This window comes from Perognathus longimembris, chromosome 8 (genome assembly GCF_023159225.1).
Source record: "Perognathus longimembris pacificus isolate PPM17 chromosome 8, ASM2315922v1, whole genome shotgun sequence".
In the NCBI taxonomy this organism is placed as follows: domain Eukaryota; kingdom Metazoa; phylum Chordata; class Mammalia; order Rodentia; family Heteromyidae; genus Perognathus; species Perognathus longimembris.
In genome coordinates this window covers 33,979,570-34,051,658 of record NC_063168.1, presented here as the reverse complement: position 1 = coordinate 34,051,658, position 72,089 = coordinate 33,979,570, and the positions used below count along the sequence as shown (strand labels likewise).

Genomic DNA, 72,089 nt, shown 5'->3' with positions numbered 1-72,089 from the left:
ACCTTATTTAGAAAATTAGTATTTTTTGGAAATTACTTGCCTTTAGCATTTTGGTTGTTACTGAGTACAAGACTTTACCCATGATCTTTTATTTCTGTGAAAGCCTGGTGTTAATATTGGAGACCAAAGTTATTGTAGAATTTTCTCGTACACCACACTTTATGTACTATTTTGTGCAAAGTAAGGTCATTATTGTGAAGCAGATGTGCTATTTCATTCTTTCCATACCACCCATAAGCTCAAAATTGCTGTTTGGTTCTTGGATTATTAGAAAGATTTTCTAGTAATTATTTTGTAGTAATTACTAGGGGGCTTGAACTTGGCTGAGCACTATCCCTAGCTTCTTTTTACTCAAGGCTAGCATCTACCCCTTGAGCCACAGCACCACTTCCAGCCTTTTCTGTTTATGTGGTGCTGAGAAATAGAACTCAGGGCTGTTATGCCAAGTTGCCAGGAGACCACCAAGAAAACCACCGAGAGCCAGACGTTCCGAAATGCAAAAGCAAGGCAAGGCCTTATTCAAGCGGGCCACAGCCCAGGCCTCGTCCTACCCACCGACACAGCGGAGGTTAGGCGGAAGCCCCGAGCTGCGATTGCACAGGGCTTATAAAGGCATAAAACAAAGTTACAGCAATCTGGTGTTTAAGCAAGCAAGATTAGGATACGGGTACAAATCTGATTGGCTCAGGGCCCGAGGCACTAGGCTCGAGGCATTCTGGGGGCGATTAGAGTTAAGCATTCCCAGGCGGTTAGAATTCTTGACCAGCTGGGCCCTAATAAGCTTGCCCTGGGTTTGCTCATAGTTTAAACAGACAACAAAATGGGGGCTGCCTGAAAATGGGGTTTACTTTAACTCTTCATTCCCCCCTTCAAGGGCTACCTGCATGCTAGGTGTAATGGAGTCACCCTTCCCCCCACCCCACCCCCAAGAGAGGGGATTACTGGCTCCTCCAAGAGTCCACCACTCAGCCTCCAGCAAAAAGATGATAAAAGGATGGAGTAGGGGAAGCAAAAAGTGAACCCACTGGCCAGGGTCGCAGCCCAGACTTGCGAGCTGAAACTGCGACCACATGCGGCCTTTCAGGCCTAGTTATAAAGGCAAACATCACATAGTCAAACCTGCCACACGCAGGTGGCCAATGGGGTTACAATACTTAAAGAGCATGCTAGGTCATACGTAGGTGGCCAATGGAGTTACAGCCTGTCTCATAGTATCTGTTTGAACCAACCTATCATTCTAGTTAGAATTGGTGCATGGATTTGGTGGGGCTCACATGATGCAGGTGGATATGCCTACTCATGGGAGGGCACAGGTTTAACCTTGAAAGTTCCTTGAACCTTCCATACTTCAAGTGGTCGAGCAGTTTATGCAATCTTATCATAGTGAAAGGGAACTTCTCTGGATTCTGAGCAGACAGGGCACACTCCCAACCCTGAGGCTCAGGGGCAGGGGAGAGCTTAGTGAATATGGAGTCAGCTTCTGCTCTCTTTAACTGAGATGGAGTCGAACTGACACCCCTCAACAACCAATGATGGAGCTGGCCAGATCTGACCTCCATATCACACTAGACAAGCATTCTACCACTGGGCCACATTCCCAGCCCCTAGAAAGTTTATTTTTAATAATTTTGTGTGTGTGTGCGCACGCACGCGCGTGCATGCACACCAGTCCCAGGGTACTGCCCCTAAACTTTTCTGCTCAAGGCTAGTGCTTTACCACTTGGGCCACAGCTCCACTCCCATCTTTTTGCTGGTCAATAATACAGTCACACAGCCTTTCCTACTTGGACTGGCTTTGATCCATGAGCCTCATATTTCAGTCTTTTTAGTAGCTAGGATTACAGGCGTGAGCCACCAGCACACAGCAAACAATTTTAATTTCCTAATTTTTTTTCTTGTTGGTAATGGGGCTTGAACTCAGGACCTGGGTGCAGTCCCTGAGCTTTTTTGCTCAAGGCTAGCACTCTACCACTGGAGCCTCAGCTGGAATCCAGCTTTTTTGATTAGTTAAGTGGAGATATTACAGTCTCAAAACCTTTCCTGCCTGAGCTGTTTTGAACCAAGGTTCATATCTCAGCCTCTTGAGTAGTTAGGATTACAGGGATGAGCCACCAGCGCCAGGCCTGTTTTGTTTTTTTGTTTTTGTTTTTGTTTTCTGGTCCTGGGGCTTGACCTCAGGGCCTGGGTGCTGTCTGGAAGCTTTTTTGCTTAAAGTTAGTGCCTTACCATTTGAGCCTCACCATTTGGGCTTGTAAGTTTAAAGCTCTCCTTCCTTCTCTCCCTCCCCCTGCCTCTGTATCTCTCTCTATAACCTTCTTCCTCTCTCTCCTCTTTCACTCTCCTACTCCTCTCAAAAATAAAAAGTGGGGCTGGGGATATGGCCTAGTGGCAAGAGTGCCTGCCTCATATACATGAGGCCCTGGGTTCGATTCCCCAGCACCACATATACAGAAAATGGCCAGAGTGGCTCTGTGGCTCAAGTGGCAGAGTGCTAGCCTTGAGCAAAAAGAAGCCAGGGAACAGTGCTCAGGCCCTGAGTCCAAGCCCCAGGACTGGCCAATTAAAAAAAAAAAATAAAATAAAAAAATAAAAAGTGGTTCATGCCTATATTCCTAGTTATTTGAGATATGAAATTTCAGAACAGATAAATCTGAGACTCATCTCTAATTAGCAAAAAAACTGGAAATAGAGGTCTGGCTTAAGTGGTGTAGAACCAATTTAGGATTTGAGAGTACATAAAACCCCGGGTTTAAACTCTAGCACTTAAAAAAAGAAAATTCGAATTAAATCCCAATTAAACAACAAAATTGGCAGTCTGGAGGCATAATTTAAGTTGTAGAACATCAACCCATGAGCTAAAAAGCTGAGCAGGAGTTCAAGGCTCTCCCTGAGTTCAAGCCCCAGTCAGAATACACATGTATACAAAAAGTAGTAGGCTGCCTAAGAATAATACAGTGTATAGTGGCTCCACATAGCTTCCTCCAGGACAAGGAAAGGTGGTTAATTGCCTGACATGGTTTGTGTTCCCCATACCTCTCCAAAGCAAGATCCTGAGACATACAAGAAAAAAGTTTACCTTGATGCCATCCCTAGAAAGACTGCAGGATAATAGAGAAGTTAGGCAGGAAATATGGGGCATGAGGTATTCAAATAAGTGTTCATTATCCAGCCCTTTACCTTTGAATGTAACTGGAGTCTTATCACATTGGGAAACTGCATACTAATATGAAACAAAACCTGCTTCAAGTACACTTGAAAGTGGAGGCAAAAGGAGTTCAAGTTTGGGGATAATCTGAGCCCAGATATCTGGGGACAAGACCCTATTTTTTTATTCACTGCTGCAAGAGCAGCAAATAACAGGACCCAATGCATAATTAGCAGGCCCTAACCATTTATAAAATTGAATTAACATTTACTTAAGTAACATTTTCCTGAACCTACCCATCTTAGGAATTCCAAGGACTCATCATGCTACTCTAGTAGTCAATCTATAACTGCCAACTCAGTTTTGAGTTTCATGGAATGTAAGCAGCCTGCTGTACATTAGAAAAGTTTGGAAATCAGCCAGGCACTGGTAGTTCACACCTGTAATCTTAGCTACTCAGGAGGCTGAGATCTGATGATCAATGTTATAAGCCAGCCTGGGCAGAAAAGTCATGAAGTGCCAGACTTTGAAGTCAGGCCCCATTTTACCACGTGAACCCCATTTTAGAATCGAACCCTGAGCCAATCAGATTTGTACCTGTGTCCTAATCTTGCTTGCTTGAACACCTGATTGTTGTAACCTTGTTCTTTGCCTTTATAAGCCCTGTGTAATCACAGCTTGGGGCTCCCTCCTAACCTCTGCTGTGTCAGTGGGTAGGACGAGGCCCGAGTTGCAGCTCGCTTAAATAAAGCCTTGCCTTGCTTTTGCATTTCGGAATGTCTGAGTCTCGGTGGTCTTCTTGGTGGTGGTTTCGCGACTTGGCACAACATTTGGGGTTTCGTCCGGGATAGCCCCAGAGACCCCCGAGACCCCAGACTCCGAAGGTAAGAAAACAGCCCTGTTCATTTGTCTTGTCCTGGAATGTGTCTGTTTGTCTGTTTTGCTTTTGCTTATTTCTTGAAGGGGTTGTCGAAGCAGATGCGCTTATTCGGCAATCCTGGGGAGACTGGGGGATGCCCCAGACTCCCCAGCCTTAAAGGGGGACCTCTGGAGCCCTGCTTTCAATTTGAGTCCACTCCTTCTGCTCCCTTGCAGGAAGGTTGTGTGGGCCAATTTGGGAGATCTCCAGTTTTTCTTGTTCTTGTCATTGAAGGGGGACCTCTGGAGCCCCGCTTTCAACTTGAGTCCACTCCTTCTGCACCCGTGCAGGAGGTTGTGTGGGCCAATTCGGGAAATCTCCAGTTTTTCTTGTTCTTGTTCTTGCCTGTATTTTCCTCCTTTTATATTGTTATAGTTGTTTTGTTTTCTGTAGCCTTTTGGAATGAACATCTGATCACAGCTATGGGTAACATTCTATCATGGGAACCTCCATCTAGCCCTCTAGACTTGATTCTAGCTCACTAGAGGAAGATTAAGGAGATAGCTCAGAACCAGAGTGTGAACATGTTCAAGACTGCAGTATGATGCAAAACTAAGGTTAAGTTTAAAGTCAAAGGGTCATCAAGTTTGGGCATTACCAAATGCTTTAAAGGATTTCTCAGGGTTCTTTAATTAAAATTAAAAAAAAATCAGAGATAAGTGTCAGAAATTTGGATTTAAAAGGATATAATATATATATATATATATATATACACACTAAACTAATGGGGATAGAAGTAAACTCTCATTAACTCTATGTATGTAGGAAGAAATGGCAAAATGGGCCAATGTTTCTCACTAATATGTTGGAAAGCTGAATGTATAAATATTTCTAATTGTAATTCTTGCATTAAAGAAAAATTCAAATGTCTTCATGCCATGCAGTAACTGGGACTGAAGAAAAAAAAAAAGAGGCTCTTTTGAAACAAGCAGCCCATAGGCAAAGGGCGGCATCTGGCTTCAGAATGCCTGTGAGCTTCAGTTTTTCCGATGCAGATAAAAGCTAAAATGTGGGGCTGGGGATATGGCCTAGTGGCAAGAGAGCTTGCCTCGTATACATGAGGCCCTGGGTTCGATTCTCCAGCACCACATATACAGAAAATGGCCAGAAGTGGCGCTGTGGCTCAAGTGGCAGAGTGCTAGCCTTGAGCAAAAGGAAGCCAGGGACAGTGCTCAGGCCCTGAGTCCAAGGCCCAGGACTGGCCAAAAAAAAAAAAAGCTAAAATGTTGTCTTAGTGTTAAAAAGGCTTTAGAAATCAATACATTTCTAGATAAGAAATTTGGAAGTAAAATTGTCCTAAATAATTATTGCAAAGTGAGAAAAGGAGAATTATGGCTACCAAAATGTTTAATTGCCATTCCAGCTTCTTTGTAGGTTTTTTGTAACCGTTTCCAGCAGGCCCACAGAGAAGCACAGGTGATTACTACAAGTTTGTCGAGATCTAATACTGACCCTTAATAAGTTCCAGGTAAGAGAGCATGCTTAAAAACTACTTCTGTGTGGACCACCTTGTTGCTTATAATTGGAGTAAAGTGGCCCTTTATAAGACTCACTGATCTGAATCTGTGGTTCGAAGCCAGCCCGGGCAAAGAAAGGTCCCTGTGAGAGACTTGTCTCTAATCAGCCAGCAGAGTGCTGGGAACGGAGTTGTGTGGAGCTCAAAGTGGTAGGGTGCTAGTCTTTAGCTGGAGAGCTGGGGGACAGCGCTCAGGCCCTGAGTCCAAGTCCAGTGGAAAGTCACTCCTCCTGGGACAAAAGTGATGGAGCATCCAGAGACAGTCAGCCAGTGCTTGGATGGCAGAGATGGTGTCAGATCCTAGAGTCACTCCTGTTTGGCCTTTCAAAAGTTAATCAAAGCCGGGAAGTCCTAAAAGAATAGTTCATAAGCATGCCTTTCCAATGCCCATGTCTGTCTACTGGGCAGGAACTTGCCAGTCATCTGTGATAGTGGTTAGTAAGGGTAAGTTTGTCAAATGAGAGGATAGATTAATCTCTCACCCCCCCCCCCCGCATTTACTCAAAGCTCTGACTGGCAGTGAGAAATTTAAGCTGATACATCTGTTTAGGAAAGAAAGCTTGTAGACCTGAGATTGTGTCCTTATTGAGATCTGTTAAAGGCCTGCAAAGGTAATTTTTTTAGGTCATCAGAGATCATTTCCCCAGCCAGTCAGGAAAAAGCTTTTACAAACTAGAATGTTAAAAGGCACAAATTTGTAAACCTGAAGTCACCTATCTGGGCTTCATATTAAAAGAGGGCAAGCGTTGGCTGTTGGATGCATGTAAAGAGACTATACTAAAAATCCCTGTGCCTAAATCAGCCAGACAAGTCAGAGTTCCTGGGAACAGCAACAGCAGGCTTTTGCCAGCTGTGGATACCTGGGTTTGCTGAGATGGTCAAGCTTCTATATGAACAGAGGTATTGACTCTAGTAGACCCAGGGCCACGAGCTTTGCCTCCTGTGCCCCAGTATTCCCAAGAAGAATTGAAGTGGATAAAGAAAATTCCCATGGCCCACAAAACCCCTGGACAGAGAAGGAAACAATGACTGGTGGAAAACTTGCGAAGGGAAACTTATCCTGCCACAAGGGCTGGGTAAGGGGATCCTTAAGAGAATCCACTGAGCTCACATGGGAACCCGAAAAATGCAGCACTTGCTCCGACACTCCAAAGTGAATTGAAGATACTGTTAAAAATTGCAAGGCCTGTCAGCTTGCCAATGCCCCCAATCAACAGATTACTAAAGGAGCTCACCTCTGTGGGAATAGGCCAGGCGTGTATTGGGAAGTAGATTTCACAGAAATTAAAAATATTTGCTAGTTTTTGTAGACACCTTTTCAGGATGTGTTGAAGCCTATCCAACAAAGCATGAGACTGCGAATGTAGTGGCTAAGAAGATCCTGGAAGAAATCCTACCCAGGTATGGCTTCCCATCCACCATTGGGTCGGACAACGGACCAGCCTTGGTCTCAAAAGTAAGTCAGGGAATAGTCGCCACACTGGGGACGGATTGGAAATTGCATTGCGCTTATAGACCCCAGAGTTCAGGACAGGTAGAGAAAATGAATCAGACTCTAAAAGAAACCTTAACTAAACTGGCCTTAGAGACTGGCGCAGACTGGGTGTCACTCCTTCCTTTTGCTCTGCTTAGAGTAAGAAATTCTCCCCATCAGCTTGGCTTTACTCCTTTTGAAATAATATACGGGTACGCCCCGCCCATTATCCCTAGCCTTCAGACTGAATTGCTTGCTGATTTGGATGATGCTGAATTTTTGTGTAAACTCGATTATTTGCAGCTCGTGCACAAGAATGTGACCCCAACTTAAGGCATTATGATTCTGCTTCTGTCCCTACCCCCCATTTATTCAGACCAGGGGACTGAAATCCTTAGAACCATGGAGGAACCCTAGAGGGCATCGCCACTTGTGTTCATTGCTTCCATGCCAGGCTAGCTGACCCCTTTGCCCTGGACGACGACTACCGTGGTGGAACATGGGAGGTCTCCAAGCACCCAACTCAGCCGCTTCGACTTCGCCTCAAGAAAAGAAAGTTAGACTGAATATTGTTATAATTTTCTTTTTGCCTTCTTTCCTTACTACCCTGGCTAGTGTTGATGTTATTTTGGCAGCTCACTCCAAAGTGAGGTGACCCCCTTATTTTAGGTAGTTTTGGGCTTGCTCAGGAATACGGGTATAGCCACCCAACCCTTAGAGCACAGCTGAGAAGTTTATGTATTATTTTGTTGCTTACATTTGGATAGTGAACACTATACAGCTAATGGTAAGTCTGTATAGCTGAAAGTTAATTTTCAGTTTGCAGTAATCCTGCAGTCCCTTGGTAAAGTAGACTAAGGTTATAGGTTCCTGGCTAGGTAAGGTCAACGCCCCTGAGTCAGCCTGAAGAAGTTACAGAAGATGGATGATCTTCACCCCATCTGCCCCCCTTTAAAACCAAGGGACTAGAGTTGTTTTTGGGAAGATGAGGCAGGATAAACTAGAGGCATGCAAAACAGAGGTACAGAGACTGTACTTGTGAGAAATGGTGACAGGCCCTTTGGTTACTACATTGGGCCCTACTGGCCCATGCCTTACCTCTATATCATCCCCTAGACATGCAAGCCATTGAAATGGACAGAATGGAGCCATGATTGGCTCCCAAAGTACCAAAAACAAAAAGGGGGAAATGAAGTGCCAGACTTTGAAGTCAGGCCCCATTTTACCACGTGAACCCCATTTTACCACGTGAACCCCATTTTACCACATGAACCCCATTTTAGAATCGAACCCTGAGCCAATCAGATTTGTACCTGTGTCCTAATCTTGCTTGCTTAAACACTTGATTGTTGTAACCTTGTTCTTGGCCTTTATAAGCCCTGTGTAATCACAGCTCGGCGCTCCCTCCTAACCTCCGCTCTGTTGGTGGGTAGGACGAGGCCCAAGTTGCAGCTCGCTTAAATAAAGCCTTGCCTTGCTTTTGCATTTCGGAATGTCTGAGTCTCGGTGGTCTTCTTGGTGGTGGTTTCGCGACTTGGCACAACAGTCCATAAGACTTTTTTCTTTTTTTGAATGTTATGGGGCCTGAACTCTGGGCTTGGGTGTTGTCCCAGAGCTCTTCAGCTCAAGGCTAGTGCTCTACCATTGGAGCAGCAGTGCCACTTCCAGTTCTCTGGTGTTTTTTTCGAGATAAGAGTCTCACTGTCTTTCCTGCCTGCTGGCTTAGAACTGCGATCCTCTGATCTCGTGAGTAGCTACAATTACAGGTGTGAGTCACACCCTGCAACACCCTGCTTGTCCTTGAGATTTTTTTTTTTTTTTTTTTTTTTTGCCAGTCCTGGGCCTTGGACTCAGGGCCTGAGCACTGTCCCTGGCTTCTTCCCGCTCAAGGCTAGCACTCTGCCACCTGAGCCACAGCGCCCCTTCTGTCCGTTTTCCATATATGTGGTGCTGGGGAATCAGAGAGCTTCATGTGTAGGAGGCAAGCACTCTTGCCACTAGGCCATATTCCCAGCCCCGTCCTTGAAATTCTTATCTCCTATTAAACACCAGAGGATCAGAAGTGGCTCTGTGGCTCAAACTGGCAGAGCACTAACTTTGAGTGAAAAAGATTAGGGACAGTGTCCAGTACTTGAGTTCAAGTACCATGTCCAACAGAAAATAAACTTTGAAGATACCATGACATTAGGGTATCACATTTTCTGGCAGTACTGGAGTTTCAACCACACCGCTTCAGCAACATACCAGATTAGTTCACTTTCTGTATACTTTTTGTTTTCAAACAGTGTTTCACTACAAACCCAGGTAGAGAACTAGCTCCCATTCTTCCTTCCTCAGGCTCCCAAATGTTGGGATTATGGACATGTATAACATGCTAAGCTTAATAAATTCACTATTTTTACTTATTTTTTGTGTATGCTGGTATTGAAGCTTGAACTCAGGACCTGGGAACTGCCCCTTAGCTTTATTGCTAAAGGCTTGCACTCTACCGCTTGAGTTCTACTTCTGGCTTTTTGCAGGTTGAGGTTAATAGAGTTTCCTGCTGAGACTGACTTCAAATCATGATCCTCAGGTATCAGTCTTCAAAGTACATAGGATTATAGCCATTAGGTACTAGCACCTCACTCAATTTTTTTTCTTTTTTTTTGTACCAGCACCGAGGCTTCAACTCAGGGCCTATTCCCTCTTGCTTAGCTTTTTTGTTCACAGCTGGTAATCTACTACTTTAGCCACACTCCACTTAAAGCTTTTTGGTGGTTTAATTGGAGATAAGAGACTCACAGAGTAAGTGGCACTGTGGCTCAAAATGATAGGAGCACACTATCTTTGAGCAAAAAAGCTCAAGCACAGTGCCCAGGTCCCAGGACCTGCAAAAACAAAACAAAATTTAAAAAAAGTCTCATGGACTTTTCTGCCCAGGATGGCTTCGAATGGCAATCTCAGATCTCTGCCTCCAGCCTAACTAGGATGAGCCACTAGCACCTGGCTTAAATAAATTCACCTTTTTGGGGGGGGTTGGTCTTAGGGTTTGAACTCTGGGATTGGGCTCTGTTCCTGATCTCTTCAGCTCAAGGGACTTTCTTGTCCTGGCTGGCTTTGAACCTCAGATTTCAGCCTCCTGAGTAGCTAGGATTACAAGCAGGAGCCACTGGCACCCGGCTTAAATTCACTTTTTTTTTTCTTTTTGGCCAGCCCTGGGGCTTGAACTCAGGGCCTGAGTACTGTCCCTGGCTTCTTTCTGCTCAAGGTTAGCACTCTGCCACTTGAGCCACAGTGCTACGTCTGGCTTTTTCTATATATATGGTGCTGAGGAATTGACCCCAGGGCTTCATGTATGTGAGGCAAGCACACTTGCCACTAGGCCATATTCCCAGCCCCTTGAAAACAATGCCTTTGCAGCATTCATTCATGAAACACTAAAAAGCTGTACTCTTACTGAAAAAAAAATTATGTTAACAACAAAGAAGCTGTACTCATTACCAAACTCCAGTTTCTGTATGACTTTGTCTTCGAAACTTTCTCAGATGTTCTCAACAAAATGCCTTTTTAAATGAGAAATAATAAGCTGAGCTGTATTTCAGTGGTAAACTTGTAGCCTAGGACAGAAAGGCTCCAGATTCAATCTCTAGTAATGAATAAAATAAAATCCGACTAAAGGAGGATACCCTTAGGGGAGGAACCCAAAGGCATAAGTCCTCTGAACATCTAAAATATTATTTATCAGTATTAGGGGAGGTCTGCAGTGCTGTAATATACTTTGTTACCAAAATAGGCACTGATTTTTATTCCATTTCATTTGTGCTATTATATCTTGCTCTTTTATTCCTTCCCCCCCCCACCCCCCGCATGAGACTGTTGTCCTTCATCCATTTTGTATTGTTGGAGCCTTTGGTGACAATAAAATCACCAAAACTGACAAAATGTAATATATGTGTGTGTGTATATATACACGCATATATATCACTTTTTCCATCAGAAATTTTACATTTCTTTTTGTTCTTAACCTGGTATCTGTATTCCAATGTTCCAAAATTATACTCAAAGCCAGACACCAATGGCTCATGCCTGTAATTCTAGCTACACAGGAGGCTGAGATCTGAGGATCACAATTTGAAGCCAACCCAGGCAGGAAAGCCTATAAGACTCTAAGATCCATGCAACTACCAAAAACTAGAAGTGGAAGTAGCTTAAGTGGTAGAGTGCTAGCCTTGAGCAAAAAAGGGCAAGGACAGAGCCCAGGCACTGAGTTCAAGTCCAGGAACGATGTGTATGCCTGTGTGTGCGCAAGCGCGCGCACACACATGCACACACACTATATATATATATATATATATATATGTATATGCATTGTTGATCCTTAAACACATTTTATTGATCACGTCTCACCATACCTCATTGGAATAAGATAGAAATGAAAAAAGTGAAATGGTATTTATTTTGTATGAATACTCTATATCTCTATCAAAATGAATTCTCTATCAAAACTTTTGGTCATTGGTGGCAGTTTCTTCTTGCTTTTGGGTTTGTCATTCATTTGAGGGTGTAAAGGGGAACGCAAAAATTGAGAAAAAAGGGGGCTGGAAATATGGCCTAGTGGCTAGAGTGCTTGCCCTCATATATGAAGCCCTGGGTCCGATTCCTCAGCACACATATATATAAAAAGGCCAGAAAATGGCGCTGTGACTCAAGTAGTAGAGTGCTAGCCTTGAGTAAAACAAAAACCAGGGACATTGCTCAGGCTCTGAGTCCAAGCCCCAGGACTGGCCAAAAAAAATTTTTTTTGAGAAAAGGTAAACAAATGCAGTTATGGTACTTAGTAGACAGTGTATGGCAAGTGAACTATGTAACTTATAGGCAGAGACAAGAGTTGGAAATTGGGGGCTGGGAATATGGCCTGGTGGCAAGAGTGCTTGCCTCCTACACATGAAGCTCTTGGTTTGATTCCCGAGCACCACATATATGGAAAACGGCCAGAAGGGGCACTGTGGCTCAGGTGGCAGAGTGCTAACCTTGAGCGGGAAGAAGCCAGGGATGGTGCTCAGGCCCTGAGTCCCAGGACTGGCCAAAAAAAAAAAAAAAAGAGTGGGAAATTGGGGAAAAGTGAAGGAAGGGGTAGCACTTTTCAAAAAGAAATGTCCTCCCACCACCTGAGTGAAATGGTAATCCCTCGTACAACACATTAATAAGGATAAAATTATGTTGGAACAAATTCCAGGAGAGGGAAACTTTGTTTTATTGTTGGTGGTTCTGTTTTGTTTTTGTTGTGGGGGGGGGTTGTTAAAGGGGGCACAGAAATGGAAAGTGAACAGTTGCAGTATGGTATTCAGTATACACTATGTAAAAATGAACTATGCAAGTTGTGGGCAGGGATGAGAAGGATAATTGTAGGAAAGGGTGACACACTAATATGGTGCCTGTGGCTCATGCCTGTTCCTAGCTACTAGATCTGAGGATCGTGGTTCAAAGCCAACCTAGGCAGAAAAATCCCCCTGAGACTCCAACTATGCACTCTAAAAAACTAGAGCACTAGCCTTGAGCAAAAGAGCTCAGAGAGCACCTAGGACCAGAGTTCAAGCCCCACCCACAACTGATGGGGGCTGGGGACTGTACTCATTATATGATTTACATAATTGGAACATCTCTGTACAAAAATACCTTAGTAATAGAATTATATGAAGCCCTAGATTAGATTCCTCAGCACCACATATATAGAAAAAATCCGCAAGTGGTGATAGAGTGCTAGCCTTGAGCAAAAAGAAGTCAGGGACAGTGCTCAGGCCTCGAGTTCAAGCCCCAAGACTGGCAAAAAACAGAAAAGAAACAAAAAGAAAACATAAAGAAAAAGGTATCACAAATAGCTGAGGTTTCAGAAAGTAACCTTTAAGAAAGATAAAGTGGTATTACAATAATTAACATACTGTTTTGTTTTGTTTTTTTTTTTTTTTGGCAGTACAGGGGTTTTAATTCAGGGCTTCACGCTTTGCTAGGTACTCTATCAGTGAGCAATACATCCAGCTCTTTTGAGATGGGGGTCTTGTTTTGTCTGGGCCATGATCTACTTTTCTATAACTAGGATGACAGGATCATATCCTCCTGAATAGCTATTTGAATAACTTAGGCCAGCTGTAAAATGTAATCTTTTTTTCCTGCCATCATTTTTCTTAAAAACTTTCTGGGGCTGGGAATATGGCCTAGTGGCAAGAGAGCTTGCTTCATATACATGAAGCCCTAGGTTCGATTCCCCAGCACCACATATATAGAAAATGGCCAGAAGTGGCATTGTGGCTCATGTGGTAGAGTCCTAGCCTTGAGCAAAAAGAAGCCAGGGACAGTGCTCAGGCCCTGATATACAAAATGGCCAGAAGTGGCGTTGTGGCTCATGTGGTAGAGTGCTAGCCTTGAGCAAAAAGAAGCTAGGGACAGTGCTCAGGCCCTGAGTTCAAGCCCCAGGACTGGCATATACATATACACACACATATATGTGTGTATATATATGTGTGTATATATATATTTATTTATTTATTGTCAAAGTGATGTACACAGGGGTTACAGTTTCATATGTAAGGCAGTACATATACTTTTTATTTTTTTGCCAGTCCTGGGGCTTGGACTCAGGGCTTGAGCATTGTCCCTGGCTTCTTTTTGCTCAAGGCTAGCTAGCACTCTGCCACTTGAGCCACAGCGCCATTTCTGGCTTTTTCTGTACATATGTGGTGCTGAGGAATTGAACCCTGGGCTTCATGTATCCGAAGCACTCTACCACTCGGCCATATTCCCAGCCCACCATTTTTTAAAACCATGATACACAAGCCCATTACTTGTTTTAACAAAGGATATAAAATAGTTCTTAGTCCTATGTATCAATTTTATGCAATATTGTAAAACAAGATTTGTGGGGTATCAGTCTTTACCAATTTGAGTAGGAAGTCCATGAGACTCATGTCCAACATGCTGTGGCTCAAGTGCTGGAGCACTAGACTCAAATGAAAAAGCTAAAAGACAGAGCTAGACCCCAAGTTCAAGCCCCAGTACCAGAAAACTTGTTTTAAGGAAATGGGGGCTTCAGTGTGGTCAAGTTCCACTCCCAGAAGAGCTGCACCAAAAGTAAACAGTTCATCTACTGCTGTCGGCCACTTCTATCTCAAAGTGAGCTAACCCAGGTTCCAAAAATAATGCATCAATACACTGGGCTTAAGATTTAGTACAGTTGGCAGAGCATTGGCATAGCATGTATGAAGTTCTGGGTTTGATTCTTAGTTTCAAAGAAAACTCACAGCAGTTCAGGGGCTATTGAATAGCAGTCACAGTACTAAGAACCTGGCTAGCTGTAAGCATTTTCAAACAGTTTGACTAAATAGGCTATCTTCTCTTGCCTCTTTTTCCCCCCTTTTACTCTAAGGAGCAAGAATGTGCTTAAGGATTATTGTATTTTGAGGTGGTAACTGAACTCTTGACTAGCAGAACACCATTTGAGACTAGCCTTGTGTTTTCTGTGCCAGTGCTGGGATTTGCAGGAAATCGCCAAGGTCTTTTGAGCTTTTGTGCTCCAGTAGTGCTCTCTCACTTTATGCTATACTGCCATTTGTGGCCTTTGGGGATAATTGCAGATGAGTCTTGTGGAATTTCCTGCCTGGGCTGGCTTGGAGCCATGATCCTCAGAACTCAGCCTCCCAAGTAGCTAGGTTTATAGGCCTGAGCCCCAGTCTTGTTTTTGGCTAATTATTTCACAGACTTTCCCCTTTGGGCTAGCTTAGAACTGCATAATCCTCCAGGTATCAACCTTGCTGAATGCCTGAGTTTTGGAAACTAGGCACATCTGCAGCAGTTCCACATACCTGTGTCATTCCTCTAAACCTACTTTGTAATTTGTTAGACTCAACTCAGAATTAAACAAGCGGATGCAATGTGGTTATTGGCAGTATATAGGAATGAAAAGCCTTTTACCTTCAAAGATTACTTGGCGCATGATAGTGTATACTGTTTTTGTTGCAATTAAAACAAAAGTCCTAGATTGAATTCTGAATCCTACCTGAAGCAGCTTGGCAAGGGCAGGCCAAATCCAGGGTCCTATTTGTCCTGTAGGGTAGACATGACCCATCCCACCACAAGGAACAGAATATTTTCAGGAACATGTTCGCTGAATATAAGCATGAGCTCTTTAGAAATCTTACTCATAAGCCAGGTGCTGATGGCTCACACCTGTAATCCTAGTTACTCAGGAGGCTGAAATCTGAGGATTGCAGTTGGAACCCAGTCCCAGCAGGACAGTCTGAGACTCTTCACCTCTAATACATGACTGAAAAAGCTGGAAAGGACGCTGTAGCTCACATTGTAGAGCCACTAGCCTTGTGCAAAAGAAGCTGAAGGACAACACCCAGGCCTTGAGTTCAAGGCCCAGAACTGGTACCAAAAAAACAAAACAACACAACAAAAAACACCTAAAAAGCCAAGAATCAAACTTCAATTAAAAATGTTTTCATGGTTATACACAATCTCTCATTAATACAGAATAATTCTGAGCCAATAAAGGGAAAATAAATGTAAACCAAGTTTATTTTGCTTTATAGGTAGTGTTCTTAAAGCACTACAGCTTGGTAAACAATGTAAATTAGTATAAGTCATCTCAAAAGCCAGTTTTATTTTGTGTTTTTTTTTTAATGAGTTGTTAAAAAGATGCAGTCTATTCTAACAGGATAAATATTTTTAACCATTTCACTTTGAGTTAATGAAGGCTCACAAATGAGCAACACTCCTCATTGAGGAAAACAAAAAGCTGTTGTCGACAAGCGACAGCACACACACACAAAAACAAAAAGAACTCTGTAAAAATAACTAACCATGTTCCCATATTTTTGAAGTCGCTTTACAATGGGATGATATGCACATGATCTTGCTGCAAACTTGCCGTACAGACTTGTAATACATGTACTCTAGACAGACAATCTAGTCCAAGAGGTGCCAACTTAAGACAATGCAGCACTATAATCCTTTTATTTGTTTTACTCATTGCTTTTTCTTCTAGACTGAAAATCAGGCTAGAGAAAATACTCCCTAATTAAAACTTGTATTGTTTCCAAGAAAAATTGTGTAATTTGCAACAGAATTTACAAGTATATGCTCAAATTGAATTTGCCTCTTCCCCCAGCCCTGCCACAAAATGGGCATGAAGTAAAAGTTTAAAAAATGCCTTAATTTTTTCCCAACTTCATGCAAACTAAAGATGACCAAAACAAAAGCTTAAACAATGGAAGGATATTTCACAGAAAATCTTATACAAAAAACACATAAGAAAAAGGGCCACTAGGTGACATTTTAATTTACAAATTGGCATCATTTTGGTCGACAAATATCCAGATGCTATTTTCTTCTGCAAACAAGTGTTGCAGAGGAAAAAAATACCCAGCATGACTTCAGATTTTAATCACACATTTCTTCTGGAATTTCATGTGGATTAAGTATGCCAGGGACAGACATTTGAAGTTTATGTTTCTCTTCTTGAGCCTGTCGAAGGGCTGTTTCTCTTTCTTCCAAAAACAGATCAGATGTGTCTTCACCTGCAAACTCCTATAAAAACAGATAGTTCTAAAGTCAATATAAAAACTTTAATTAGACCTTTGTGGGTAAAAAAAGAGTAGTAAACACTTTGCTGTTTACATTTACAGAAGAAATAAATTATCCATAAGCTGACATTTAAATTATTGCACCAAACTTGGGCGAGGGAGTAAGTTACCAAAGAGGCATGGTGTGATCACACACATTAAGCATTCATCATATCCAAGAGTATCAAGAAACATGACTCCATCAAATGGGGGGTACAATGTGGGGAGGAACACTGGATGTTGCACAAATAGATGATCTGTAACTATGAAATGGGACAAATAAACCTGAGAGTACTTCTTAGGGTTTAGTGTGCGGAGAGATAGAGGGTGAAGTTGATTAGAATATAGTGTAAATATGTAGAGATTTAACAATAAATCCACCAGTATTTGTAACGTATTAAGCCAACTACTGGTAGTTAAAAGTAGTTAAGGGGCTGAGAATATGGTCTAGTGGCATGAGTGCTTGCCTTGTATACGTGAAGTCCTCTAGGTTCAATTCCTCAGCACCACATATATAGAAAAGACCAGAAGTGGCACTGTGGCTCAAGTTAGCAGAGTGCTAGCCTTGAACAAAAAGAAGCCAGGGACAGTGCTCAGGCCCCGAGTTCAAGCCCCAGGACTGGCCAAAAAAATAAAATAAATTAAATAAAGCGGGGGGGGGGGGGGGGGGAGGGAGCAGTGAACTGGTTTTCCATCATTTTCTCATTCTTCTTTACAATGTTTGTTGTCTGGTTTCACAATTAAATATTTTTTTGAACAAAAATTCTGTAATGCCAATTAACTATTCAGGAGGTAGATTATTAGATTGGGAAGGCTGAAGTTTGAAGCCAGCCTGGGTAAAAAGTTATTATGTCCAAGTGGAGGCACATGTGCCTCAAGAGGCAGAGTGACAGCTTTGAGTAAAAAAATCCCAAGCAAGATTGCATGGCCCTCAACTTCAAGCCCCAGTACCTGCATATACATATAAAAAGTTATTGAAGCCTCATTTCAACCAATGAAGAAATTTGGACATTGTGTCATGTGTCTGTTATACCAGTTGCATGTAAAGTATAAATAGGATTGTCATTAGGTTGACTCAGACAAGAACAATAATAACTAGAGCAAATGGGTCTAGAAACTTGGCTCACATGGCTGGAGAACCTATATAGCAGAGGTCAACATGATTGCTCCTCTGTTCTAAATCCTTGGGTTGGGCATGTTGCCTAATGGAAAACTGTTTACTTAGAATGTACAAGGCCCTCAATTTGCTCACCAGCAATACAAAGAGCTAGCGAAAAAAGTGTTGCTGTATAACTTTGAAAGCTGAAGCATGTAAGTTGCTTAAGCCAAGAGTTTGATACCAGCAAGAGCAACATGTGATGATATTGTCTAAAAAATACTGTCTAAAAAACTCCCAAGAGTCTGAATGAGGGCTGGGGATATAGCCTAGTGGCAAGAGTGCCTGCCTCGGATACACGAGGCCCTAGGTTCGATTCCCCAGCACCACATATACAGAAAACGGCCAGAAGCGGCGCTGTGGCTCAAGTGGCAGAGTGCTAGCCTTGAGCGGGAAGAAGCCAGGGACGGTGCTTAGGCCCTGAGTCCAAGGCCCAGGACTGGCCAAAAAAAGAGTCTAAATGAAACACGACATCAGTAAAAATAGGGGCTTTCACATGTAGCTCTAATTTTAAGTCTTAACTGTAAGTCAGGAATTGTCCTAGAACCTATAGTTCAAGGCCACCTTGAACTATAGGCTACAAAGCATCATCAAATACTTAGGGAGCTATTTCTAAGGCAGAGTGCTTGCTTAGCATGTACAAGGGTTCAAAACAATACCAAAAAATGTAAGCCTGCCAACTTCATAGTACTGCAATGTACATTTAAATAATTTAAAAACAGTTAAGTTGGGCTGGGGATATAGCCTAGTGGCAAGAGTGCCTGCCTTGGATACACGAGGCCCTAGGTTCGATTCCCCAGCACCACATATACAGAAAACGGCCAGAAGCGGCGCTGTGGCTCAAGTGGCAGAGTGCTAGCCTTGAGCGGGAAGAAGCCAGGGACAGTGCTCAGGCCCTGAGTCCAAGGCCCAGGACTGGCCAAAAAAAACAAAAAAAAAAAAAACACATAAAAACAGTTAAGTTACATTATTAACAAGTTTCCAAGGGCTGAGGGTGTGGCTGAAATGACAAAACACGAGGCTGGGGATGTGGCCTAATGGCAAGAGTGCTTGCCTCCCATACATGAAGCCCTGGGTTCAATTCCCCAGCACCACATATACAGAAAATGGCCAGAAGTGGCGCTGTGGTTCAAGTGGCAGAGTCCTAACTTTTGAGCAAAAAGAATCTAGGGACAGTGCTCAGGCCGAGTCCAAAAGCCCCAGAACTGGCCAAAAAAAAAAAAAGAAATGGCAAAGCACATGCCTGACATATACAAGGCCCTGATTCAAAACTAGGAATGCCCCTACAACAAAAAAAAAAAGCACAAAAGTTCCTAAGTCTTCAAAACAGCATTTTCTTCATGGCTTCATCCTATCTTCTCTCTTGCCTTAATTCAATTTTACATATTAAATCTTCATTAATTGGTACCAGATACTTTGATCTCTAACACTATACATTATTTTTAAATGACTCAATTTATACTGTAAATCAAATGACTAATTTTCATGTGTGTGTGTGTGTGTGTGTGCGCGCACGCGCGCGCCAGTCCTGGGGCCTTGGACTCAAGGGTCTGAGTGCTTCTTTTTGATCAAAGATAGAGTTCTACCATTTGAACCACAGCGCCACTCCCAGAGTATTTTGAGTAGATTACACAATCCTCAGATCTCAGTATCCTGTGGGCCTAGGATTACAGGTGTGAGCCGCCAGCTACCCAGCTGTTCTGATACAACAACTGAATGATTACCCTTAGCCTTACTAATTTTGTTACTCATGCAAAGAAATAGATACCTTTATTTGTACTAAGAAATCCCTCAGATGTTCCTTGAAAGCAGGAATATCTTGATTTAAGCTGAAAAGCCCAGTCACAAAGAGTTTTACTTGAGCACTGCAAATCAAAACGCAAAGATTAATCATCTTAAAAAACTGAACAGTAATTTTAGCTATTTTTTACTTTTTTTTTTTGCCAGTCCTGGGGCTTGAATTCAGGGCCTGAGCACTGTCCCTGGCTTCTTTTTGCTCCAGGCTAGCACTCTGCCACTTGAGCTACAGCGCCACTTCCAGCTTTTTCTATATATGTGGTACTGAGGAATTGAACCCGGGGCTTCATATATAAAAGATGAGCACTTTACCACTAGGCCATATTCCCAGCCCCATTTAGTAATTTTAAAAGAGTTTTAATACCCAGAACACCCAACTAGTAAAGCTTAAATAATGCATTTAAAAATCATTTACTCTTGTAGATGAGGGAATGCAGACTTAAGAAGATTAGCCACATATTCCTGAATAAACATTTGGTTGTTTACTGGATTTCCTGGATTTAACGGTGTACTTATTTTTCCTTCTTCAACCAAATTAAACATATATGCAAGAATTGATGCATGCATTGTTAAACCTGTTGATGAGAAGAAAATTAATAACCCTAAGATAAAATTTAACAACTTAGGACAGTCACTTGACATGTTGAATGGTTTTAAATTCTTACCAGCAGTATGTGAGGTGTCTGTTACAACAGAAAAGATATGCTGAAGAATATCACAAAAATAAGTCTGATAGAAACTCTGAGCTGCAGCTTCTTCTTGTGCAACATTTTGTAAGAGTGTATAAAGTATCTGTAAGCCTAAGAATGTACAAATATCATTAGACTGATGAGGCTTTAATTCAGTGCCCTCACCCAACTTTCTTCTTTTAGGCTGGTGTTCAACCACCAGAACCAGTCCTCCATTCCCAACTTTTGCTGGCTAATAGGAGATCTTGAAGACTTTTTTTTTCCCAGGGCTGGCTTCAATCCTCCAGCCTCCAGATCTATGAATCTAGGTAGTATTACAAGTTATACCCTCTTCCCCTCTTTTTGACCACGACCAATTAATTCATTTCCTAAATCTTGAATTGGCAATGGAATATACCCACAATCGATGCAACTTTAAAAAGGTAAATAATTCATAACCATTATACTATCCTCCTGCTATTTCTGAAAGCTTAGGCCAAATGTACATGTATGCTCAACACTTTTGTATTGCATTCCACCTGTGTTTGTTGTTCCTACAAATAACCTGTTGTGATGGGATGTTCCTTTATCTCTATACCCTGTTGACTCAGTGTTATAAAGAAAAAGTACATGGGGGTGGGGGGAAGAGGAGCAATCATTTGAGGTTTTAGAACTTAAGTGATGTCTGCCCATCTTGAATTATATACCTTTCTTGGGATTGGACACGTGTCTCAGTTGGTACAGTACTGGCCAGTGGGTGAGTCAGGTACAGAGTTTGAGTCTTAATTGTGGACATAATAAAATACAGGCCTTGGGCTGGGAAATATAGCCTAGTGTGGGTAAAAGTGTTTGCCTCATACTCATGAAGGCATGGGTTCGATTCCTCAGCACCACATATGTAAAAAAAAAGCCAAAAGTGGCACTGTGGCTCAAGAGGTAGTGTGCTAGCCTCGAGCAAAAAGAAGCCAGGGACAGTGCTCAGGCTGAGTCCACGCCTCAGGACTGGCAACAAAAACAAAACAAAGAAAAAGCCAGAAGTGTCGCTGTGGCTGAAGTGGTAGAGTGCTACTAGCGTTGAGCAAAAGAAGCCAGGGACAATGCTCAGGCCCTGAGTCCCAAGCCCCAGGACTGGCAAAACAAACCCAACAAGCAAAACATAAGCCTTTCTATTTTGCCTAGGGACCTGTTCTGGAAACATGACTGAATTACTTTTAGAGATCTACACATGTAATTCATATAAACAAAACGATTACAAATGAAATGATAGGGCTGGGGATATGGCCTAATGGCAAGAGAGCTTGCCTCGTATACATGAGGCCCTAGGTTCGATTCCCCAGCACCACATATACAGAAAACGGCCAGAAGTGGCACTGTGGCTCAAGTGGCAGAGTGCTCAGTGCTCAGGCTGAGTCCACACCTCAGGACTGGCAACAAAAACAAAACAAAGAAAAAGCCAGAAGTGTCGCTGTGGCTGAAGTGGTAGAGTGCTACTAGCGTTGAGCAAAAGGAAGCCAGGGACAGTGCTCAGGCCCTGAGTCTAAGGCCCAGGACTGGCCCCCCCCCCCAAAAAAAAAAAAATAAATAAATGATATCAACCAATTTATAAGTGTACAACTATTCATGTGTATATCTATAGAAGTTCCCCTCCTATTAGAGAAGGATACATTCTGAAGCACACTGTGAGACCATAAAGCTGAAGACAATACTCAAACCTATACATACCATACAAACCCCCCACATACATAAGAGTTTATAAACTAGTCACAGGGGGAAATGATTAAGAATAGTTGACATAACAAATACTGAAATGCTGAGCCATAATTGGCTTAATAGAGGTATCTACCAAGGAAGTAAAAGATGGGTAGTGAGAGGGGTTTGAGTAGAGAGGAATGTGAGAGAATGATGAGAGGTAATACTGACCAAGATAAATTATACTTAAATTATTTGTTGAATGGTAACTACTTTGTACAACTATGTAAAGGTAATAAAGACAAATACAAATTTAATAAAAAGAGGTAGTATAGTACATACAGCATAAATACATTAAGCAAAAGGAATGTCAGAGACAGGAGAGATCTCACCATGCTACTCAGAATGATGCATGACTTTAAAACTACTTAATTGTAAGTTTTCCATTAATATATTAGGATTCTGGTCAGCCTGAAATAACTAAGACCTCAGCGTGAACCACTAGATGGAGAAGGACCTACTGTATTTTTTTAATAGGCAAGCAAACCAAGTATCCCTATTGTTTGTATTTACCTGTATCAGCAACATTCCTCATAGTATGTTTGAAAGCCCAGATAATGGAATCCAAAACAAGTTTAAATTGTGCAGGTGGAATAGCTAAGAATGCAGGGAAACAATGAGAATTGACAGCCTGAAGTAGTAAAAAGAAGTTTGTTCTGTGTTCAGGATATTCTTCAAAATCCTAAAATTAAACAAGAACAAAACATTTAAATGGCTTATTCAGTTCAGTATAAATGTTTGTCAATGAATCCCACAAGATAATCATTCCAAAGGTAAACTCAAAGGAAAATTTCAAGATGAAAGTACCATGTATTGGACTGGGAATATGACTTTGAAAAAAAAAAGGGCTTGCCTTCCTTAGTACCACATAAACAGAAAAAGCCAGAAGTGACACTATGGCTCAAAGAAATAGCCTTGAGTAAAAAAACAAGCCAGGAACAGTGCTCAGGCCTGAGTCCAAGCTCCAGGACTGGCAGAAAAACAAGCCTCAACAAATGTTTGTAGCTCAGTACTACAGTGCATAGTAAGTTGTGGGGTTCCATTACTAGCACTAACAAATAAAAGACTTTGGGCTGAGTACTTAAGTTCCATGACTCACAGTTTGTTCCTTTTAAAAAATGATATAAGAGCTGGGGATATTGCTTAATGGTAGAGAGCATGCCTACCATACACAAAGCCCTGGATTCCATTCCCTAGTACTACATAAACAGAAAAAGCCAGAAGTGGCGCTGTGTGGCTCAAGTGGTAGTGTGCTAGCTTTGAGCAAAAAGGAAACCAGGGACAGTGAGTCCAAGCCCAGGACTGCACCCCCCCAAGAAACCCACAACCATGTATTCCACATGACCAAATGGATTGGATAAAAACAAAGCTAGCTGTAGGTGGCTCACACCTGTAATCTTAACTATCCAGGAAGACCTGAAGATCTCAGTTCCAAGCCAGATGGGGCAGACAAATCCAAGAGACTATTTTTTTCCAGTTAAAATCAATTAAAAAGTTGGAAGCACGGTTTAAGTAGTAGAGTACCCACTTAGACAAGAGAACCAAGACTCAGTATGACACAAACAACCAGAACAAACAAAAAACACCAAAAATCATGCAAAAACAAATTACTTCTCTAATCTAGTATTTAATAACAGCTAATATTAATCTTAGTGTTAGTGCCCTATTATAGTAGTACATTCAGATCATTTATACTTTAAAGAGTAGAGGCTATACCGCAGAATTTCCCACATGTAAAAGCACATACCTTATTTATCATATTCAATGTGCACTCAAAAACAGCATCAAATATTTGAGGTATTTCAGCTGTTATATGTCCCCCTAACTTGTTGACAATAATGGCCATAGTACTAAGCACTTCTGGTTCTCTAGCAGCTGGGACATTTCTCTGGTAATCAATAAGAACTGCATCCAACAGAGGAGGAACAAAATTTTCAGCTACCTGTTTAAAAATAAAATTGTTACAGGTCTAGCCTTAGTAGTAACATAAACAACTAGGATATGCAGTGCTTTTAAGATTTAGGTCTCAGCCTTTGTAAATGGGAAAAATAGTCCAAGGCCCAGGACTGGCAAAAAAAAAAAAAAATCTTAAAATACTATTTATCCAAAAAAAAAAAGGGGGGGGCTGGGGATATGGCCTAGTGGCAAGAGTGCTTGTCTCGTATACATGAGGCCCTGGGTTCAATTCCCCAGCACCACATATATAGAAAATGGCCAGAAGTGGCGCTATGGTTCAAGTGGTAGGGTGCTAGCCTTGAGCAAAAAGAAGCCAGGGACAGTGCTCAGGCCCTGAGTCCAAGCCCCAAGACTGGCCAAAAAAAAAAAAAAAAAAAAAAAAAAGCGCTTTCTTTTTATCAGACCTCCTAAGGCTTGAATTTAGGATCTAAGTGCTGTCCTTGAGGTATTTTTTTTTTTAGCTCAAGAGTAGTGCTCAACACTTTGAGCTATACTCAACTTCTGGCAATCTTCACATCTGAGTAGCTAGAATTACAGATATGAGTTGGCAAAACACAACTCTTATCTCAGATTAATCAATCAGCAAGAAGCTGAAAGCGGAGGCATGGATTAAATAGTAGAGTACCAGTCAAAACTATGAGCTCAAGGGACTGGGAGTATAGTCTAGTGGTAGAATGCTTGCCTGGTAGAATGCTTGCCTTGTATACAGGACGCACTGGGTTTGATTCCTCAGCACCATACATACAGAAAAGGCCTCAAGTGGTACTGTGGCTCAAGTTATTAGCCTTGAGCAAAGGGAAGCCAGGGAAGCCAGGTCCAAAGTTCAAGCCCCAGGACTAGCCAAAAAAAAAAAAAGTATGGGCTCAAGATCCAAGAGTTGGGGATGCCTAGCACGCATAATGCCCTGGGTTTGATTCCTCAGTACCACTTACACAGAATGAGCCAAAAGTAGCGTATTGGTTCAAGGGGTAGAATGTTAGCCTTGAGCTAAAGAACCTCAGAAACAGTGCCCAGGCGAATTCAAGCAGCAGGACTAGCCAAATTTTTTTTTAAATCCCAGAGTTCAAGCCCCAGTACTGGTATCAGCCCTCACCACCACAAAAGTATCTTGGAGCTATATATCACTACCCACCATAGTGAGTAACAAATATTTGTGGAAAATGAAATATTAGTACTTCAGCATGAAAGTAGTAATCCAATAGTGTTGAAATTTGCAAAATTTGTATAGATACTACATTCTATAGAATGCACTATTACCAAAGAATAAAAGGCAAAATGTAATTTCACTCACCATCTGTGGATCATTGGATCGACTCACCCAACCAGATATTAACTTTAAGGTTTCCCTTTTTACGGTTCGCATACTTCTAATCAATGGTTGCTTTGTAACCATTTCACCTAAAACAATTAAGTAGAATCTAACTTAATCATTATTACAACTATTACTGTTCTTAGGTATATTGCAGACCCAACAAGTGTCTTTTATAGAACTTCTCAGAAAAAAATTAGTTTTAGACTAATGGGGGAAAGGCTAAGAGTAGATCAATTTTAAAGGTTCTGTTTATGATAAGCAATTACTCTACCATAAGTTGACTTATACTCCCTTCTTACCATCCCAAAACTAATCTTTAGGGCTGGGGATATAGCCTAGTGGCAAGAGTGCCTGCCTCGGATACACGAGGCCCTAGGTTCGATTCCCCAGCACCACATATACAGAAAACGGCCAGAAGCGGCGCTGTGGCTCAAGTGGCAGAGTGCTAGCCTTGAGCAAAAAAGAAGCCAGGGACAGTGCTCAGGCCCTGAGTCCAAGGCCCAGGACTGGCCAAAAAAAAAAAAAAAAAAAAAAACTAATCTTTAGAGGAAAAAAAAATTAGCTGTTTAGAGGTTGCTTTGGTTATCTGGTACATGGGAATCCCAGTTTGTTTTAAATGTTTAAGAAACACTGAAATTATGACCTGAAATAGTGAAGACAGAACTGGTGGTATAAAGAATTCTATCATTTTCAAAGAATTCAGAATCACCTACCATTAGCTTGGATAGCTGCAGAAATATTTTCACTGAGGCACTTATATACATTAAGCATATCTAAATAAATTCTTCCAAGCTGAATTACAAAGGGATGTCCAACAGCTTTGCAAGCTCTCACATTTGTTTTTAATATGCTACCAAGCTGCTTGACTGTTTCTGGATCTTTCAGTATATCCACATTCTGTGGAAGAAAAAAAATATCATTTATCAAGAGAATTACCCATGTAATTATTAAGATTAAAAACAATGCCTTGGGCTGGGGATGTGGCTTAGCCATGGAGTGCTTGCCTAGCGTGCATGAAGTCCTGGGTTCTCAGCATCACATACACAGAAAAGACTGGAAGGGGCACTGTGGCTCAAGAGGCAGAGTGCTAGCCTTGACCAAAAAGAAGCCAAGGACAGTGCTCAGACGGAGTCCCAACCCCCAGGACTGGCAAAACCAAAACCCAACAATGCCCACTTTTAAAAAAAGGTTTGGCACTGCTGGTGTTTGAATTCAGGGACTTGCATCTGCCAGGCAAGGTTTCTCTTGCTGAGTCACACCTTCAGCCCTCTTTTACACTGGTTATTTTTTTAAGTCTCATTTTTTTTTCCTTTGGGCCCATGGTGGACCAGGATCGACTTTATGCTTCCTGCTGTGTCTAGGGCATGCACCAGTATGCCCAGCTTCTGATGCAATGGAGTCTCAAGGACTCTTCTGCCTGGACTGACTTGGAATTGTGATTCTCTCAAACTCAGCTGCCCACTATATGGGGATAGCATGTAAGCACCATCATGTTCAGCTGCTGGTTGAGAAGTGATCTCCTGTGTCTGTTGGGCTAGCCTCAAACTGAGATCCTTAAGATTTTAGCCCTTCAGGTAGCTAGGATTATATAGGTATGAGCCACTGGTGCCAGCAAGAAATAATCAATTGTTTTTATTACCTAATCAATACATTTTCATTGTAGCAACCTATGAACAGGAAGGTAAAAGGAAAAATATTATAACTCACTTGTGTTATCAGTTACCCAGACAACTAACTACAGTGGTCTGGGAGTGCCTTCAGTTCCTGTGCTGTCACGTATATAGACATACGTGTATATTTTAAATGTTTTATTAGCATAAATTGTACAAAGATTAGATTATTTATTTTGTTTGTTTTGATTAACCAGTCCTAGGGCTTGGACTCAGCCTGAGCACTGTCTCCCTAGCTTCTTGTTGCTCAAGGCTAGCACTCTTACCACCTAAGCCACAGCGACACTTACGTCTTTTTCTATGTATGTGATGCTGAGGAATCAAACCCATGGCTTCATGTATGTGAGGCAAGCACTCTACCGATAGGCCATATTCCCAGCCCCCCCTCCTCATTTTTAACTTCTTGATGTTTAACTGTGCTGTTTGTTTTTTTTTGTTTTGTTTTTTCCAGTCCTGGGCCTTAGACTCAGGGCCTGAGCCTTGTCCCAGGCTTCTTTTTGCTCAACGCTAGCACTTACCACTTGAGCCACAGCACCACTTCTGGCTGTTTTCTATATATATGGTGCTGGGGAATTGAACCCAGGACTTCATATGTATGAGGCAAGCGCTCTTGCCACTAGGCCATATTCCCAGCCCCTAACTGTGCTGTTTGTATACATATATACTTCTATAATCTTCAGTCCCATACTTGTTTTTCCCCTCCCTCTTACTGATTCAAACATATTTTTCTGTGTATGATTTCAATGGTTGGATAAAGATATTGATGTATTTGAAAAACAAAAACATTGCCTCCTTTATCCCAAACCACTGTCCTACTTTGAACACTAATGATAGCACAAATACCAAATTCACCTTTGGGGTGGGGTTGTATCTTCATAGGAGAGCATGAGCTTTGCATGTATAAATCCTAGCATCAATCCTTAGCACCATAAATATAACAGAATGATATATTCCAAGAACAAAATGATATAATCATTTTAAGATCAAAATAGGAAAAAACAAATTCCTTCAGTGTTTTAACTGTGCAAAATCACAGATAAATGCACATATGAAAGAGGGCATAAATTTCACAAGTACTGAGATTATTCAGGCACTGGTAGTGGTTCACACATGTAATCCTAGCTAATAATGAAGTAACCATTGAAAAGATCTTCACAAAAAGTGAAATCATATTTTAATAATTTTCACTGGCTTAGTGGTAGAGTGCTTGGTTAGTATTATGCATGAAGCACTGGGTTCAATTCCTCGGTATTGCATTAAAATAAAGGCCGAAAGTGGCCCTGAGGCTCAAGTGGTATTGTGCTAGCCTTGAGCAAAAGAAGCTCAGGGACAGTGCCCAGGCCCTGGGCTCAAGGCTCAGGACTGCCCCCACCCCTACCATCAGCTCAACCACTAGCATTAGTGCATGCATAGCAAGAACAAAACTAGAGTTCAAAACCCAATTCCATTAAAAAAAAAAATTAAGTTCAAAAAGTACCAAACATATACAAACTCAAAACACGGAAATCACTACTAATATTTAACCTCTTTACAATTTAAAAACAAAAGAATGAAACTTACTTTGGTTGCCTGCTGGATTATACTATCCCACACTTGATTGGGGAGTAGCATGTATTTTTCTATCAAATGTTCTTGGACTGTTTGGTCTGTCTGAGCACCAATCATGTATCCCACAGCTTCATAAAATGTATGAACCTATATATAAAAATACATATTTTAACTTTCACATGCATATTCACCTTGAAATACTAAAATTGATGTAGGCTAAAAGCCTAATAAGCTTGTTAGCTCACTGCTAAAATTTCTCACAGAAACACTTGAATGGAACACAATATGGCACTCTACTGCCATTAGTAAGTTTACTTCAATGCTAGCACATTGATCACATACCTGCTGAGGCTGAAGATCACAAATTATAGTGTTAATGTTGTTCAAAATCTCATCAATAAACGGCATCACTTCTCCAACCTGAACCTGAACAAAATGCCTGCGGCATTTTTGAGCTATTTTGATGAAAGTATCACAAGCCATGTCCTGGACTCCATCATGGGTCTCTAACAAAACAAAAATTTATGTATTTTGTTCTACAAAATTTAACAGAACTTAAAAAGAAAATTAAAAGAAGAAATTTACCATGCATGAATTCAAACAGCTTGTTAACTACTGTCTTCAAAAACTTCCAGTGAGCTCTTAAAAATCTTGGATATTGACCTACTATGTACATGATATTTGATGCAATAATTGCTTTATTATCTTTGCCTCTTTTCTGTTCACATAATCCTAATAGATCCTGTAAAAGGAAACAAATTTAGGCTTCATACCGTAAAAAATTTCTACCTACTGCTATTTCATATGTATTTGTCACATACCTTTATAACAGTAACAAGAAACCGTTTTTCATCCTCTTCATGCATTGCTCCACTAATGGAGCCTATTGCCCAACATAACGTATTCAAATTCTTCCAAGACCATTCTGTACCATTCACCTGATTGTGAAGTTTCTCAGTCATTATTCTTTCTGTATCTACATAATCCAGATGAGTAAGGTAAACTACAAAAAAGGAAAGGTTCCAAATATTACCAAGTACAAAACTTAGTGTATCAAAAACTTATTTACTGAAGGTTAACAGTGTACTAATAATAAACATTGGTACTATAATATTCAGCCAAATACATTAGCCTAAAAGTATTTCCACTTATGAATACATGCAGAAAGGTGAAGGGTAAATTAATGTATTTGCTAACTCACCTAATGTCTCTCTCATATTCTTATACAAATTTATGGAATCTGTATCTTTCATGAATTCTCTCACCACTTCTCCCTGATCGTTTTCTACAACCAGTACTTCCTCTGGTTTAGCCATTCGACTAACCATCAATAAACGAACCTATTCATAAATAAAACAATCAAGAATAATCTGTTAGGTGTTTGCAATTGTAGAATTCAAAGAAGATATTTTTTTAAGGCATACAGTTACATATTTTTACCATACTAAACCAAAATCATTCTCACAAAAAGATCACGGTTCAAAGCCAGCCCTAGCAGGAAAGTCTGTGAGACTTTTCTCTACGTTTAGCCACCAAAAAATCGGAAGTGATGCTGTGGCTCAAATGGCAGTGTGCTAACCTTGAGCTGAAGGGCACAGGGATCGCACCCAGGCCTAGAGTTCAAGCCCCACGACCAATGAACAATTTTGCCTCTATGTGTCAGACAGTACTGATGTTTGAACTCCCAGACTCATGCATTTGGCCTATTACTTTTTACTCAAGGCTAGTATTCTACCCTGTGTGGCACACCTCTACATTCTGGCCTTTTTTATTTTAGGTGCAGGCCCGGATGCTGTCCCTTAACCTTTTCCTTCATGGCTAGTACTCTAGCACTTAGATCTAGATTTTTGGTTAATTGGAGTTAAGAGTCACATGGACTTTCCTGCTCGGGCTGACTCTTGAATGCAATTCTCAAATGTCAGCTTCTTCATTGGCTAGAATTACAGGTGTTAGCCAGTGGCATGGCTCAATTTCTGTATTATGCTGGTTAATTGCAGAATTGCTACCCAGGTTGAATTTAAACTTCGATCCTCAGATATTTCAACATCCGAAGTATCTAAGTGTTATTTAAGCACTGTCACCCTGCTAAACTATCAAAGAGAATTTAAATATAACATGGCAACACTGTTTTGTTTTAAAGCATATTTTACAGCAGTTTCCTATTTACCATTCTCAGACTGATTCAGTAGGTTGGCTGAGAGTCAATGTGATAATGATGCTGGGACAGGGATTATACTTTGAGACATGCAGCTCTTAAACTATTGTACATATTCAAAATTTGTTTAGAAGTTGCCTGATTCCTTTTGCAGTTTATCAATTCAAACAACATTAGTGAAAGCATTTTCATTTAGTTCAAAATTAAAATATGCAATAGAAATATTCAACCTTTCTACTGTTACCTTTGACAAAACAGGCAAATACAGCTGCCTCCTGGGAGGAACATCAAAATGCTGACTTCCAGATAGTAATGGAGAAGCAGATGTAGAAAATGGGCTCTCTCTATACAGTTCAGCTGCCAGATGATTCCAGTATTCAAGACAAATCTTAAAGATTTCAGTTTCTTCCACTTCAGATACCAACAACATATAATGAAGGGCCTACGTGTAAAATCAATGACATTAAGTAATTGTTAACACTCTGGCCAACTCCAAGCTGCCTCTTGCCACTTTATTCTTTTTTGAGATTGCATGTTAATATGTACCTCAAGATGACTTAAATTGGCTATCTTCCTGCTACTCTAGCAGAACAGATGTGCAGTACTATACCTACCTTGCTTTTTGAGACATGGAAGCCATGAACCACTCTTTGGGGGGTGAGGGAGCCAGCTCTGGGGCCTGAACTCAAGGCCGGGGCACTGTCCCTGAGCTTTTGTTCAAGGCTAACATTCTATCACTTAGGCCACAGCGCCGCTTCTAGATTTTTCTGTTTATATGGTACTGAGGAATCAAACCCAGGGCTTCATTCATGCTAGACAAGCACTCTACAACTAAGCCATATTTAAGTTCACATTTTGTTTATTTAAAAAGGTAAAAATATGGGCTGAGAATGTGGCCTAGTGGTAGAGTGTTTGCTTTGCATACATGAAGCCCTGGGATTGATTACTCAGCACCACATATATATAAAAAGTCAAAAGTGGCACTGTGGCAAGTGGCAGAGTGCTATTCTGTATGTTCATCCACTGGAATGAATATTCAACTGTAAATTACAGATACAGGTTATAGCAGTTATCTTGAAAACACCATGTTACCATGTTAACTTCAAGAAGCCACAAAGGTCATATATGTGTTTTAATTTATATGAAGTGTAACATGAAAATACAGAGATAGAAAACAATGTAGTTCTTTCTAGAATGTAAATGGAGACTAGAATGGGCCAATTTCATGGGTACATGGCTTCTTATCTGAGGAAAATTCTTTGGAACTGGGTTACACTAACAAAACATTGTTAAATGCATTAAAATGTCCCCGAATTGCATCCGTTTCATGAATATGCTTATGTGAATTACATCTCAATTACTTCAAGTCTTTGAATTTTCAATCTTAGAAATAACATGCCTAATGAATCTAATTGTTTTAAGACAGTCTCACACTATGTGGCCCAAGTTGACCTTTAAATTTCTATCTTCCTCCACATACTTTTGTTCCCAGGAGTTTGTCACCAAGTCCAGTGAAAATATGATTATAAATGTTTAATGTTAGCTTTACAGAAAATACAAAACCAGGAAATGGCTTATAATGCACAAGAAAAGGTAAGAAGAAATCTCAAAGGGCATCTTTGAAGAAAGGCACATGTTTATAGCTTTTGTTTTATTATGTAGCAAATTTCAGGTACCAAGAATCCACAACAGTTACCTCCATGAGTGTTTCCCTGAGATTAAGTCTTTTCTCTATAAGTTGACCATGTTCTTTAAGAAAGGTGCAGAGAAATAAACTGAGATTTTGAATAAAGTTCTGTTCATCATCTTTTCCATTCGAGTATGCAAGTCGAATATTAGTATTTAAAGGAAGCATCTGTAAAGTTAAAGTTGATTATTATTGTCTATCCTATAAACCTAATAAAAGACATTATTTTAAGCTCTATGATTACAAAATTATTTTTTTTCCTTCTTTTTGCTAGTCCTGGGGCTTGATCTCACAGCCTGGGCACTGTCCCTGAGCTCCTTTTGAGCAAGAGCTCAAGTGCTCTTACCACCCATTTAATTGACAGCATCATTTCTGGCATTTTCTGTTTATGTGGTACTGAGGTCAAACATAGGGCTACATGCATTTTAGGCAAGCCCAGCCCCTCAAAATCCATCTTCTAAGATTAGGTCTGATATACTGTTTATATAACTTGGATCGATTTTTTTCTTTTATTTCTTTTCACATCAGATGGGTAACATGCCTGTGTTGTAACAAAGTTTGAGGGAGGCACATGTCACACAGGCATGTGAGAACTTAATTGCCACACTTAAGAACTGTAAAGTTTCAGAATTTTAATTTTTCTAAAGGAAGAAATGGAAAGAAACCAAGCCAGAGAAAGAGAGGTTTGAGGATGTGGCTCAAGTGATACATAGAATACTTAAGACCCTGGATTCAAACTACTGGATTCAAAATAAGAAAGAAAAATAGAAAAGCAGTGGATAGGAAGAGCCACATTTCACATAATGCAGTAACTGCTTTTAATGTTTTAACTTTTCCCTGCTAAGTGACACTGAAAATGCAAAAAGTCAATCCACCCAGATTTAAAAATAGTAATATGGCATTAGAATTGTTTTTCCTAATTACTTCTGAGACAATTAGTCATGCTGGGACAGAACTTCTCAAAGTTTGAGGTTTCACTAGCAATCAGAAAAACACACTGAGGGCAGTTCTCACAGTAGTTTCCAAATTTTTCTTATATATTTCAAAAAAATTGGGGCTGGGGCTATGGCCTAGTGTCAAGAGTGCTCGCCTCGTATACATGAAGCCCTGGGTTCAATTCCCCAGCACCACATATACAGAAAATGGCTAGAAGTGGCGCTGTGGCTCAAGTGGCGGAGTGCTAGCCTTGAGCAAGAAGAAGCCAGGGACAGTGCTCAGGCCCTGAGTCCAAGGCCCAGGACTGCCAAAAAAAAAAAAAAAAAAGAATAACTACAGATTTTATATAATAAATATAAAAGCAATTTGTGATAACACAGTTCAACGTGACCCAATTTGCAGGATACCAGTGTATTACCTGTTTTAGCTGCATCATTGTCAATGTAAATAGTGTTACAAACTGTTCTTCATATTGGCTTACACTCACACCAGCAATCTCAGTGAGGCACTTTAGAGAAACATTTCGAAACATTGGAACATTCAGGAACTATGTTTGCAAAAATTAAAAAAAAAAAGGGAGAAAAGCAAAAATATTAAATGACACAAAATACCTGAAATTAACACAGGGAAGTTGCTGTTATCGAAAACAAGGAAACAATGGATGAGTGATGAAATTTATTTTGTGCATCAACACACACACACATTTTGTTAACTTTATAATCTACCAATGTATACTAAATGCCTTCGGAACATTGTTATCGTTATTATAAAGGAATTAGTTATGTGAGTCAAGTAAAGAGTACAGTTCTTTTCCCACAAGATCACCTTTTCCTTCTCTCTCCCAGGTTTTTTTTTTTTTTTTTTTTTTTTGGCCAGTCCTGGGGCTTGGACTCAGGGCTGAGCGCTGTCCCTGGCTTCTTTTTGCTCAAGGCCAGCACTCTGCCACTTGAGCCACAGCTCCACTTCTGGCCGTTTTCTGTGTATGTGGTGCTGGGGAATCGAACCCAGGGCCTCATGTATACGAGGCAAGCTCTCTTGCCACTAGGCCATATCCCCAGCCCCTCTCTCTCCCAGTTTTTCCCCCAACCACACTTTCAACTGTTTCTAATGCGTATCACTGCTGCATTTGTTCACCCTTTCTCCCTCCATTTCTGTGCCCTCCTCCTTACTCTCTCAAAGACTATAGATAAACAAGACAAAAAGAAAACAGAAACAGTAACAAAGAGAAAATACCTCTTGTTTCAATTTCCTGGAATTCATTTCAATATTTTTTATGATCAGATCCACATTATTGTGCCTTTGTGTTCCTCACCTAAGAGTATATCCCTCCTTTGTCTCATTGTGTGTGAATAAAAGGGCTTTTCTGTAGTAACGGGTATCAATCAAATCCGAGACTTCAAGTGTTAGGCTAAGTGCTCTTTTACGTGAACCATGTCCCCAGCCCTTTTGTTTGTACTATTTGTTTTTTTGCTGGTCCTGGTGCTTGAATTCAGGGCCCTCTGAGCTTTTATATTCAAGACTAGTGCTCTACTACCTGAACCATAGCTCCACTTCTGGATTTATTCCCAGCCCTGTATTTCTTTTTTGTAACTGAAGATGAGAGTCTCATGAACTCTATCAAGCTTAAGGTCAAACTGTGATCCTCAATCTCAGTTCCGGAGTAGCTACAATTACAGGTGTGAGCCACCAGCACCCAGCTTGTACTCCCCCCCCAGTCCTGGGGCTTGAACTTGGGGCCTGTGGACTGTCCCTGAACCTCTTTGTGCTCCAGACTACCACAGTATACACTTAAGATCTACAATGCTACTTCTGGTTTTCTGTAGTTAATTGGAGATATGATCTTAGGAACTTTCCTGCCTGACCTGACTTCCAACCATCATCTCAGCCTCCTGAGTAGCTAGGATTACAGGCATGAGCCACCAGCACCATTCTGTACTTTTTTGAGATGGTGTCTCACCTAACTTTACCCAGGCTCATAACAGATCTAGAGACCGTTCTCCCCAAACCTGGCAAATACTACCATATCCAGCTATAATATACTTTCTTCTGATGTGTCCAGTCATTTGAAAAGCAAAGTTACTTACAAACATGTGCTCAACTTAGTATATGACTTTCAAGGATATCATGAACAAGACCCAACACTTTGACTGCTCAAGTCTTTAAGGGATAATTAGCATAAGCAGGATTGGAAGTTGTGTATGCCACTTGTAGATGGCATTTTGCTAAGTACTAAAAATAAGAAGTAGACAGGAGGACTGGCTCAAGTAGTAGAGCACTGGTTGTGAGTAAATAAGCAAGTAAGAGCATGAAATCTAAGTTCAAGTCCCAGTATCAGCATGATGAGACAGACAGTGACAGAAATGAATTGGTGTCACCTGTTATCCCACACACAGAGGCTGAGGTAGGATCACTGTGGAACATAAAGAATTTTAAAAAACAAAACTTAACAAAACCCAAAATGAAAAAGTCCACAGACCTTGAACTAAAAATAAAAAGTATTACAAAGTTACAAAAGTCTCCTTTCATGTTATTCAATATGTACCTTATTCATTATATCTTTCAAAATTCCACATGATGGAATAATAATAGGATTTTTCTTTTGTTTTGTTTTCTGCTTTTAATTTTGCTTTGCCAAGTCTGAGCAAGTGCTTTGGCATCTTTTCTCTGAATTTTGAGACAAGGTGCCACTATGTAGTTTGGGTTGGCATTGAACTAACTATACAGCTCAGTCTGGCCTCAAAGTCACAACTGCCTCCTCAGTGATGGTACTATAGGTATGTGCTACCAACCAAGCCTCAGGATTTTGAGATTCATGAGAAACAATTACTAGCTACAACCATTCTGAATAAAAGGAAACAAACAGTTTCCAAGACAAAAGGATATTATTGTACTAGTGACCAGAACTGCAATGAATTCATTTTACCTTATAAATTAATGTGCTGATTAACTTGGTCTCAAAAATATACCCCAGTGGAATCCAGTTCAGGAATCTCAGCAGTGTTTCCAAGGTTGCATGTACAAGTGGAGCATTTTGAGAATTTTCCTGGTAACAAAAATATCTGTTAATAATTATTTTCCACTAATTTTTTGTTTTTTCAGGGGATGGGGGGCAGTCCTAAGCTTTGAAATCAGGGCCTGGGTAGTTACTAAGCATTTTGTGTTCAAGGCTAGTGCTCTTACACCATGAGCCATATCTCTACTTCCAGCATTTTGGTGGTTAATTGGCAATAGTCTAATTGGAGTTTCATGGACTTTCCTGCCTAGGCTCATAACCCTCAAATCTGTTTGTTTAGTACCTAGGATTGCAGGCATGAGCCACCAACACCTGGTTAATAATCTTAAAGTGAAATTTAAAGCACTTACCATTACAAACTGACAAAGTTGAAATATTTGTGAGAACTCATTGCACATGCTAAAAAAACAAACAAACACATCAGGCTTATAAGACAGAAATATACCCTAGTAATATACAATTTAATAAAAAAGAATAACTCAATGAAAGACACATCTGTAATTCTAGCACTAGAGGCAGATGGAGTTCAAGGATAGATTGGGCTACATGGCAGACTTTCTCACAAACAAAAACAAAGAAAAAAATTAAGACCCTCCCCTCAAGGTCACAAAAAGCTCAATGAAAAACCTCAGCAATCTGGTCAATCAGATGGTTTCTATTAGAACATATGTAAAACATCAATAAAGTTTGCAAGTCATTAAAAATTACAATTAAGAGTCAGGTATAGTCTGGGTATATTCATATCACAACAGCACTGAGGAGGCTCAAAAAGGAGGATCATGGGTTTGGGGCCATCCTGAATTACTAAGAGGGATATAGGTTAGCTTAAACTACAGCAAAACTGTCTTAAAAATAAAAAAAAAAACACTCAAATCAAATTATAATCACTTTCCATGACCATTTAATGAGATAAGGATTATAGAAGTATAGTGACCAACAACTAGCTACATTTGCTCTTTGAAGGTTTACCTAGGACTAGGAATGTGGCTCAGGGTTAGAGTGCTTGCCAAGCATGCATAAAACCCTGGGTTTGATTCCTCAGTACCACATAAACAGAGAAGGCGGGAAGTGGTGCTGTAGCTCAAATGGTAGAGGGCTGGCCTTGAGTACAGAGAGGCTCAGGAACAGAGCCCAGGTCCTGAGTTCAAGCCCCAGGACTGGCACAAAAAAAAAAAAAAAAAAGGATTTACCTATCAAAACTGCTACTGTCACAATACATTTCCTATCTTACAAGGTATATAAAGAGGGGCTGGAAATGTGGTTTAGTGGTAGAGTGCTTGCCTAGCATACATGAAAGCCCTGGATTTGATTTCTCAGCACCACATAAACAGAAAAAGCCAAGTGGTGCTGTGGTTCAAGTGGTAAAGTGCTAGACTTGAGGAAAAAAAAAAAAAAAAAAAAGAAGCCAGGACAGCGCTCAGGCCCTAAGTCCAAGCCCTGGGATGGCCGGGAAAAAAAAAAAAAGGGGGGGGGGATGTTAAAAAAAAGAAAACACAAACTATTCTAACAGTGTAGTTCTTTCAATGGTGTAAATCAGGTTAGTCCCTTTAAGAAGTCAAAAATGGTAAGGCTTCCCAAAACTTATATTAAGTGTCTTTAAAAGGTAGATTGTACCCCTTTTCAGCAAAGAATATTCAGACCTTTAGAAGATGCATAAAGCCATGAATATACTGAACCCTATAAATTTTGATCCTTTCTCTTGTTATCAAGTTATACCAACTGAAACACAGTAAGAGTAACAACAAATAATAAATCAGAACAATTGTGTAAACTCTTTCAAAATGTCCCAATGTATTCCTACCTTAAATAAAAAGTACTTTCTTTGTCCTATCTGAATTCTTGGGACAATTTCTCGGCTTTGAACGCATTATCAAGTAAAATAAGGGTTACTTAAATAAAACCTAACTATTGTAATACTAACAAAAGTACAGGTTGTAATGAGATGGCTAAATAGGGTATGTAGACACACACAGTATACACACCCACCCTGAACAAGGAATGATTTGTTTCAGGTGGGCTGGTCTAAGACTTCATTCCACTATGCAAACTGTGTCAAACAAAGTAAGCCTATTATAAATGGAAGAGTACAACTACATATCCAATCCTTTAAAAGTACTCTATAATTCAAAAGAGGGTAAAAATGTAAACTTTTCCTGTTTGGAATTATTTTGAGGACTTATGTATTTGTCCAGACTGACCTATAACAATGCTCCCAATTATTAGATTATAAGCACAAGATACGCCTGAGTTAAATACATTGTTTGGGGGCTGGGAATATGGCCTGGTAGTAGAGTGCTTGCCTTGTATACATGAAGCCCTGGGTTCATTCCTCAGCACCACATATATAGAAAAGGCCAGAAGGGGTGCTGTGGCTCAAGTGATAAGAGTGTTAGCCTTGAGCAAAAAGAAGCCAGGGACAGTGCTCAGGCCCGGAGTCCCAAGCCCCAGTACTGACAAACAAACAAACAGAAAACAAACATTGGTTTTGGTGTTTTTTTGTGTTTTTTTTTTTTTTTGGGGGGGGGGGGTGTCTTGGGACTTAAAATCTGGGCACTTGAACTATGGGCCTGGGCACTGTCCCTAAGTTTTTTTTGCTCAAAGTTAGCACTCTACCACTTGAGCCACAATGCCACTTCCGGCTCTTTCTGTTTATGTGGTACTGAGGAATCGAATCCAGGGCTTCGTGGATGCTAAACAAGCACTCTACCACTAAGCCACATTCCCAGCCTTAGATATCTCTTAAAGGTAAAAGGTTGTTGTGTTCTTAATGACTGGAACAATTAATGTACACCTACAGTTTATGTAGATTACTTACTACTTTAGGTAAAGCCTGGAACATTCCATACGATATAAGGGAACTGACAAGATGCAGGGGTAGTACAAATTAAGATGACATTTGAACATAAATGATTTCCTTGCAATCTCAAAGAAGTATGACATCTTTTTTTTTTTTTTTTTTTTTTTTTTTTTTTTTTTTTTTTTTGGCCAGTCCTGGGCCTTGGACTCAGGGCCTGAGCACTGTCCCTGGCTTCTTCCCGCTCAAGGCTAGCACTCTGCCACTTGAGCCACAGCGCCGCTTCTGGCCGTTTTCTGTATATGTGGTGCTGGGGAATCGAACCTAGGGCCTCGTGTATCCGAGGCAGGCACTCTTGCCACTAGGCTATATCCCCAGCCCGAAGTATGACATCTTAACATTACATACTTTTATATCCGTCACATTTAATTTGCTTTATAACTATTTTTCAACTTGTAATTGAAAACACTGCTGATTATACTTCAGTAAATATTTATAATTTACCTCCAAATTGCTTGGAATAACTTGAAAACTTTTTTTGAAATTCCAAAACATAATTATTACTTGCCTGTCTTTTAAATGCTTTGCTTTCACTTGGGTTATCTGTCCACTAGAAAAATCAAATACTTCTTCACTCAAGAGTTTCAGAATCACCATATTATTTTGACAAAGACTTTCGCTGGTCCTACTTGCTCCAACAATGTCACTGATAAAAGTTGGCCAATGCTTAGGCCATTCTTGTTTAAGTATCTAAAACAAGACATGAAGTATTAATTTCCTTTCTCAAAAGCAGTTAAAAAAAACCTTCAAAGAAATTGTACAATACTGACAAATAGAACTAAACATTAATCACTTTCTATCTTCCTTTACTGAATGACTATATCACACACTAGGTGGAAAACAAAATACAAAAGAAGCCATGTGTATTTTTTGTGTGCCCTAACTATACTTCTGTGGCTCAGAGCTGGTATTTTACAGTTTTATCCACACCTCTATTTACGAGTTTTTTCTTTTGTTTTGGGTTTTTGGGGGTGCTGGTCCTGGAGCTGTATGTGAGGTTTTTAGATCAAGACTAGTGCTCCACCACTTGACCCACAGCTTCACTTCTGGCTTTTTTGGTGGTTAATTGGAGAGTAAGAGACCTACCTTTCCTGCCTAAGCTGGCTACAAACTGAGATCTTCAGTTCTCAGTTCTCTTCAGTAGGTAATACAGGCATGAGCCACTGGCGGCCCTTTTAAATTTTTTAATTAATTAATTATTGCCAGTTCTGGGGCTTGAACTGGGCTTTGTACCTGCCTTGTGTAAAAGTAGGATTGAATAATCATCTGCTTACTAAAAGCTTAATGGGTTAGTAAATTGTACCATATCTGTAGCTATATTCTTTGGGGAGAACAAATACTTGTGTCACAATACTAGAGAAAACAGATCAATATAGATATTTAAAATTAGACTGCACAGAAAATTTACAAAAGATGGTATGCAGATCAATTACAATGATACCAAAAATCAAGGCAAATATATAAATGAAGATTGATATAGGCAACAAGGAAAAATGCATGTTTGAAGAAATGAGTCAAGAAGAATCCAAAAGCCTCACAAAAACCTGGTGATTGATACTAATACCATATTGATAGGTTTATAATACTTAATGATTTTTACCCAGAAATTAATACTAAATTCTAGTAGACCACTGCAGGGGTTATTAGCTTCAACAGTTAATAACCTACTTGATTTGAAAAAGTAGGTTTGAAGACTATGTTTAAATATTAAAGATTACAGAAACATTTAATTTTTTTTTTGAGGAAAGTTGAAAAGCTTACCTGGACAAGAATCATATTTAATTTCCCGATATAGACCTTTTCTTTCTAAGGAGAAAAAAAGATCAGATTAAATGACAGCCTAAAATAGAGTTGCCTGAAAAACAGTTCTATAAAAGTGCATGTTTGAGCTGGGAGCCAGTGGCTCACACCTGTAATCCTAGCTACTCAGGAGGCTGAGATCTGAAGATCGCAGTTTGAAGCCAGCCAGTTTCATGGGGACAGAAAAGTCCCCGTGAAACTCTATCTCAAAGTAACCACTCAAAAACTGGAAGTGGCACCGTGGCTGAAAGTGGTAGAGTGTTAGCCTTGAGTAAGAGCTCTCTCTGGCAGTGCCTAGGTGGCCCTGAATTGGAGCCTCAATATCGATTCCCCCCCAACCAAAAAAACCACAACAAACAAAATCTAAATGACTGGGCAATCTAAAAAAGAAACTTATTAATTCTTACCTCTACACAAGTTGGGTCAGAAGATGTCTTGATAATGAGGCCAACAACATACTTTTTTATTCCTATTAAAAAAATTGTACATTATGTCATAACAAATATCAAAACAAGTTATTCATGATAACCGAGGCTACACTATACCAATCACCAGATAATCTATTTCCTTTACATAAACTTGCCTGTGGAGAAAAGTCAGCAAAATTATTTTGACTAACATTTTATAACCAGTATTTTAGCTGTTCTGCATAGTTTTATTTTTCCATTAGAGAGAAATTTTGTATAGTCTCTCATTTCAGAATTCAAGCTTCATTAATGATTATCAGAAATACTTTGGAATAAAAACCAAGAGTATATATATTTTTAAATGTACATAATGAATAAAAAACCCATCAAATACTTTTGACACATGCAATAGATCTTCAGGACCTAGGGGTAAGCATGTTAATGGATGGTCTCATGGACTTTCTTGCTCATTACTATCATTAAAGCTCATTTTTGTCTGGTTTATATGTCTTTGGGAATATAAGGGGAGGCACAGAAATGGAGGGACAGGGCAAACAAAAGAAGCAATGGGGGACTGGGAATATGGCCTACTGGCAAGAGTGCTTGCCTTGTATACATGAAGCCCTGGGTCCGATTCCTCAGCACCACATATATAGAAAATGGCCAGAAGTGGCGCTGTGGCACAAGTGACAGAGTGCTAGCTTTGAGCAAAAAAAGAAGCCAGGGACAGTGCGCAGGCCCTGAGTTCAATCCAAGCCCCAGGACTGACCAAAAAAAAAAAAAAAGAAGCAGCAATGGTACTCACTTGACAGTATGTTGAAAATGAACTATACAACTTGTGGGTAGGATGGGAGGGAAAAATTGGAAAGAGGAAGGGGGTGACACTGTCTGAAAGGAAATGTATGCTTTTGCCTGACTTACGTAACTATAACTCCTGTTTCTAGCATTTTCAAAAAAAAATTTTTTTTAAAAAGCTCTTTAAGGGTTAGGAAGGTGGCTTAGTGGTAGAGTGCTTGCCTAGCATGTATAAAGCCCTGGGTTTGACTCCTCAGTACCACATAAATAGAAAAGGCCAGAAGTGGTACTATGGCTCAAGTGGTAGAGTGCTAGCTGTGAGCAAAAGAAGCTGAGGGACAATGCCCAGGCTCTGGGTTCAAGCCCCAGGGCTGTTCCCCCCCCCCCCCCCCCCGCCAATAAAAACTCTTTAAAAGCCAGAAGTAGGGCTGTGGCTCAAGTGGCAGAGCGCTAGCCTTGAGCAAAAAGAAGCCAGGGACAGTGCTCAGCCCCTGAGTCCAAGCCCCAGGACTGGCAAAAAAATAAAAATGAAAAAAAAGAAAAAGAGTGGGTCTAAAAAAGGAGGGATGTTTCTCTAAAGTCTCTCTTTTTTTTTATGGTGCCATCTTGGGGCTTGAACTCAGGGCTTGGGCACTGTCCTTGAGCTTTTACTTGCTCAAGACCAGGGCAAAAAAATAAAAATGAAAAAAAAGAAAAAGAGTGGGTCTAAAAAAGGAGGGATGTTTCTCTAAAGTCTCTCTTTTTTTTTATGGTGCCATCTTGGGGCTTGAACTCAGGGCTTGGGCACTGTCCTTGAGCTTTTACTTGCTCAAGACCAGTGCTCTACCACTGGAGCCACAGCTCCACTTCTTTTTTTTTTTTTTGAATGATTAACTAGAGATAAGAGCCAGGTGCTGGTGGCTCATGCCTGAAATCCTAGCTATTCAAGATGCTGAGATGTAAAAGATCGAGAGAGGTTCAAAGCCAGCTGGGCAAGAAAGTCTGTGAGACCCATACATCTCCAATTAACCACCAGAAAACCAGAAGTACCTTTGTAGCAAAAAGTGGTAGAGCACTACCCTTGAGCAAAAAAGCTCAGGAACAGTGCCTAAGTTTTTAAACTCTACTTTCACCATTTTTTCTGGAATTATGATCTATTGTGCCTACAATCTACCCATATCCACCCTTAAACCATCTCTATAATGATTTACATAAGGCCAACTACCATCCCCCCCCCCCAAAAAAAAAGCCATAAGGAGAGCTGTGGCTCAAATGGTAAGAACACTACCTCTAAGCAAAACAAAACAAAAAAATTTAACGTGCCTAGGTCTTGAGTTCAAGTGCATGAATGAACGAACACACACCCCATTTCAACCATGAGTTCTCCTCAAAGTTTTTTTTGTGTGTGTGTATGTGTAACCCGTGGGTAACCCACGGGTTACTATAGCACTAAGTTTCTAAAATTCATATGTCAACTTAGAATTCTACTGATCAATGTTCCCCAAGACTCTAATCTTAACATCAATGAAAACATCCTAAACTGGTGACACGGTGTATACTTAAATTCCCAAGGCCTGATGTTACATTTCTGATAACAACCCATCTCCTAAAATTCAATTTCAAAGTTAGCAGCCTGAACTTAATTCTTATTTGGAGGTACTGGAGTTTAGACTTAGGGATTTCCTCCTGCTGGCAGGTACCCTACCACTTGAACTAATCCCCTAACGCTGGCCCCCCTTTGTTGCTTTAGTTATTTTTAGGATCTTCATTTTACCCGTATTAACTATGATCTTTGGGTTTTCATCCCTACCTACTGACTGGAATTAGTGAGCCATAGTGACCACGTGGAATATGTATTTTTGTACTGGGAATATAAATAGCTTTTGTACTCCACCCTACTGGGGTAGAGTGGAGGTGGGGGGAGTAGCAATACTTATTAGGACCTCTGACTTTTGTTCACCCTTTTCTGGTCACATCTGACTCTCTACCACATTAAGAGCCAGGCCTCCATTTTCTGCTTCTTGCTAACTATCTATACAGTCTGGCTTTGTACGTCAGAGATCAGCCTGTTGAGTAAGATTAATGGTCATGAACCACTGACACCCAGCTTTAGAAATACTTTTTTTTGTTGTTGTTGTTGATCATGGGGCTTGAACTGTGGGGTCCTGGGCACTATCACTAAGCTCAAGTCTAGCGCTCTACTTCTTGGAGCCATAGTGCCACTTCCAGTTTTCTACTCGTTAATTGGAGATGAGTCTCATGGAGTTTCCTGCCTGGTATGGCTTTGAACTGTGATTCCCCAGATATTAGCCTCCTGAGTAAGTAGCTAGATTGCAGATGTGAGCCACCAGCATCTGGCTGGAATTATTATTCTTTTTCAGTATTAGTCATGCAAATCCCAATACACTATGATAAAAAATGTGTATCATTATTTTGTTTTTTTTTTTTTTTTTTTGTTTTTTTTTTTTGGCCAGTCCTGGGCCTTGGACTCAGGGCCTGAGCACTGTCCCTGGCTTCTTCCCGCTCAAGGCTAGCACTCTGCCACTTGAGCCACAGCGCCGCTTCTGGCCATTTTCTGTATATGTGGTGCTGGGGAATCGAACCTAGAGCCTCGTGTATCCGAGGCAGGCACTCTTGCCACTAGGCTATATCCCCAGCCCTGTATCATTATTTTGAAGGCCGCTTATGGTAGGTACATTCTTCAAATTGAAGGACTTAACACATATCCTTAATAACCCAACTCTAATTTTTACTTTTCCCCCTTATTTTCATTAATATCAATGAGTTGTACAAGGCAGTTTCATGTGTCTATGTATGTATACATGAAACTTGATCAAATTCATCTCTTCCATCATTTTCTCTGAAAATGTTTTTGAGAGTCCCATTATCAGGTAAAGTACTGTAGTGTTGAGCTATACGTGTAGAGCTCAGTGACAGAGTGCTTTGCCATGCATGTCCAAGGGTTAGGTTTGATTCCCAGAACAACAGTCAAGCTGTATTATATGTAATATATATATATATATATATATATCCCTTAAGAATGCTTTGTAAATACTAGATTCGCAAATACTAGCTATATGATAACAGGGTAAACACATACACACACTATTGAAACTTACTTTTTTTTTGTTTTGTTTTGTTTTTGTTTTTGGCCAGTCCTGGGCCGTCACCTCAGGGCCTGAGCACTGTCCCTGGCTTTTTTTTTTGCTCAAGGCTAGCACTCTGCCACTTGAGCCACAGCACCACTTCTGGCCATTTTCTGTATATGTGGTGCTGAGGAATTGAACCCAGGGCCTCATGTATACAAGGCAAGCGCTCTTGCCACTAGGCCATATTCCCAGCCCCTTACTTTTTTTTTAATGAAGAGGATTCATTAAAATCCTTTAAAATAGTGAAAATAAGTAATACTAGCCTATTAGGTTTCAAATTTCTTTGGAAGGAAAACTTCCAACCGAAGGCATCAGGTTTTGTTAGCACCTGAATGATTCAGTGACACACTATGAAAAAGCTTTCAACTAAACACAGGAAAAAACACATGCTTGGACAAATTATTAGTAATGAAGTTGTACATTCTAATTCTTCCTTGAAAATAGCTAATCTCACATGCCACGGAACACAGAAGGCCTTAAAACATTCTGCAAACGTACATTGCAAAGGTGATGGCATGAGTTAACACAATACAATCACTGGGAAGAAGTTACAATAATTTTCACTTTAATTATTGGTTGACTCTAAGCTACAAAATAGATTTGCTCAAGATCATTTGTTACTGAAATGGTTAGTGCAAACATCTGTCTAGACTGAGTTTCAGAAAGACAGTCACTAAAACAGTTATCTGCTTGCTTTCCTTATACATCCAAGGAAACATGAAATATCATCCCAACTCTTCACTAAATGGAATAGTTGTTGGAACAGCAGACTCAGCACAAGTGGCTCATGCCTGTGATCTTACTTAAGCTACTCAGAAGGTTGAGATCTGAGGATCAAAATTTGAAGTTAGCATATGAAGGAAAGTCTGTGAGATTCTTATTTCCAATTAATCACAACTAAAAAGGCAGTAGTAGAGCTGTGGCTAAAGTTACAGAGCAATAATCAATCGTGTTGAACAAAGAATCTCAGGAACACTTAAGCTTTCCATTCAAGCCCCAGGACAGCACATGTGTGCACATACATACATACATACATACATACATACATACATACATACATACACACACACAGCCAGAAGTGGAGCTATAGCTCAAGTAGTACATGCCAGCTTTAAGCTAAGGGAAAGCACCAGTACTCACACTACACCCCACAACAAGAGTGCAACATTATTTGAACAGAACGTTGAAAGAAAAATAAAATGATCAAATTCCCCCGAAGGATTTATGTGAAAGGATGCACAACACTAGCCATTAAGGAAATGTAAATTAAAGCTGCTGAGATTTGAGGATCTCCCATCAAAACTAGCCAGGGCAGCAAAGTTTTTTGAGATTCTATCTCCAGTTAAACACCAGAAAGCTAGAAATGGAGCTGTAGCTCCAAGTGGTAGAGTCTTAACCTTGAACACAAAAGCTCAGAGACAGTACCCAGGCCCTGAGTTCAAGCCACAGAACCAGCACAATAAGTAAACAAAAAAAAAACCAAACAACTATACTCCATTATATATACACTATAATAGCCAAAACTAAAAACACGGACCATGCTAAATATCCATTCTAAATGTGAAGTATGCTGAGATATTACTGGAAAGACTGTAAAAAAAAAAATCACACCATCATTACCTACCAATCTGCCTATGACCTACCTATTCTACTTTTAGCTACAAGTGAGTGATGACAAGCACATGGAGAAAAGCACAGTGAAGATAATCACCAATAGGTCCAGATTATTGAAGCTTAAGTCAAACTTTATCAAATTGTGTAATTTACCATATACAACTTTCCACATGTGCCAATTATTTTTTAAAGCTGTATAAAGGCAAACACAAGGAAGCTGACCACTGGAGCACATTCCTGGCTAATAAGACAAGAATATTTTTCTGGGGCTGGTAAAATGGCCTAGTGGAAGCCCTGGGTTTGAGTCCCCAGCACCACGTATATATAGAAAATGGCCAGAAGTGGCGCTGTGGCTCAAGCGGCAGAGTGCTAGCCTTGAGCAAAAAGAATCCAAGAACAGTGCTCAGGCCCTGAGTCCAAGGCCCAGTACTGGGGGGGAAAAAAAAAAGAATTTTTCTTTAGTTCTAATATCTAACACCTAACAGTATCCTCTCCCAAAATATTAAAAATTTTAAGGCCAGTGTTGGCTAAAGACAATGTATTAGACACCTGGACTTGAACAAAATGGAGGAACATAAAGTTGAGTTAAGCTCAAGTAAGTTGCATTCATTTTTTTTTTTTTTTTTAAAGAGAGGCTTCTGGAGGACACTCGGGGAGTAGTTGCTAATGACTTACTTACTTTATTTCTTTATTTAGCCAGTCCTGGAGCTTGGACTCAGGGCCTGAGCACTGTCCCTGGCTTCCTTTTTGCTCAAGGCTAGCACTCTACCTCTTGAGCCACAGTGCCACTTCTGGCTTTTTCTGTTTTATGTGGTGCTGAGGAATCGAACCTAGGGCTTTATGCATGCAAGACAAGCACTCTACCACTAGGCCATATTCCAAGCCCAAGTTGTATTCTTTTTTTTTTTTTTTTTTTTTGGCCAGTCCTGGGGCTTGGACTCAGGGCCTGAGCACTGTCCCTGGCTTCTTTTTGCTCAAGGCTAGCACTCTGCCATTTGAGCCACAGCGCCACTTCTGGCCATTTTCTGTATATGTGGTGCTGGGGAATCGAACCCAGGGCCTCATGTATATGAGGCAGGCACTCTTGCCACTAGGCCATATCCCCAGCCCAAGTTGTATTCTTTTAAATACCACACAAAATGTTGGGCACTGGTAGCTCATAATTGTAATATATAATTCTAGCTACTCAAGAGGTTGAGATCTGAAGATCTAAGTTCCCAAAGCCAGCCCAGGCAAGAAAGTCCACAAGACTCTGCCAATTAACCAAAAAGTAAAAAGTGGAGCTATGATTCAAATGGTAGCACAATACTAGTCTTGAGCAAAAAATGCTCAGAGACAGCACCAAGGGTCTGAATTCAAGTCCCAGGATAGGCAAATTTTTAAAAAGGAAACCATTATTTGCAACAGGACCTTTAAAGATTTCACTAGCACTGTGAAATCTCAGCTCGGGACCTTCCTCCTAACCTCCGCTGCGTCGGAGTGTAGGACCAGGCCCGACGAGCAGCTCGCCTTGCTTTTGCATTTCGGGGAAAAAAAAAAAAAGATTTCACTAGCAAACACTCAGACTTTGAAATTTTGTCTCCATTACCTTAAAAGAAAATCAGTCTCACCCACCTCATTTGCGCCCGCCCAAGCCACCTCATCCCCACGCCATCTCCACGCACCTAAGCAGCCAGAGGAACACGCTGCACCCCAATAGAGTGGAGGTGGGCACAGTGATGGTGGCCAGGTTAGGGCTGGGATTGTTGCTTTTGGCACTGCTCCTACCCACACAGATTTATTCAAACCAAACAGTTATGCCATTTTCAACTAACTCCTCCCAGAGTACGACTGCTGTCCCAAATTCAACTATCACCAACACCAGGGGAGGCGGAAGTGCCTGCAGTCCACAGCTGATCTTCTTATGGTTTTGCTTCTTCTACATCTCTACTGTTAGAGATTCAGGCCAAGCAATGTCTCTACTTCCCCATCTTCTCTACCCAACCCAAATGGCAACTAGAAGTCTAATGTGGCAAGGAAGAAAAAGGTCTGCATCAAATCAACTGATTCCACGGCTTATTTTCTGGACACAGAAAGGGTTGAGGGTTCCAAATCTGATTCATTTGAAGAACATGTGAAAGGTCTGACAGAGGATGAATGCCAATATTGAATCTGCTGGAGTTTCATGTACCAGATGAGAGATAACATCCAAAGTTGAGATGATTTCCTCAAGTGTGGCTTAAGTAACAGGAACCCCTAAATCTGCCTTGAAAACAACCCTAGGTTTTTGTTTAGAGTTAAGAATGGAATATGGAGATAGCATTTTAATTTTTTGGCTCATTAAATAAATTACCTAGGCCATACAACAATTAGATAATATGGAAGGCTCCCATGATTCTATTTATATGTATACTAGCAGGAACTATCGGGTGTTATGATAAGTCCTCAATTTATTGTTTTAGCAGTACTAATTTAATTTAGCCCATATACTCAAGGAAAAGTTTCACATTGTTAAACTGTTACTGTTCTAAACTGAACTCTTTTGTTGTTTTTGATTCCTTCCCTTTTGTGACTTTGGATTGGACCTTACATCCCACAGATGACAGTGGCTCAAGGCTCTAGTCCTAGATACATAAAAGGCTAAGATCTGAGAACTTCTGTTCAAAGCCATCATGGAGACTCATCTCCAATTAAACAAAAATTAGGAAGTGGAGTTGGGCTCAGGGATAGGGGCTGGGAATATGTCCTAGTGTTAAAGCGCTCACCTCATATACATGAAGCCCTGGGTTCGATTCCTCAGCTCCACATATATAGAAAAAGCAGAAAGTGGTACTGTGGCTCAAGTGGTAGAGTGCTAGCCTTGAGCAAAAAAAAGCCAAGGACAGTGCTCAGGCCCTGAGTTGAAGCCCCAGTACCACAGTGCATGCATGGGCATATATACGTAAATATAAACACACATAGAAGTTTAATACACACAGAAACTTAGTCTCGCAGTCTAACTTATCTAAAGAAATATTCCCTTTAAAATAATGTCAAAGAGGACCAGGAATGTCGCCTAGTGATAGAGTGCTTGCCTAGCATGCCTGAAGCCTTGGGTTCAATTCCTCAGTAACACATACACAGAAAAGCCCAAAGTAGTGCTGTGGCTCAAGTGGTAGAGTGCTAGTCTTGAGCAAAAGAAGCCAGGGACAGTGCTTAGGCCCTGAGTTCAAGCCCCAGGACTGGCAATAAATAAAGTCAAAGATTAAACACACGCATACCTAACAACTGCTAACAGCAAGAATATTTAGAGTTGGGTGCTGGTGGCTCACATCTGTAAGCTTAGACATGCAGGAAGTTAACTGCTCAAAGTGGTAGAATGGTAAGTCTTGAGCAAAAAGGCTAAGGGATAGCATCCAAAAGGTACAGGAATAAATTAACCAAGGAGATATGAATTCAGAATTAATCATAATTCATTAGGTTAACAACTAATTATATATAGAACATATCACTGATTTACCCATCAGTAAGAATAAAATAAAGACATTTCCTGATTCTTAATTTTATGAAATTTATGGTTCTGGATATGAGAAAAACTGTGAGAAAAAACAGCTGGGAATGTGCTTGGTGGTAGTGTGCTTGCCTTGCAGTCACGAACCTGGGCTGATTCTTCAGTACCACATAAACAGAAAAAGTCGGAAATGGCACTGTGGTTCAAGTGGCAGAGGGCTAGCCTTGAGCAAAAAGAAGCCACGGATAGTGCTCAGGCCTTGAGTTCAAGCCCCAGGACTGGCAAAACAAACAAAACAAAAATGCCATGTTGAGGTAAAAATGCCATGTTGAGAGTTGCAAAAACCAAAACAATACAACACATACACACAAATCAAGACCAGACATGATGACACAGGCCTGTAATCCCAGCAGCAAAGGTAGGATGACATAGGTCTGAGGCCTACTGGTAAAAATACAAGACCCTATTTTGAAAAATAAATAAAGCTATGTGGAAAAATGTAATTAGTAGGATCATGGTCCAGGCCAAGATTATTCAAAAAAGAACAAAGGCTAAAAATGGTGGGAGCATGGCTCAAGTGGCAGAGCACCTGCCTAACAAGCAAGAGGCTCTGAGTTCAAATCCAAGTACCTTTCAAGCTTTGTTTTAGGCAGAACTGAGGCTTGAACTCAGGGCTTTACACTTGCTTTCTCAGCTGACTCTCACCACTTGAGTCATGCCTCCAGCTCTGCTTTCTGTTTGTTTTGGAGATGGAATCTCTTAGATCATGCTGGTCTCAAAAAAATTTTTTTACCTGTATTTTTTTTTGTTTTCTTTTTTGGTACTGGGGATTGAACCCAGGACATTGCACTTGCTAGGCAAGCGCTTTGCTACTGAGCTACATCCCAGCCCTTGGTCTCAAATCTTGATTTGCTAGAGTTTAAGCTTCTGAGTACCTAGGATTATAGGCATGCCCATGTTCAAAACACATTTTCTAGTCTATAGCAAAATGAGAACCACAGCAATTTAGTACAATTTATATAATACAAATTTTTTGTATTATTACATTCTACTCTTCTTTTTCTTGTTATTAAACTACCTTGTTGTAAAGCCAGACACTGGTCGAGGTTTACCTGAGGATTATGGTTCAAAGCCTGCCCAAATAGAAAAGTCTGAGAAATTGTTCAATTAACTAGCAAAAAGCTGAAGTGGAGAAGTTGCTCAAGTGGTAGCCCTCTAAACTTGAGTGAAAACAAGCTAAGAGACAGTATATGCAGGCCCTGAGATCAAGCTCAGCACTGGCACAGAGTAAGTAAAATTCTTTCTCAAACTTTTCTCCAATAAAGAAAAAAGACCAGAAGTAGAAGTGGGCAAGTGGTAGAATGTCAGCTGTGAGCAAAAAAGCTAAGAAGAGCATGAGGATCTGAGTTCAAGCACTAATACCAGCACAAACAACAAATACAAAAAACAAAACAAAACAAAACAAACAGCTTGGTGTCAGTGGCTCATGTCTGTAATCCTAGCTACTCAGGAGGCTGACAGCTGAGAATCTCCATTATAAGCCAGCCTGGGCAGAAATGTCAACTTGAGAAATTCATCTCCAATAAACTACCTAGAGAAAGACAGAGTGGCACTATGGCTCAAGTGGTAAAGCACTAGTTCAAGGGCACCGCGCAGGCCCTGAGTTCAAACCCGGGACAGGAAGGAAGGGAAGGAGCGAGGGAAGAAGAAAGAAAAAAAAAAGACATTTTATTCTTTTATTGTATTGGCCCAGCTTCTCTGGACTCTTCCCTCAGCCTCCTGAATGGGATAATAAGCATGAACCTTAAGGATCAAATTATAAACATTTGTCTTCTAGCAACTTTTTGATGAGAAATGGAGTTAAGGACCTAGCTATATTATGTATGGCTCCTACAAAGCAGATTAACCATAACAAGACCAGTGATAAAAGAAAAATAAACTAATAGTAAACCACAAGGGGAAACCACTGGCCACAAAAGAACATACCCTCTACTGGAAAGGTAAAAAAAATTCACTACAAACCTGTGGCACTCGGTGAAATTAGATGTTATCATAGAGTTGTTGATAGGCTAGGAACATAGCTAGAACACTTATCTAATAGAGGCCTATGGTCTGGGTTAAGCCTTAGTGCTGCCAAAAACAAAACAAAACTAATCCACTGAACTTTGATTTGCAATGAATGCAATAAATTGTTCAGGACTTCAAAAACACATGTTCCTTTGGGACATAACAATTGGTCTTTTTGAAAGAGACAGATGGGATCCACTTGGTTGTTCCTTTTGAAAATAGCAACCATTGTACAGAAAGAATATGTTTAAGGATTCCTTACAAACTGGGCTTATATTTGTAATCTTAACTGCTGACAGCTTAACTCAAAAGTCTGAGTTCAAGGTGAGCTGGGGCAGAAATTGCCACAAGATGAACAGGAAAGTGTAGCAGGAGGGATGATCAGCTCAAGAACACCAACTGAGCAAGGAAGCCAAGCAAATTCAAGTTACAACTTTCAACCCTAGTATCACCAAAGAAAAAAACAGAATCAAAGCTTGGCACTGGTGACTCACATCTGTAACCCTAGGACAGGAAGCCCATGATAATGGTAACTTTATTTATCAGAAAAGCTGAAGTAGCACTGTGGCTCAAAGTAGTAGAGTGCTATCCTTGAGCAGAAAAGCTCATGGAGAGTGCCCAAGCCCCGAGTTCAAGGCACACAAGCAGCCAATAAATGAATGAACGAAAAAACAAATAAAACAGCCAGAAGTGGAGCTGGAGGGCTCAAGTGCTAGCTTTGAGGAAACCATCTCGGAGACACTGTCTAAGCCCAGAGTTCAAACCCCAGAAGGAGCACCAAAATAAATAAATAAATAAAATTTAAAAGTAAGCAAATTAAGAAAATATAGAGTGCTGGGGTAGAGTGCTTGTCTCATATACATGAAGCCCATGAAGTCATGAAAAGGGCTGGGATATAGCTTAGTGGCAAAGTGCTTGCCTAGCAAGTGCAACCTCCTGGATTCAATCCCCAGTACCAAAAAAGAAAAGAAAAGAAAAAAAAAAAAGCCATGAAAGAGGGCTGTGGCTCAAGAGGTAGAGTACTCACCTAGAGCAAAAAGAAGCCAGAGACCGTGCTCAGGCCCTGAGTTCAAGCCCCAGGACTGGCAAAAAAAAAAAAAAAAAAAGAAAATATAGACAACAGACATTTCTTTGGAGAGACACTATTTCCTCCTACAATACATTTAAGTCAGTGGCTTATACTGTACTGTATTAAGGACATGTTCCGTACATTTTTTTTGACTCATTAACCTCTCAATGTGTAAAACAGTTGTCAAAGATTTAAGTTATGCTCCTAGACTACAAAGCAAGTGTCCATCTCAAAAATTCCAAAAAAGCAGGCTGGGAATATGGCCTAGTGGCAAGAGCGCTTGCCTCCTACACATGAAGCTCTCGGTTCGATTCCCCAGCACCACATATATGGAAAACGGCCAGAAGGGGCGCTGTGGCTCAGGTGGCAGAGTGCTAGCCTTGAGCGAGAAGAAGCCAGGGATGGTGCTCAGGCCCTGAGTCCAAGGCCCAGGACTGGCCAAAAAAAAAAAATCCAAAAAAGCAAACATCCTTGTCTAGAAAGCAGATGAAGAACAGTACCAGAAGATAAATTAATAATTGAAGAAAGCTTATTTTCAAATGAAAATGCTATACTCCCAATTAGAGAGTCCATACTTCTATGTCTATTTTTCAGTGAAAATAAGTGATTTGAAACTGCAAAGAACTCCAATAAACAAACTTTATTCTTCAGGTTTCCTGAAGTATGACTACTTTTCCTATTGTAGTATAGACAAAAGTTAAACAGCTATACATTTAGCATAAAGAATAAATTAGCATAAAATCAATACATTCCCCTTTCTACATTCAATTGTAATGAGAATATCAGGAATAAAATTTCAACTGTTCAATATTCTCCTACCTTCACACTGGTTCCTTGGAAGAATCTTCCACCTTGTTTTTATCACATTTTCCAAAATTTGTAGTCCATAATACTGAAAATTGGAGAATAGAATCATGTGAATATATTGTCACAGGACTGGCAACTCTCAGGATTCACAAATGGACAGACATTCACACAGTTACATCTAAAGTTTCAAAAAATATTATCCTATCAAATTTAATTACATATGTAAACAAGAATCTATTCACCTATATACTGAGATTTCATGCATTTTCCTCATTTTATTGTTTACTACCCTATGTAACGTCCTGCTGTTTATTTATACATGCTCACACCAGGAGGAAGAACCAAATAAAAAGCTCTTTAGCAGCCAAATAGGCTTTTCTGCAGAAGGAAAAATAGCAGCCAGATATGAATTCACAGCATAAATGACTGCTTATAGGCTCATATACTTTATAACAGGAACAGGCTCCCAAGAATTTAGCAACTTATATACTTTATTAAGCTCCCTACCATCCTCTAAGAGTTGTAAGCTTTGGCCAAATATTAAAATACTGCCACAGACAGTTTCTACATAAATTTTATAAGCATCACTGGTGTGTTACTTAAGGAGCAGCAAGACAACCCATGGATTCATTTTAAATTTAACCCCACCCTTATATAGATGCTATTTCTACTAATTTAAAGATAAACTTTTGTGCACAGTCAAAATTATACATAAATGCATATTGCAATCTGTGGCTACTTTTCAGGTATTTCTTCCTAAATAGAACAGTTTAACTAAATGTAAAAAAAAAAAAAAAAAAGCAGATACCACTTTCAAGCCATTTTGTCCCTCCTGTTGATTATGCACTCTAAACAGTCAACCATGTTTATAATCATGAGTTACTACCTAAAATTATATCTATGACCAATTAGTGTGAAGGAGGAAGAAAAGGGACAAAAACTTCATGGTATGTTTCATAGGAAGAATTAGGGAAGATTCAATTATAATACCTGAAACGTAAACCCATTCATACATAGATAAACAATAACAGATTGCAAGTTTTGGCTGAGAATAAGAGTTCATCTTTAAAATGGTTAGTCATTATACACAATAAAATAGGAGCATTAGTATTTCAACCAAAGGGATCATGTAAATGCTCATTTTATCCAAAGCACAATATAGACTGTCCCAAACTACATTGTGCTCAGTCAATTTTTTGCTGTTTTCTTTCATTTTTAATAGTTCATACTTTACAGGAGTTTTTTTTTTTTTGCAATCAACTCAAATCCTATATTTGCAGAATGTTAGCTCCTTAAAGACTTCTAACAGAAACAAGGCCAGAGCAAAATCCTGAAATTATATAAATTTAATGCCATTAAAATGTTTCATAATCAGCAGTAAACAGTGAAATTTTCATCATGATCATTTTTTAAGAACACAACTCTCTATAGACCTAGGTCTCAGAAAAATGTAAACAAGCAAAAAAAAAAAAAAAGGACAAAAAGTTTCTGACTAGAATTCTAAATTAGGTTTTAAAAACAACTACCCTCAACTTTTTCTGCAATTTTCATAAGATCAGACTGTCATGACATTTTGCAAATCAAAGCAATGCGCTGCTAAGAACTTATAAGAACTATAAAAACAGAAGAAACAAAACTCTCTTTCTTTAAGTCAGAGGTACAACCAATTTTTTTGTTTCTATTTCCTAATTGAACATTTCTCCTTCCCTTAACTATATTCACTTATTTACTTCTTCCTTACTGGTTTGGTTGGTACTTGGTTAAACAAAATACCTATTTATTAAACTCTAGTCCTTTCTCCAACAGTAAAAAGTGGCATAAACTTTCTCAACAATTTATATTTCATCTTTCTGCCAAGGACATTGAGGAAACCACTTAAAATCTTTGAGGTCAAAGGAATATATATCACCATTATACCCTATGACCCAACTTATCCTTGACAACAAAGAATCTGAATTGGAAAGTTTTTATTCCTTTGGGGAAAAAAAAGTACTTCCGGGGCTGGGGATATGGCCTAGTGGCAAGGGTGCTTGCCTCGTATACATGAGGCCCTGGGTTCAATTCCCCAGCACCACATATACAGAAAATGGCCAGAAGTGGCGCTGTGGCTCAAGTGGCAGAGTGCTAGCCTTGAGCAAAAAGAAGCCAGGGACAGTGCTCAGGCCCTGAGTCCAAGCCCAGGACTGGCCAAAAAAAAAAAAAAGTACTTCCCATTCAAAAATCTGAAGGCCAATGATAAAATGCCTACATTAGAAACATCCACAAATCCACACATTCTAAGATAAAAAACTGCTTTACATCTCAGAAACTGAATATTCCATTGCTGAGTTAGGAAGATGAGGGACAGATAACAGCAAAGACTGCATGAAAAAAAACCAACAAATGCATGAAATGATCCCTATGGCAGAAATTTCTACTGAGCCCTTAGAAATATTTATTTTATGCATTGAATCCCCCTTTCCCCACCCACCTCCCATGAAACAAAAACAATTGATGAACAGAATTCAGTTAAAGGGAATCAAAAGGGTAGACCTTGTGGAGGCCTGCCGTCAAAGCCTAGCTGTGTCAGTTGCACAGGAAGACACCCCTTTTCTTCCTATTACAAGCAATCAACATAATGGAACATTATGATTAATATCAGGTAGTGTTAACATCTTTAAAGAAAAAAAATGACTGCATAAAAGCCAAATGTCATAGTGCATAAATTTAGCACCAAATCATTTGTAATTTATGTAAATTGAAGAATTCTTTACCTGTTGCTTTCTTTCTGTTCCTCTAATCATCTCATTTTTCACAAGACAAATTTGAGTTTTTAAAAATACTGTTGATAAATCAACTTAAACATTAGTAATGTCTGTCAGTATAAAAAGCAAAATTTACCAGGCAAGCAAACAGGCAAACACTGCTATGTTACTCAAGGTTAGCACTTTGAGGAAGTTCTGGACTGTATTTTTGCCCTAAAATTTACAAGATGTCAAAACTAATATTTTAAAATTAACCATCTGATTTCAGGAACATGGCTACTTTCTGTTTTAACACAATGTATATCAAATGGAAACCTTTTGTGTATTAAACAGAATGCCATGGTATTATTACTTAAAGGCAGTTTAAAGAGAAGTGTGAATCATCAGCCTAAAACAGTCAAAACACATTTTGATCAATTCTTCTGTTCAAACTTAAGAGGACCCGAATTTTAACATTTAAAATTGCAAATAAAAACTGAGTGCTGTCTCATACAAATCATTGGTACCATGGAGTAGGATTTTAAGCTGTCCATATGACTTGGGATTGGAGTACCCTAGCCTGTATTATATTGATTACTTGCCCAAACTAATTCTTGTTCTCGTGTTTCATCTCTGAATAACATTCAGAATTTATGCTACTTAGACCTGCATACATGTTCTAAGAAGAACAAAACAAACAATCCCCCCCCCCCAAAAAAGCCACCTTGCATACTAGTCCCAATTACAAAACTTAATAATTCTCAGGACTATGTGCAAGAATTAACTCTGTTTAAGATTAAATTTTGAAATAAGTTAACCATCAATATAAAATGATTTGATAACAGATGCTAATACTAAAAATGAGATACCTTCCTCAAAGTTTATGACTGGAAGAAAAGAAATAATGCATTTTAAAACCACCACTTGCTTACTTTTGTGTTCATATTCTGTGAGAATTCCAAAATTGTGTCAACTCTTGTCCACGCATCAGGATGTTCCTTTAAATGTGTCAGTACTTCTTGAGCCATTCTTTGCTAAAATATACAAAGAATTTTAAACTAACATGTTCTTTTAAATTCACTGAAATGTAATGCACTTAACACACAAATCCTATGACAAAGATTCTACCAACTTTCAAAAACATTTGAGAAGTGACATCTACAAGAAATTACTGGCTCACACCTTCAATCCTAGGTACTCAGGAGACTAAGATCTGAAGATTGTGGGGTTTGAAGCCTGCGAAGGCAGTAAAGTCCATGAGGCTATCTCTGTCAAATAGCCACCAAAAGGGCAGGTGTGAAGCTGTGGCCTAAGTGGTAGAGCACAAGCCTCAAGTTAAAAAAAATAATAGAGAGCTCAGGGACAATGCCCAAACCCCAGGATAGGCACAAAAAAGTACAAAGCATCACTATCTTAATTTAAAATGAAGCTATAATAATTAATGCCTCATTTTAAATTAAGGTTGTATGTTTGTGGTGTACACGTTTCATTCCAGCTACTCTGGAAATATAGGTAAAGAGATCTCATGTTTAAGGCTGGGTCATACAAAGTAAGATCCGATCTCAAAAATGAAATATGTAAAAGATCTGATAATGCTTCATGCATGTGTTCTTGGTGCCAGGATATACCAAGTTCAAGGCAAATCAAGTTATATAGCAGAACCTTGTCTTCCAAAGTGAGTGGTATGCAGTCAAGCCCAGGTATTAAATTTAAAAAAAAAATTGAGCTGGGCAATATGACTCATGCCTGTACTCCTAGCTACTCAGAAGGCTGAGATCTGAGGATTGAGAGCCAGCCCAGTCAGACAAGTTCCTATGAGATTCTTCTCTCTAATTAACCACTCAAAAACGGGAAGTGGCACTGTGGGACTCAAGTGATAGAGCACTAGCCCTGACCACAAAGAGGTTCAAGGACAGCTCCCAGGCCCTGAAATTCAAGCCCCACAACCAACCCCTCCCCAGTCTAAATAGTAATCATAACGCTTAAGTATGTACAAACATCAAGTCTCTTAAGATTCTTTAAAAAATCTCTTATTATAATCACACTCAATTTTGAAATTCCAAGTATTATTTTACATACAAAATTCTGTATCAGAACTACAAGCCAGGGAGATCTGGTGGTTTACACCTGTAAACCACCAGAGGTGGTTTAGAGGTTCCTTAAGAGACTGGGAGCTGAGGACTGTGGCTTGAAGCCAGTCCAGGAAGGAAAAGTCTGTGAGACTTCCCACCAAAAAGCTGAAAGTAGAGCTATGGCCCGAGCAGTAGTCTTGAGACCAAAAAAACAAACAAAACAAAAAACCCAATAACAATACCTCAAGGACAAGGCACAGACCCTGAGTTCAAGCTCCAGGACCAGCACTAAATAATAAATCCAGATCTACAAATAGTATTACAACTGTGCTCCCATCATTAACTATTAACATTTTTTTGTATTTTTAGGTATATGTACATGATTTAAATCCAAGGTTGAGAACATGCTACAAAGCACACTCTACCATAGTGCTACACACCCAACTTATCAATTTTCCTATTTTCATTTCTACTGTTTTTGTTGTTTACTTTGTAATGGTACTGGGGCTTGTCAGGGCCTGGGTGCTGCTAACCCTTTAGCCTTTTGCTCAAGGTTAGTGTCTACCACTCAAGCAACAGGCTCTACTACGCGCTGGCTTTTTTGCTAGCTAACTGGAGTAGACTTCCTGCCTCGGTTTAGGATTACAGGTGAGAGCTATCAGTGCCTGGCTGATTTTTATTTTATTTATCTCAGTTGTGGGGCTCGAACTCAGGGTCTGGACACTGTCCCTAGCTCTTTTACTCAAGGCTAGCACATTATTACTTTGAGCCACAGTTCCACTTCCAGTTTTCTAGTGGTTAGTTACAGATTTGAATCTCATAGACTTTCCTACCTATACCGACTTTTGAACCACGATCATTAGAGCTCAGCCTCCTGAGTGCCTAGGTTTACAGGTGTGAGTTATCAGCACCCAGTTGATTTTTTTTTTTTTTTTTTTGGCCAGTCCTGGGCCTTGGACTCAGGGCCTGAGCACTGTCCCTGGCTTCTTCCCACTCAAGGCTAGCACTCTGCCACTTGAGCCACAGCGCCGCTTCTGGCCGTTTTCTGTATATGTGGTGCTGGGGAATGGAACCTAGGGCCTCGTGTATCCGAGGCAGGCACTCTTGCCACTAGGCTATATCCCCAGCCCCTGATTTTTATTTTGAGACAGCTTCTCATTATGTAGTTCATAGTTCAGTCTAGCCTCAAATTCATTATGTAACACTGACCTCCGCTTACCAAGTGCTGTAATTATAAGTACATACCACCATGCTTTGTGGGTTTTTTTTCCTCCAAAACATAGAACTAAAACATTCATGAAATTCATTGTCCTTTTTCCTTACACCATCCCATCCTTAGGTTATCACATTCACTGAACACAGTAGCTCACAGTTGTAATCCTAGTTACTCAGGAAGATAGAACTGGGAGAATCATAGGTCAGCCAGGGTAAAAAGTTCCTAAGATCCCAACTCAGTCAATAAAAGGCTGGTAGCAGTGGCCTGCCATCTGGGAAGAATAAATAGGAGAAGCATGGTCTAGGGTTGGCCCGGAGAAAAAATTGTCAAGAATCTAATAGAAAAATAGTTTAAAGGCTAAGGACATGGCTCAAGTAGTAAGAGTGCCTGCTTAGCAAGAATAAGGACCTGAGTTCAAAAGCCAGTACCACCACCAAAAAAAGAAAAAGATCATCACTTTCATGATTTTGATGTTTTTGCTGCCCATATTTTCATGCCATGTGCATGACTTTCATAAATTACAGTTGACCAATGCCTAGCATATGAAAATGTATCCTCTCTGTATATCAGTTTGACAATAAAATTTTTTTTTAAAAAGTACAGTTGAGTAACCACTATATTCTGTATTACTAGCATATAGAGGTCCAGAGGCATGTCAAGTGACAGAGCACTAGTCTATCACGGATGAGAGGCTCTGGTCTAATGTTTACTATCACCAAATAAACTACTTAGAAGTTCTTCTGTAATTTGCCCTTTCCACCTAAGGCTGTTTTTTGCCACTCCTGGGGCTTGAACTCAGGGCCTGAGCACTCACTGTCCCTGGCTTCATTTTGCTCAAGCACTCTACCACTTGAGCCACAGAGCCCCCTCTGTCCTTTTCTATATATGTGGTACCAAGGAATTGAACCCAGGGCTTCATGTATACGAGGCAAGCACTCTACCACTGGCCATATTCCCAGCCATCCATCTAAGTTTTTAAGATCCAACCATGTTGGCATTATACATTTAGCGTCTTTAAGTTTTCCAGATAATATAGATATAGTTTACCAAAGAAGTTTTATTGGTACTTTCTTCTTTTTGCAACAAGTGCCATCTTCAGGTGGGAGTGTTATTTCAAGCAGTACAGCACTTGCCTAAAATGTACAAGGCCTTGGGTTTGATCCCTAGCACCTCACCATAAAAAATAAAAACAAGGGGCTGGGAATATGGCCTAGTGGTAGAGTGCTCGCCTCACATACATAAAGCCCTGGGTTCGATTCCCCAGCACCACATATATAGGAAACGGCCAGAAGTGGCACTGTGGCTCAAGTGGCAGAGTGCTAGCCTTGAGCAAAAAGAAGCCAGGGACAGTGCTCAGGCCCTGACTCCAAGGCCCAGGACTGGCAAAAATAAATAAATAAACAAAAAACAACCAGCTCAATCGTCTACCATTTTGTAGCCTAGCTGGATTCTTCTTTATTCTACTTTAATCAAAACTTAAAAGCAAAAAGTAGGGCACCAGTGGCTCATAGCTGTAATCCTAGCTACAATTTGTGTATCATGGTTCAAAGTCAGCCCAAGCAGCAAAAAAAGCTCAGAAACAGGGCTGGGAATGTGGCTTAGCCCTGCATGCATGAAGCCCTGGGTTCGATTCCTCAGCACTGCATAATCAGAAAAAGCCTGAAGTGGGGCTGGGAATATGGCCTAGTGGCAAGAGTGCTTGCCTCAAATACATAAAGCCCTGGGTTCTACTCCCCAGCACCACATATACAGAAAATGACCAGAAGTGGCACTGTGGCTCAAGTGCTAGAGTGCTAGCCTTGAGCAAAAAGCCAGGGACAGTGCTCAGGCCCTGAGTCCAAGCCACAGGACTGGCAAAAATAAATAAATAAAAATAAAACAAAATGCTCAGAAACAGTGCCCAGGTCCCAAGTCCAAGACCCCGTACCAGCATACACACACATGCACACAAGCAAAAAGTTTGGAAAAGTTTTAAAACTTGTTAGCTAGCATGCACAAGGTCCAGCATTCAATCCTCAATGACATCCACTTCCCCTTCAGTGATTTTGCCCTTTACTTTGCCCAAGGGTTTAATCCTACAGGAAAACACCAAAGATGCAGCGGTGCATATTTGCATCATATTTAGCAGGTTCTCACAAGGATTAGTTAAGATTTCTTTTTTCTTTTAATTAAATTTTATTGACAAGATGATGTACAGAGGGGTACAGTTACATAATAAGGCAGTGAGTACATCTCTTGTTATATTTATTACACCCTCCCTCATTTTTCTTTCCCTTCCCTAGTTCAGGTAAGCATATATACAATATCCAGTGTACAAAAATCATGTACAGTAATCACATGGGGTATGCCAAAGGAAATTCACCTAGTACTTTAAACATAATGACAACAATAAAAGATTTTTTTTCTAATATTAAAAAAGAATTAGCCAAGCCCCAGTGGCTCACACTTGTAATCCTAGTATTTCAGGAAGCTGAGATCTGAGGATTACAGTTTAAAGCCAGCTTAGACAGGAAATTCTTCAGTGACTCATCTTCAGTTAAGCGTGTGCGCGCGTGTGCGCACACACACACACACTCGAAATGGAGCTGTGGCTCAAAATGGTAGAGTGCTTGCCTTGAGCAAGAGACCAGAGACAGCACCCAGGCAATGAGTTCAAGCCCCAGGGATAGCACACACACACAAAAAAACAAATTTAACCATGTATACTGGTAAACAGTGGTATATAGGGTAAAAAAATACAAACAACTACAAAAGCAATACTTGCAAAACTGTTTGGTATAAATGAACTGAACAACTCATGGGGGGAAAGGGAGAGGGGGAGGGGAGAATGAGGGACGAGGTAACAAGCAGTACAAGAAATATATCCATTGCCTAACATATGAAACTGTAACCTCTCTGTACATTAGTTTGATAATAAAAATTTGAAAAAAAATGGGGGGGGGATAACCTTTCCTAAAGCATAAACAAATAAAGGTATAACAGGAAAAAAACCCATTTAAAACACATATGCTTATTTGGGCTTTGATACTAATAATTTATCATACACAATCATAGTCACAATTATCTTATTCATCACCAAGAAGACATACTGCTGTTTGAAAACTTAATTTATGGTAGTCCCATCCCTGGAAACTCTATTGACTCACTACGGGATATGAGAAAAGTCAGTTACCTGAATTCCACTATGAGGATCTGGGATTAAAGGTTAAGCATTACAATTTACATGTCCGTTCACTCATTCACTCACCCACTCACTACTTTTTGTTCACTACTCACTCAACTCATTTATGCAGGATTCGATAGATAGGCCCAGTGGCATTAAACTTGCAATCCTCCTGCCTCAGCTTAGTGAATATTGGGGTCACACATATGTACTACCATGCCTAACTATACACATTTTAAATTTCATTGAAGAGGTACAAGTGTATCATATAATAATAATTTGTATCTAACTAGTGATCTATGAATCTATGTTCAGATTCACAATTCACACCATATGATCTATATCTAGTAAAATTTAGTCAAATTGCTAGTAGTTAAATGGTTTTTGTTTTGTTTTTGCCGGTCACAGGGCTTGAACTCTGGGCTTGGGCACCGTTTTCAGACTCTTTTGTGCAAGGCTAGTTTACCACTTGAGCCACAGTATCACTTCCGGCTTTTTCTGTGATTAATTGGAGATGAAGAATCTCATAGACTTTCCTGTCCGAGCTGGCTTCAAACCATCCATCCTCATATCTCAGCCACAGGGTTGCTAGGATTATGGGTGTGAGCCACGAGCAGCTGGCTTTAAATCTTTTAAAGCAATGATCATCCTACAAATCAACATTTCCCACACTACCACCATTCATTGCAATCACTACATACTTATCATTTTCTTTCCAATTATTTTAACTTCTGAAGTTACTTCTAAATATGTGTATTCTAATATCTTCATTATTTTGTCCTGGTATGTTTACATAATATTCTTTTAGTACCTTAAAGCCCCAATAGGGACTTAAACAGCAAAAAGACATAAAAAGAAACTCAAGTGCAAGAAAAATTAACGTCTTCCTGTGCAGCTAACTAAACAGTGAAAGCATTTTAGTTGCTAAGCAATAGAGTTCAAGACATTTTTGCAGACATCACTACTGGAGAACACCAACTCTTGCCCATATCTGTCCCCTTCCCCACTTGCCTAAAAATAGAAAAATACTTCTAAAGATAGGTAGTACTAATTTTTTTTTTTACCCCAGTCAGTCGGGGGCTTGAACTCAGGGCCTAGGAGCTGTTCCTGTGCTTTGGTTAATATTTTATTTTATTATTATTATTTCTTTTTCCCAGTCCTGGGCCTTGGACTCAGGGCCTGAGCACTGTCCCTGGCTTCTTTTTGCTCAAGGCTAGCACTCTGCCACTTGAGTCACAGCGCCACTTCTGGCCATTTTCTATATATGTGGTGCTGGGGAATCGAACCCAGGGCTTCATGTGTCCAAGGCAAACACTCTTGCCACTAGGCCATATTCCCAGCCCCCCTTCTGGCTTTTTCTATATATGTGGTGCTGAGGAATTGAACCCAGGGCTTCATGTATACGAGGCAAGCACTCTACCATTAGGCCATATTCTCAGCCCCCTCTGTTAATATTCTGAAAAGCTCAAGTGGGTAATGGTGGCTCACGCCTGTAATCCTAGGAGCTGAGACTTGGAAAATCAGTTTGAAGCCAGCCCACGCAGAAAAGTCCTCAGGACTACCAACACCAATTAAACAGCAAGATGCTAGACTATAGGTGTGGCTTCAGAAGGAGTGCACCAACAGTGAGCAAACAAGCAGAAAGAGCTCAGGTCTTGGGTTCAAGCCCTGATTAAAAAAAGAAAGAAAGAAAAGAAATTCAACCCAGGCAGTAATAGCTCACACCTGTAATCCTCACTGCTCAGGAGGCTGAGACTGGAGGATCAAACTTCAAATGCAGCCCAGGCAGGCAGGAAATCTGTGAGACTTTTATCTCCAATACTACTCAGAAAAGGAAGGAAGTGGTGCAGTGGCTGAGAATGTGGCTTAGTGGTAGAGTGCATGAAGCCTGGGTTCAATTCCTTAGTACCACAGAAACAGAAAAAGCAGTAAGTTGCTTTGTGACACAAGTGGTAGAGTACTAGCCATGAGCAAAAGTTCAGGGACTGTGCCCAGGCCTTGCAACACACACACACACACACTCTTCAGGGACTGTGCCCAGTCCTTGCAACACACACACACACACACACACACACACACACACACACACACTTCCTATCTACTTAAAGAACATCATCCAACCAGGAACCTCATGTTTTGACAACAAAGCATAAACAGTCAGGCTGGGAATGTGGCTTAGTGGTAGCGTGCTTGCCTAACATGCATGAAGCCATGGATTCGACTCCTCAGTACCACATAAACAGAAAAAAAAAACACAGAAGTGGCGCTGTGGCTCAAGAGGTAGAGTGCTAGCTAGCCTTGGGCAAAAAGAAGCCAGGGACAGTGCTCAGGCCCTGAGTTCAATCCCCACTACAAAAATAAGTAAAAGGATCACTGACCCAAGCCGGGTGCCAGTGGCTCACACCTGTTATCGTAGTTACTCAGATTGCCATCTGGGGATCAAAGTTTGAAGCCAGGCCGGGCAGCAGAGCATGAGACTTAACCTCCAATTAACTACCAAAAAGCCAGAAGTGGTTTAGCGTTAGCCTTGAGCAAATTAAAGAACAGCTCCCAGATCCTGAATTCAAGTCGTAATACTAGCACTAAAAAGAAGAAGATTTGGACCCAATTGCAAAAGTTTTCACACCACCCGACTATTTTAGTTTTTGTCACTTCTGGTTTTTGAGTGGTTAAATGGAGGTAAGTCTCACAGGGACTTTTCTATCCAGGATAGCTTCAGTGATCTTCAGATCTCAGCCTCCTGAATAGCTAGGATTACAGCTAGGACTACAGGTGTGAGCCACTGGTGCCCAGCAACACCCGACTATTTTAGCAGCCTAGGGATGTAGCTCAGTGAAACACTTGCCTAGAATGTGCAAGGGCCTGGGTTCAACTTCTAGCACCACAAAAAATAAAAACAGAAACAAAACCCTTTTTAGGCCCTATAATGCTAGATAGGTAATCAATTTCACTTTTATCATTCAGCTACATCCCTAGCCCTTACCTTTCAGTTAGGTTATATAAAAATAAATAACACAAAACCTTAAACTGATCAAAACATGGATCACATTTATCACATTTATATATATATTCCTATATAGTACATTTTCTCCACTACTAGAACCACTTTTACAAATGCACCAGATTCAAATAAGGCAGAAATATTCATAGATTTTTAAACAACTAAGTAATTCTATAGTTTAAAGGTATGTCAAGGTACATAGAACCTTTAATATCTAACAAAACATTTGTACACTTGACTGTTTTATTAAAGATAATACAGGGTTCTGAAGTTAATAGGACAAGTATATCCCGCTCTTAACTATATCCAACACAATTTCTTTCTCCAGTACTTATTTTCCAAATTTGTGAAAAAAGTGGTTAACTTACTCAATTTTTAGCATTTTGATAATGTTATAAAGATGTGAAGTTTTGGCCAGCCACTTTACCTGGGCTCCTTCTCCATGGTATAAGCAATTCACAACATTGTCTAAAAGGTTGATATCCAGTTTTTGGCTGAAATCAAGCAGCTGACGAGCTGCATGGTCTGCTAACATTGTCATAATTGCTGGCATAGATTACTGAAAGGAAAGAAAAAAAATAAGTTGCCAATATAGTTTTGATATGAACAGTCAAAAGCTTTCTTCTCACATTATTTTGTTCCAACCACCTTCTTACAAATATGTTAATTAAAGGATATGAGAGATTTAATTACAAAACAATAAACACAATAACAAAAGCTAAATAATTTATCTACTGTCTAGCTAAATTAGTTACTAAGGTCCAATCTTCCTAACGTTTACTAGAGACCTAAAAAAGTTTACAAGTCTAACATTTAAAAAGTATGCTAAACTGTTTTTAAGTGACTCCATTTTATGGCCTTAAAAGATTTTAGGGCCCTGAAGACAGATATAGTGACTAATTTTGTGCAAAAATTTCAAGTACAGGTTAATTTGCCCCCTCACCAAGCAGAATCTTCTGAATGGCTCAGTGTAAGCAGTTCCCTTCACACATTTTTAAGATATGCTGAGAACAGTACAGTTTTAAACATGCATAAGCAGCAGTGATTAGGAAGAACAAATGTTTCATAAATCTTGATACAAATTCTCTTAACTTCTACAGAATTCAACCCACTAAATTTGCATTCAAAGATTAAATAGTGGGTTGGAGATATGACCTAGAGGTAGAGTGCTTGCCTCAAAAACATGAAGCCAGGGCTGGGGGATATGGCCTAGTGGCAAGAGTGCTTGCCTCGTATACATGAGGCCCTGGATTCAATTTCCCAGCACCACATATACAGAAAATGGCCAGAAGTGGTGCTGTGGCTCAAGTGGCAGAGTGCTAGCCTTGAGCAAAAAGAAGCCAGGGACAGTGCTCAGGCCTTGAGTCTAAGCCCCAGGACTAGCCAAAAAACAAAACAAAAACAAAACAAAACATGAAGCCCTGAGTTCAATTCCTCAGCACCACATAAAGAGAAAAAGCCAGACACAGCACTATGTATGGCTCAAGTGATAGAGCACTATAGCGCCTTGAGCAAAAAGAAGCCAGGGACAGTGCTCAGGCCCTGAGTTCAAGCCCCAGGACTGGCAATAAAATTAAAAAAAAAAAAAAAAAAGATTAAATTCCTCAGATACGTGATCTAAAGGGAAAAAAAACCTTTATGGTAATATGCCATCAAGATTTTTCTTAATGTTCAGGTATTCACTCACAAGGTTTAACCAGCGTATTTCCAAATAGAAGAACTCTTTGCCTTAAATGTAGTAAAACACACTGGCTTCATGTGCAATGTTTATCCCCCTAAGATGCTTCTGGCACACACCCACACTTTTAGTTGCCTAGAATTACAAAAATCTTTTCCGTTTTTTCTTCAAAGACAATGCCAAAAATCTGACTGGCTCAATCAGTGATTCTTGAACTTTTGTTGTTGTTGTAAGCTGTAATAAAACCAGAGGAACACAACTGTAGCCCACCCCATTTTTTTATATGATTACAGATGATTCTGGACACTTGGAAATGCTTCCACTAAACCCCTGGTTTAGTCCAGGATCAGGAAATGAATGGTTAAGTTGATTACATTGTGTTTGAACCAACTAGCCTGATAGGAAAAAGTTATTTTTGGCTATGCCATAGCATTTTAAAACTTCTTAGTAACAGCAGCAATTTAAATGCAGTTTTACTTAAAGAGGTCAAAACAAATGTTAATCAAAATAAATTATTAGACTAAATGATGAGCCACTCAGGCTAACTATAATGTAAAATATAATGTAAGTCAAGAAATTGAGAGTACAAATATTTTTTATTCCTCTAGAGCCTTTCTCTCCATTACTGACAAAAAAATGAGACTTCAAAAGATTAACTAGTATTAAACATTTTAATAGTTCTGGTACCTGCAATAAAGAAAATATAACTACTACTGTGATAGAGGTAAATAAATTCTGAAACTACAAGTGTAAATCTTCCCTTGCCTTCAAAGGCTATAAAACTTTGAATAAGAGTAAAAACAATCTTAAAAATTAAAGCTCAAAAGCACTGTCCAATAAGCACCAAGATCGACATAAAAGTTTTGATTTTTGGGGTTAAAAATTAAATGAGCTTTCCTTCGCCTACCCTGTCATAACTTACAGCTAAAAAAGAAAAAGATCAATAGTAACCTGTAAAAAGTTTGACTTCCAGGTATTGTCCTTGGGAGTTCTCCATATTAGATTCAAATGAAAAAAGAAGATAATAATTTAAAATATCGTTGTTTGCCATCCTGAGAACTAGCGGTTATCTTCGAAATAACCTACCTATTCTTGAAATGTACGTAATACAGAAATGGCGGCTTTGGTGGTCAATGCCAAGCACATTTAGTCCCCCAAATCGAATAGCTTCCAAAACATTCTTTCCACAACCAGCATAAGACACACAACCAAACAGGCGATAAACACTCCTAATAGCAGGAGAGGTATAACCATAACTCTTCCTTTTTTCTACTTGGAGGCCTTCAATTTTCAAGTCTACTCACTGAATTGCATATCCTAAGAAATTATTCGGCAATGTCGTGACTCTACCACTTCACTCAGCTATACCTTGCATCTAAACCCAAAAAAGTCTCAACTGCTACTTATTGGTAACTTCACACTAAGGTGAAAGACTGCCACAAAGCGAAAGGAGTGCTACTTAGGTGTGTGTGCAATCGCCGACTTCATTCAGTAGAAGCACACCTCACGAGGGCCCGCCCTCCCCAGGCTTCCCTCCCGAAGCGAGCGGCCGCACTTCCACCTACAGCACACCAGAACACGCACTCACCCCGCCCCTACTCGCGGGCCGCAGAGACCCGGCGCCTTAAGTTCACCGCCCCAAACCTCCAAGCAGCATGGCCTCAGCACGATGAAAAGAGGTCTAGGCTTCCTCTACTACACTACTTCCCTCCGCCCCAAACTCCGAAGACTCTAGAATGAAGGAGAATCAGGGTATCACCCACTACACACTGCCAGCAGTGAATGATTCGACCAACTTCACACACACGACCCTAGAAAAGAAACTACAACACAGAACCCCATTCGTAGATCTCTGAAAAGAACTGACCATTTTATACTTCTCGCCCTACTTTTCGAAAAACCTCAAAGACAAAACTCTCTTTAAAACAAACAAAAAAAACAGAAAGCTTTTGAGTTTCCACGCCCGAGGAGCAAGGACTTAGGGAGCCCCTCCCTCCCTCCCCCATCCCAAGCTCCCCACCGAGGGCCACGTGATGCAGGCGGACGTTTCAATGCTGCTGCACTAAATATTTCTGGAAACTTCCACTCATATTAATTTACAGAGATGTTCCTGAAATCACCCCAACTTCTCCCGGGCCTTTTGGGCTGGGGAAGCCCTTCTTCCACCCCCTCCGGGGCTGTGCTTCACAACCACACTCCTCGCCTCCATCCACGCCACCCGCGCACGCCAATGAGCCAGCAAGCGCTCCCCTCCCGCGGCCGCCTTCATCCCTCGGCGACAGAAGCGGCTCCATTCATCGCAGCCTCCGCCGTGGGCCTGGCGCACCCGCGGTCGCCGCCGCCCGGGCTCGCCTCCCGCGGCCGCCGCGCCCCACGCCGGCCTTCTCCCGCCCGCCCGCGCTGCCGCCGCCGCCCGACCCTCGGCCACCGAAGACGTAGTGACTTACCCAGAGATCGAACCAACTGCTTCTTCCTTCCTTGTCGGGGCTTAGGGCGAGGGAAGGTGGGGAAGGGGAAGAGGGGAGGGAATCAAGGTGGGTTTCAGTTTTCCCACCTTAAAAAAAGGAGATTTAAAAACGAAGGGCAAAAAAAAAAAGAAAAAAAAAGAAGCTCAATATTTACTATTCCAGGGACAGCTCCCCTAAACACACACACACACACAAACACACACACACTCGCCTGCCCCACCAAAAAAGGGGAATGGGTCTGAGGGATAAATGCTCCCGCCCGGCCGGGGAGTGAGGAAAGGGGGAGGGGAACGGGGTCAAGTCCCGAAGCCTGAGCCCCGGGAGGACCCTCCGGCCACAGGCGGTGGCGGGAACGGCGGGAGTAGGGGTGGAGAGTCCACACGACCGAGGAACGCTTCGCTGCCAGTTGCAGTCCGACTCCCCCCACCACAACACTGCTCCCACTCTCACGCGGCTCCGGCGCTGGGCCCCCCCCCACCCGGGCTCGCCTAAACTTTCCCCCCTTCTCCCGCTCCTCAGCGACTGGTGGTTCCCCCCCCCCCTCGGGGTGGTTGCACGGACTGCAGCTGCAAGACTGGAACAGGCAACGCCGCCGGGGCTGTAGCTACTGTTGCTCTGGCTGATGCTGTAGCTCCCGCTGCTCCCGCCGCGGCCGATGCAGCCGCTTCTCCCCCTCCTTCTAGTGCCTCAAACTCGGAACCGGTTGAAACCGGTTCAGACTGGGAGATTCCATCTCGGTTGAGTTTTCAGCCCATGGCGCCGCGGAGCGTTTGGAACCTGGGCCTCCGCCCCCAGCCCGCCCTCTCATTGGCCGGTTCTAGCCACAGCCGCGCCATCAGCACATCTTGTATTGGCCTGAATGCCTGTCAATCCTACCTAAGGCTCCACACGAGCCCGCCGCTTCGACCCCCGCCTCTTTCCAGCAGCGATTTGCCCGCAGAGTGGGGGAGGGGAGGAGGGGCGGGACCACGAGGAGGGAAGAAGAGGGGGTGGTAGAGGAGGAGGCGGGATGAAGAACTGAGCCCAGCAGAGAAGCGAGCGAAGAGAAGCTGCGGGCAGGATTGGCTTGAATGATCTGTCAATCAAACGTAACCCGCCTTCGACTTTCCTTCCCCCTCCCGAGATTCCTACTCCCAGTGTGTGACTCGCAGGCACAGCCTTTCTGGCCCGTTCATTGGTTGGACGCCTTTGGTGACGGAGAGGGTGGGGCGCAGCTCCTGAGCTGCTGGCGGCGCGAGTTTGAGCGCGGCGCGGTGGCGTTCTCTCGGCTTTCCTGGGTTTCGCGCCGGCTGGCTCCCGCCAACCTGCCGAGTGGGCCTCAGCCCTCCCCCCTCCCGACACGCCCCTCGGATGGGGGCTGCTGTGGAAAAGGGGCGGGCGCCTCCAGTTGTGCTTAAACCTGGGAGGGGTGGAAGGAAAGGAGTAAAGAACACTTCCGAGGCCGATTGCAGGCCTCTG

General features: G+C 40.8%; 1 protein-coding gene and 1 non-coding gene across 4 annotated transcripts; both read right to left on the bottom strand.

Annotated features, from left to right (window-relative positions):
* Positions 1-15,589: 15,589 nt before the first annotated feature.
* Xpo1 (exportin 1) lies at positions 15,590-71,390 on the bottom strand. Of its 3 annotated transcripts, none has more exons than XM_048352853.1 (25): positions 70,611-71,390; positions 66,913-67,044; positions 57,966-58,067; positions 54,323-54,395; positions 41,362-41,423; positions 40,916-40,960; positions 39,663-39,844; positions 36,651-36,699; positions 36,211-36,330; positions 33,706-33,834; positions 32,361-32,519; positions 30,909-31,106; positions 29,711-29,849; positions 29,331-29,512; positions 29,095-29,251; positions 28,852-29,015; positions 28,522-28,656; positions 26,005-26,188; positions 25,271-25,377; positions 23,771-23,965; positions 22,537-22,705; positions 20,272-20,406; positions 20,022-20,181; positions 19,578-19,674; positions 15,590-16,618 (listed from the first exon to the last, which is right to left on the bottom strand). In XM_048352853.1, exons 2-25 carry the CDS (start codon positions 67,036-67,038, stop codon positions 16,472-16,474), a joined length of 3,216 nt encoding a protein of 1,071 aa, XP_048208810.1. In that variant the 5' UTR covers positions 67,039-67,044; positions 70,611-71,390; the 3' UTR covers positions 15,590-16,471. The 3 variants fall into 3 exon arrangements, with proteins under 3 accessions (XP_048208810.1, XP_048208808.1, XP_048208809.1); XM_048352851.1 differs by lacking the exon at positions 70,611-71,390 and adding an exon at positions 69,250-69,522; XM_048352852.1 differs by lacking the exon at positions 70,611-71,390 and adding an exon at positions 69,115-69,135.
* LOC125356965 lies at positions 32,874-32,975 on the bottom strand. Its single transcript, XR_007212002.1, has one exon. It is a non-coding gene; the product is annotated as a small nucleolar RNA U13 (small nucleolar RNA).
* Positions 71,391-72,089: the final 699 nt, after the last annotated feature.

Coding starts and splice junctions, on each gene's coding strand:
- Xpo1 (XM_048352853.1), bottom strand. CDS start 67,038: ATGCCAGCAATTATGACAATGTTAGCAGACCATGCAGCTCGTCAGCTG. Junction 31,107..32,360: donor TCAGGGAAACACTCATGGAG/GTAACTGTTGTG, acceptor TTTTACACGTAG/GCCCTTCATTATATGTTGTT. Junction 16,619..19,577: donor ATTTCTTAGTACAAATAAAG/GTATCTATTTCT, acceptor CTGTTTTTATAG/GAGTTTGCAGGTGAAGACAC.